This window comes from Gobio gobio (genome assembly GCF_949357685.1).
Source record: "Gobio gobio genome assembly, chromosome: 15".
NCBI lineage: Eukaryota > Metazoa > Chordata > Actinopteri > Cypriniformes > Gobionidae > Gobio > Gobio gobio.
In genome coordinates, this window is record NC_137108.1 from 14,460,259 (window position 1) to 14,525,224 (window position 64,966).

Here is a 64,966-nt window from a genome sequence, read left to right on the forward strand (position 1 = left end):
TTCAAATGTTCAATGCCTTATCGCGCTGACGTGACCGAGCCCGACCCGAACCCGAAAATTATTTCTAAATATCTGTCCGAACCCGGGCCGGCCCGTCGGTTACCGACAGGTCCCGTCGGGCTCGGGTCGGGTATCCATCCTTTAGTCCGGACCCAGATTCAGAACGCCTGGCACATGAGTAGCTCTCAGCGAACTCAGGTTGTGCTCCTCCCATATTAGGACTTTTTTCACCATTGTGTGCAGAGCCATAGATCTTAGGCCGCCCTGGCGATTTATATAGGCTACCACTGACCTGCTGTCTGTTCGGATCAGGACATGGTGGTGCTTTATGTACGGAAGGAAAGCTCTTAGCGATAGCGTGACTGCTTTCATCTCCAGACAGTTTATGTGAAGGCTCTTTTCCGAGTCTGACCAGAGACCGGAGACTGGCCTGTCCTCGTGAAGGGCTCCCCAACCTAGGTTGGATGCATCTGTCGAGATAACTTTCCACTTCGTAACAGTGCCCAAACTCACACCCGTCTGATACCAGACAGGATTTTTCCAAGGAGCCAGAGCCAATACACAGCTGTGATCTAGTCAAGTCAAGTCAAGTCAACTTTATTTATATAGCACTTTTTACAATGGAGATTGTTTCAAAGCAGCTTTACAGTGTTAAACAGGAAAATAATGCAGCATAATTTTATTCAGCTGTATAGCCATTCTGGAAAAAACGCTGATGTCATCAGTTCATTTCAATTATCATACAGTGACAGTGTGGGCTTTAAATCAATAATTAGATCAGTAATTTAGTTTAAATGGTTAATTTAGTTTATTAATTAGATTTATTTCGATGTTTAGTTGAAAAATTTAGTGTCCCCAACTGAGCACGCCAAGCCAGAGGCAACAGTGGCAAGGAAACCAAAACCCCATTAGGTGACCTAATAGAGAAAAATAAACCTTGGGAGAAACCAGGCTCAGTCGGAGTGCCAGTTCTCCTCTGGCCAATTAACAAACAGCGTATTATTATTATTATTATTCTGGCAGCTTTACAGCTCAGAGGTCATAATAGATCAGAATATTCGAGGGACTGTCGGCAACATGCTGGAGACGGGTTTATTGAGGATGATGTTGATTAAATAATAATTAAAGTGCAATATTCGAATGATCGGAGGCAACACGCTGGAGACGGGTTTATTGAGGATGACATAACGATTTAAGTATTATTTAATTGTAATATTCGAACAATCGGAGTCAACGCGCCGGAGACGGGTTTATTGAGATGCCGTGTCGATGAGGCAGTTTCAGGGGGAGTCTAATCATGGTCTCTGCAGACACTTCGGGGTCCTGTGTTGGTCATGTGTTGGTCATGTGTTGGTCTTCTCTGGGCGCAGGTCCACCATCTGATCTGGATACGGCCCAGATCCGGCTGACTGCAGTAAACCTCGGGATAAAACAGAGAGACTATCATTAGCGTAGATGCCATTCTTCTGATGATGTCATGAGTACATCAGGTGTTATGGGAAGTGTTCCCGGTTCCGGCTGACCTAGTTAATGCAGCCTAACAATCATTTCATTGAAAAAGTGTTTTATGTGTATGCCACAGTAAAGAGATGTGTTTTTAGTCTAGATTTAAACTGACAGAGTGTGTCTGCTTCCCGAAAAATGTTAGGAAGAGTTTCGGAGCTAAATAGGAAAAGGATCGACCGCCTGCAGTTGATTTGGATATTCTCGGTATTATCAACTGGCCAGAATTTTGAGACCGCAGTAGACGTGATGGAGTATAATATGTTAAGAGCTCGCTCAAGTATTGGGGAGCTAAACCATTTAGTGCTTTGTAAGTAATAAGCAAGATTTTAAAATGTATGCGATGTTTAATAGGCAGCCAGTGCAGTGTTGACAGAACTGGGCTAATATTTAACTGGGTTAATATAATAGGTGTAGACACAGTGAAAGTTGCCTGTTTATTTATGACGGATGGCCGAGTTGTAGTGTCAAAAAAGACAGAAGCCCCCTGATGCAGGGAAGATAAGGTATAGGCTAAACTGTAAAAAAAATGCTCTTCTTACTTAGTATTCTTCTTTCTTAGTATCTTGTTATAGTCTACATTTCTAAAAATTCTTAAATTAAGATGCATTTAGATAAGTAAAATTACATAAGATATTTGTTCTTGTTTTCTTGAAAATCAAATCAAAATTAAATGAGTTTTTGCTTAAAACAGGCAAAATTATCTGCCAATGGGGTGAGAAAAATAATCTTGTTTCTGATTGAAATCTTGTTTCTGTCCCAAACAGAAATAAGATTATTTTTCTAACCCCATTGGCAGATAATTTTGCTTGTTTTAAAAAATATGTAATTTTATTAAATGCATCTTGATTTAAGAATTTTTAGATATTTGGACAGGTAAAGTGATATAGGCTAATGAATGAACAGTTTATCTAATTGCATTAAATATTTAAATGCATGTAATATCACTTTTTTTATAGCCTAATGTTTTTACTCTACAGTTGTGCAGTTTCAATGGGACATATGGCAATTTTAAAATGTATTTTCCGAAATTAGTAATGATATTTATATACAGGTTATTTAAAATAGCAACATTTTATGTAAAATTCACATTAAATTTCTAAATTTCTCAGTAGAATTCATGGTGAAAACATGAATGTGCATAGTTTAGTGGAAGATTGCTGCCATCTACTGGAAAACAAACAATTGCTAGTTCTCAATGAATAGTTTGTGCATGAATGTTAGATGCAAGTACTCTTGCTATTTGTGTTTAGGCTGTAATGTGTCGTAGGTGCTATTTTTGTATAGTTTAACTATAATCAGCCTTTACATTTTTTTTATAATAATATCATGAACATAATTATGGGGTAGAATGGACTGGAGATCATATAAAACAACAACAATAAAATAAAAAAAAACATCAATGCATTACAAAAATAAAACCATACCAGTGTTTCCTCAACTTAGACTGATAACATGTAGTGTTAAACCTTTAAGGGGCACCAAGTAAAATCTTGCCAAGGGCAGCAAATTGGTCAGGGCCGGCCCTGTAAGTAGGGTTGTCATTGTGGTACTTCTACTTTTACTAAAGTAAATATATCTCTGGGTATTTGTACTTTTACTTTAGTACTGAGATTAAGTACTTCCTCCACCACTGGTTAACACACAAGAGCGACAAATCAAAGCCATTCTACTTTGTCCTCTTCTTTTGTTTAATGGCGAGTTACATAACCTATTAAGGATATAGTTCACTTCAAAATGAAAACTTCCTGATATTTTACTCACCCCCATCTCATCCAAGATGTTCATGTCTTTCTTTCTTCAGTCGAAAAGAAAATAAGTGTTTTGAGGAAAACATTCCAGGATTTTTCTCTCCACCACCATTGACTTCCATTGCAACCAAAATGTTGAAGGTCCAAATCAATGCAGTTTCAAAGCGCTTCGAAAGGCTTCAGAGGCTCTGCATGATCCCAGACGAAGAATAGGGTCTTATCTAGTGCAACGATCAGTCATTTCAAATTTTTAACCTAAATTGCTCATCTTGCGGTGCTCTGCATTTGCACTATTATATACATTTTATTGTACATTATATAACTATATAACAAATGTAGTTATATTAATTTAACTATATTAATTATATAACATGCATCTGAATACCTCTTAAGCAAAGAGCAGGTTATACAGAGAGTGAGTGAGTTGCTATGGGTTACGGTTACATACCCTGAAAGTTACCTCCGTTTGTGGAACCGAAAGTTGAGCCTGTCATAACCTGCTTTCTGGAATACACCCCAGTACTCAATTGTAAGCAGGTTATGTTTATGTACGTTGTAAGAGAACATATGGAGCGAACCGGGGAAGGATAGTACAAATCCAGGAAATTATAGACCTATTGCGTTGACATCTAATATTGGTAAAATAATGGAAAAGATGGTGAATGAAAGGTTAATGTATCATGTAGAAATGAATAAATTCTTATCCAAATATCAGAGTGGTTTTAGGAGAGGGAGAAATACAATGGATCCGGCGGTGTGTTTAGAACATGAGATAAGAAAAGCACAAATAAATAGAGAAAGTGTAGTGGCTGTCTTTTTCGACATAGAGAAAGCTTATGACATGATGTGGAGAGAAGGGTTGTTAATTAAATTGTATAAGTTAGGTATCAAAGGTCAAATGTTTAGATGGATCAAGGATTTTTTATCGGACAGAACAATAAAAGTGAGAATAGGAAACAGTTATTCAGAAAAATTCACAATTGAAAATGGTACTCCACAAGGAAGTATAATAAGTCCTTTATTATTTTCCATTATGATAAATGATGTGTTTGAAGACTTGGATAATGGGCTGGGCCTCTCACTCTTCGCTGATGATGGGGCAATTTGGAAAAGGGGAAGGAATATTGATTTTATTGTGAAAAAATTACAGGAGGCTATTACAATAGTTGAAGAATGGTCATATAAATGGGGTTTTAAATTCTCAGTTGATAAAACAAAAATAATGTTGTTTACAAGGAAGAGAATTGGAAGTGAGGTGAAACTAAAATTATATAATCAAGAACTGGAAAGAGTAAAATATTTTAAGTTTTTGGGGATATGGTTTGATGAAAGAGTTACGTGGGCGGTGCATATTCAGAATATAATAAATAAATGTAAGAAAATAATAAATACAATGAGATGTTTAGTTGGTAGTGAGTGGGGAGCAGATAGGATGGCATTAAAGGCAATGTATAATGGATTGATTAGATCTGTGTTAGATTATGGGTGTGTGGTTTATGGATCAGCTGCAGAAACATCTCTTAAAAAGTTAGATAATATACAGAATCAGGTATTTAGACTATGTACAGGAGCTATAAAAACTACTCCAATTACAGCGCTACAGGTGGAAATGGGGGAAATGTCTTTGGAAATGAGAAGGGTACAGCTATCATTGAATTACTGGGTTAATTTACAAGGCCATAGTCAAGAGCATCCTACACTAGACACGTTAAAGACATGTTGGGAGAAAGAGAGGAGGAAAACTAAAAGTTTTGGATGGACTGTGATACAGAAAGCAACAGAACTTAAGATTAATCAATTAAATGTTAGTCCTACTGTTCCATTACCAGTAATAAAACCTTGGGTACTTCCAGATGCTATAGTTGATTTTACATTGTTAGAACAGAGAAACAAGGGTAAGGAAGGTAATTCATATAATGTACAGACATATATTAATGAGTACTACAGTTATGTTCAGATATACACAGATGCATCAAAGAGTTCAGACAACAAGATAGGAGTAGCATTTACTGTTCCAGAGTTTCATTTATCAATAAGGAAAAGGATCAGTGATGAGCTATCTGTTTATACAGGGGAAATGGTTGCATTATTATTAGCAATACAGTGGATAGAAGAAATAAGACCTGTGAAATCAGTTATTTGTTCAGACTCATGTTCATCATTGGCTAGTTTACAATACAGTCATTCAGAAAGTAGACCAGATATTTTAATGGAGATAATGCAAACAATATACAGAATTCAAATGATGGGGATTACAGTAGTATTTTTGTGGGTGCCTGCACATGTTGGTGTTCAAGGAAATGAAATTGCAGATAAAGAAGCAAAAGAAGCAGTTAAAAACAATGACATTAATTTAATTGTTAATTTAAGTAAGAATGAAATAAAGAGTATTATCAAGAAGAGACTAAAGGAAAGGTGGCAAAAACAGTGGGGCAAGGAGAAAAAAGGTCGGTGGTTCTATAGAATTCAAAGGAAAGTGGGAGAGATGAGAATTGCAGGGAAAAACAGGAGAGAAGAAATTGTAATATCAAGGATGAGATTTGGACACACAAGATTAAATAGTACACTTTATAAAATGGGTAAACATGATACAGGAAGATGTGATTATTGTGGGCAGGAGGAAACAGTAGAGCATGTTTTAATGCATTGTCAGAAATATGAGAATGAAAGAAGGTTGTTAATTCATAATTTAAAAAAAATAAAAATGCAATTTATACCAAAGTATATTCTGCAAAATAACTCGAGAAATGAGTGTTATAATTTTATTCTTCAGTTTCTTGTGGAATCTAATCTGTGGGAGAGAATATAATTATAATAAAAAATAAATAAATAAAAAAAATAAATAAAAAAGTCGTCTTGATCCACACTCCATACCAGTTGGTGGCGGAAATACACCATTGTGTTCTTTGTCAACCGCCAATAAAATCCAAGAAGAAGAAGAAGAACATATGGAGCGGAACATGTCGACTTGACATGTTCCGCTCCAGGTCGACAGATGACAGCAGTGTGCCCGGTGTCGTTGCGTTGCTTACCGGAGGAAACGTTCACCAGCAACTTCCGTTTCCGTTTCGCCATTGGAAAACGTTCAGCAAACACCGTGGGTGCAGAGAAGTCTAGAAACATTTCAGGACTGTTTCCTCTCCTTATTTGCAGAAGTAACTTAGCGGTTAATTTTTATCTTAGTTATTTGGTGTGGAGGAAGGAAAACGAGCATTTTAGCTAACGAGGAAACTTGCCAGGTCGCTGTAAAACAGCTGAATAAAGTGAGAGGTAAGTGTTTGTGTTAAGGTTCGGTTCGTTTGCTACCGAAACCCTTCTTTAACACAGCACCCATAACTTCCGGCATTAGATGATCGTTGGCACAATTATAGTTGTTACTGTAATACAACTTGGTATTAGCAACGACTGTCATAAAGAAAATAATTGCTCAATGTCGATTCTGAAAGTACTTACACTGAATAATATTACTTTCCAGTGCAGTCAATAACTGTGGACAGAATTATATTTTTGCAATGCATTGAGTACTTTGCTAACTTTCTGAGACACTTAGGTTTTAGAGCCACCGCGGTGGACTTTTGAGGCCAGTAACACAATTGAACTGAATCTTGTGCTGCAAAATATATAATAGTGTGTGCATATGTTGGAATCACAGATTTATAAATGGAGACTAAATCAAACACACCAAATACAAAACATTTTTAAACTGTTATGCGGTGCCCCATTTATTTTAGTGGTTTTAGTCATTTATTGAAGATTAGTGTGCTGGAAACACTCAAAGGAGGGGCTAATAAGCTTTTAGACAGTAAATAATTGAGAATCATTATAAATATCCTGTATTAAAGGAGAGCAAATAAACAATCAGACGTATATATTAATGTGAAATATAACAAAGCTGAAGTCTGTGACATTAGCATTACATTTTGTTTGTTTGTTCAATTTTCCTCCAGCATGTCTCTTCCCAAGCGTGAGGTTGATGAGTTGAGGCCATGGGTGGAACGCACAGTAAAGAAGGTCCTTGGTTTTTCTGAACCCACTGTGGTCACAGCAGCGTTACACTGTGTGGGAAAAGGCCTGGACAAGAGAAAAACCACAGGTAAGATGTTTGCCTTTTAAGTATATAGCTGGTACAGATATAAAAATGATTTGGCAGTTGTGCTGTAGGAGTGAATGCCTGCAGAGATGGGAGAACTGGCAGTCACGCAAATTGGAACTGTTTCTTCCATCCTGAAGACAGTTTTTTACTTCTGCGGCAAACCTAATGGCGGGCTTACATGGTGTGATTTTTGCTGTCGCAAGAGCTCACAAGCATTTTTTAAAAATCGTTTATGCTCATATGGCCACAGCTCGTATGGTGTGAGAGGAACTACGAGCTGAACCAAGTACCTTACGAGCTCCTCCCAATAATTTTTAAACATGTTAAAAAAATTGAGGCTGCCTGAATTTGATCAGTGTATAGGGTCTCCCCTATTCCCAGATCATACAATCACATCACATAGGCTACTAGCATACCCACACATACAAATACACTCTCTAGTTGTTTTTGTTGACCGTGCTCTTCTTTGCTATTCACCTAATAATAATCATCATCATCATTTCCTATCCTAAGCTATAGCAAACACATTGAAAATCTTCAATCTTCGTGTTAATGTGAAACCTCAAACGATTTCCAACATTTTGCAATTAGGCCTGTCGCGATAGTCAATAAATCAATTAATCACACAATAAAAAAAATGAGCTCGATAATTTCCAGCGTCCGTTTTTATATCCATTTTTGCCGAGCGTTACATTATATGATCACGCTTTTATACATGTAAATGCTTCTAAGCGCGACAAGACACAAGAGAATGCGCTGTATGTCAATGTCCTGTCTGTGTGTGTGTGTGTGTCTGTCAGTGTCCTGTCTGTGTGGCTGCGTCTCATGTCAGCTAATCGAGGGACACTCTGACCCCCAATTTCCACCGGCTGCGGAACAGCTCCGCTGCGTGACAGCTCCGTGTTCCGTCGTCCGTCAATACCCACCAGGTCCGGATTTGTTGCGGAACGGCTGCGGTCATGACTGACAGCTGACGTCACGAGGCCCCATGTAATCTCGCGAATTCTGGTGTGATCGCGCAATATTTAACCTGTATAGCTATATAACTCCTCATTACGAGTACATAACTAGCTATTTGCTTTCTATCTTTATTTCTTGGACAAAAATAGTGACTTACCATCCACACCAATCACTTCTGCTATAGTTTTCCACGCCGCATCCTTTTTAATGTTGTCCTTATAAAAAGGATGTGAGGGGTCATAGAAGATGGGTTGATTCTGTACCTCAATAATCAGCATTTCTTCATCCATCGTGTCAACGGGGTTAAAACAAGCCTGTCTCCACCCATTATGACGTTTTCAAGGTGTAGTGTAGGGAAATATGAGCGCGGTATATTTTATTTTGAAAATTAAACGGATCTTTTATTTTGTTTCTGGCTGTTCTGTTTTGTCACTCGACTTCCTGTCCTGCGTACTCTGCCCTGTAGTGCTGCGGAGCGCTCCAACATCCGGCAAAAATAGAAGCTCTGCGTATCTGATGCGGAGGGCTGCGGATCGCCGGAGTCGGAACGCAGCTGTAACGCATTCAGTGGAAATACACTCATTGACTTTAATGGAAACCTATTGACTCCGCCGCCGTGACGGAGCCGTAACGCAGCCGGTGGAAATTGGGGGTGACACACGCACGCACGCGCGCGCACACACACACACACACACACACACACTCTCGACGCACGTCAGTCTCCTGCTCACATCGAGTTCTCTTTTGCGCATGAACAAACAATAACAACAACAGGGAGAATTTTGAGTATTCTCATATTAGGAGTCTTAAATTAGTTAAATAACGTCTTAAATGACTTTAAAGAGTTGTGAGGAAATGAGATGCGCGTGAGATCCGCGTCAGCGGTTGTTCTTAAAGTGACAGTAGCACTGATGATGCCTGTCATTAATGTTCATCAAAGAACAACGGGAACAGAGAAAATTGTAGCTTTAATGATGATTAATTTATATTTCATGTTTTATTTATGCAGTTAAGAAAGGTGTTTGATAACTATTACATTTATGTATATGTCTAACAGGGAAGGCAAAGGTAAAATAATATTTATTATAATGGTTTTATGTAAAGATTGTTTTAAGTTCACTAAAATAAAAAAATTAAGCCTAAATGTTTAAAATGGTAGCTTTCAGTTATACTGTAATGTAACGTCATTAATGTTTCATAGAGACATCAGTGATACTGGCCTTCATTCATAAAAACATATTGACATTACAACACATATTTAAAATATGCAGTCAATAAATTGTTTCTACATTAATTTGGAGAATAACTGAAATTCAAACAATATCAAAACATTAAAAATGTATTAATCGTGATTAATTACTGAAAAATGAAAAAAAAAATTGTATCTATTCCCAGCACTGCCTAAAGCACAATCATCCATTCCAGCTGTTTATTCAAGTGCATTTTTTTATTAACAGACTGAGTCCATTGCTTTTTTTTTTTTGGTTGTTTTGTTCATTTATTGTGGATATTTAAAATGCTTTCCGTTTTCAGAGTTAAATAGTCTTTAGAAATACATTTATTGATCTTTGAAAAGGTGTACCTGCATTATTATGCCATTATCATTATTTTAGATGAAAATGTTCTCAGAACGACAATATTATCGTTTATCGCAATTTCTTGGCCAATTTATCGTCCAGCAAAATTTATCGTGACAGGCCTACTTGCAATGTACAGCTGTGCTGTGTACAAAATGCTTTGACATAATTATCAGGTTAACTTGACTCGTATCATGTGTAAGGGCTCACAAGCTCCCGAGTGTCTAAACCTGTACTGTGTACTCCAGGCTTAATTGCAGTCTCCTTATAGCTACAATGATAAAAAAAGATATCTATTAGGGGTGCAACGGATCAAAAAAACTCACGGTTCGGATCAGAGTCACGGATCGGATAGTTTTTCGGATCAGCAAAAAAAAAAACAAGACAAATAAACATAAGTTTTGTCTTTTTGTTTATTAACGCTTAAATGATTAATATAAAATGTATAAAAATCAATTTAAAGTGCACAAGCCAAGGCATATCTTCTTTTTAACATAATTAATGAAAAACAACTTAAAGTGCAACATAAAAAAGCATATCTCCTTCCTTTAAACATGGACCAATGACCACCATTAATAAAAAACAACTTAAAGTTCAACATAAGAAGGCACATCATCTTCCTTAAAACATGGATAGTGAAATAAAGCCTATGTCAACATCATCAAAGAAGAATAAAAGAAAGAAAGCAAAGCATACCTGAGCTTATAATTTCAAATTCTTTTTCAAAAAGACAAGGATGTCTACATTGTCTGGGGAGAGGGGACCTCTTTGCAGTCACTATGTCCCCTGCTGTTGAGAACACTCTCTCGGAAGGAACTGAAGAGCCTGGCACAGCGAGATAGCACCTTGCCATCTTGGCAATATGAGGGTATTTACACTCATTGCTTTTCCACCATGTCAGTGGATCACCATCCACTGTAATGCTGTTTGCTGCCAGGTAGGATGCCACCTCCTCTTTGATGATGTCAGCAGGAGTCATGCTGTCCATGTCTTTGCTGGCAAAGGTCTCTCCAAAAAGCTCTGCCATCGCCGACTTCTTTTGTGGAGATGTGTCCAAGTTTGCTCCTGTTGGCTCTGCAGCTTGACCCTGCAGGAAAAAATGTGTTGATTTAATTAAACCTATTATTTATTTTTATGTTTCATAGACATGAAAAATGTGGCCATAACATAAAATAACAATAACAAAAGCCATTATTACTGAAAATAAAAAATGTATTTAGATTTAAATTTATCATTTTTAAATAAAATAATTTTTCTTTACCTCATCACAGTCTTCAGTGCCCAGACTGCTCACAATCTCAGTGGTGAGGTCACTGTATGTCCTCTGACGTAGGGCAGGGTCCATGTGGGACAGGGACTTGAACCTCGGATCCAGGGCAGTAGATCTGTGAAGGTAGTCCTGTAGAGTAGGGCGCGAAGTGAATCTGGGCTGCAGGTCCTCTCTAATGGCAGTCTTGACATCTCGAGTGATGGTGTGGTCTTCCACACTTGGAGCCATGGATTGTAGAATCCTTGTTTTCAGTGGCAGGATCATTGACACAGATGGTGAAGTTTCAGTGCTCAGCAGAGATGTAACAGTTTTGAGAGGTTTAAGCACCTGGAGGACCTCTTCTGCTACTCTCACATCATCAGACAGGGTGATGATGTCTTTGACATTTTTCTTCAGGGTCTTGTCGGTCAATGCAGAGTATAGCTGCCTGCTGCTCCAGATAATGCTCCAACATATCATAAGTGGAGTTCCACCTTGTTGGGACATCATGTAAGAGTTTATGAGTAGGCAGCTTTAGCATTTCTTGCTTTGTCTTAAAGGGTTAGTTCACCCAAAAATGAAAATTCTGTCATTAATTACTTACCCTCATGTCGTTCGACACCCGTCAGACCTCCGTTCATCTTCGGAACAGAAATTAAGATATTTTAGTTGAAATCTGATGCCTCTGAAAGTCCTCCATTGGCTCAATGGTACTCTATACTCTCAAGACCCTTAAAAGGTACTAAAGACGTCGTTACAAAGTCCATCTCACTACAGTGGTTCTAAAATAACTTAATGAATCGGCGACAATAGTTTTTGTGCGCAAAAAAACCTTAAATAACGACTTGCATAGTGATGACGATTTAAAAACAAAGCATCATGAAGCTTCGAAGCGTTATGAATCACTGAGTCGATTCAGCGGTTTGAATCGCCAAATTTCAGCAGTTTGGCGGTTTGACACGCGATCCGAATATCATTCGGCTCACTGATTCATAACGCTTCGAAGCTTCATGATGCTTTGTTTTGAAATCGTCAGCACTAAGTAAGTCTTTATTTAGGGTTTTTTTGCGCACAAAAACTATTGTCGCCGATTCATAAAGTTATTTTAGAACCACTGTAGTGAGATGGACTTTGTAACAACGTCTTTAGTACCTTTTAAGGGTCTTGAGAGTGTAGAGTACCATTGAGCCAATGGAGGACTTTCAGAGGCATCAGATTTCAACTAAAATATCTTAATTTCTGTTCCGAAGATGAACGGAGGTCTGACGGGTGTCGAACGACATGAGGGTAAGTAATTAATGACAGAATTTTCATTTTTGGGTGAACTAACCCTTTAAGCACATGAGCAGCTGTTGTGCTTCGGTGGAAGTAGGAAACCACCTTCCTGATCCTCCCAAAGAGGCGGTCCATCCTATTGACTGAGATTCCCTTCTGTGATGCCAAATTCACTACATGTGGAAAGCACCCTATCTGTGGGCCCAGTCCTGCCTCATTCACTGCATTTATTTGATTTTTGGCATTATCAGTTGTGACTGGGATATTACTAGTATTGGGCCTCTTTATCTTCCATTCCTTCACTACTTGTGTCAGTACCTGCGCAAGATGAGTGCTTGTGTGACTCTCGAAGAGGGGGCATGTATGCAGCACCGGACTTCTCATCTCCCAGTCTGCTGTGATGAAGTGAGCGGTTATCGTCACATAGCTCTCCGTTCCCCTGGACGTCCACCCGTCTGTCGTGAGCGCAACAGAGGATGCTCGGGATAGATCATCCACAACTTTTTTCTTCTCCTGCTCATAAAGATCTGGCACAATCTTTTCACTGAAGTGGGTGCGCGACGGGATGTCATAACACTTTCAGCATGTGTTTAAAGCCCTCGTTTTGCACAACTAAATATGGCCTCATGTCTGCACCTATAAACACACCGATAGCGTTTGTGATGGCTTTAGCCCGGTCCTGCTCTGTGTTCAGGAGTAAACGCTGCTCCGTCTGAAACTACTGCTGCAAGTCGCTTATAATGTGAGTTTGAAAAACCATCACGCGCCAAATATCTTAACCAACTAGTAAAACTAAGCGTTCATGAACCTGTTGTCCAACAAAATACAATAACACGTTTTAACTCGCTTCATATAGTCAGTCGAGTGTTTGTGAGCTGATATGACTTCTTATCACAGAATGAGGCAGACGATGCATTATTTTATAGCCTATTCCAGTGGTTCCCAAAGCTGTCCTGAAGGACCACCAGCACTGCACATTTTGTATGTCTCCCTCATCAAACACACCTGATTCAACTCATGAGCTCATTAGTAGAAACTGCAAGACCTGAAATGGGTGTGTCAGATATAGGGAGACATACAAAATGTGCAGGGCTGGTGGTCCTACAGGACTGGTTTGGGAACCACTGGCCTATTCTATAGTGATAAAGTCTATGTCAATCAGCACTTTATTATTATGAAAATACCCGAGAAGGCTTGAAGAACTAAAAAGCGTTTCTATATTTTACTATTTCTCTTTACATAAATATTTTCTATTTAAAACTATAATTTCGTTAGGCTATTTTAAAAACCCAACTACTCATCCGCCCTATAGGTTGCACGTGTTGTGAATTGCCTTTTCCTCGTTTGAAGAAGAGACCAGGAGACGTTGGGATATCTTAAGCAGACGTTTACTCGTTTATTGAGAACCGTGCTGTTCTTTGGCTGAGGTTCCAACAATTCTAACTAAAGGAGTTGTACATTGTATTTTATCTACATTTTAGGGGGAGGGATTATACAGCAGGGGAGGAGACATTCAAACAAAGGAATGCAAACGTTGTATAGGTAATTGTGTAGACATAAGCATAAGCATTTTACTTACAATGAAGGGAAACAGAAACTGGCCTGGAAGATTTGCATAGCAGACTAATTAATCTGATATCATCGTTCTTAAATTTGTAATTTTACATTCCCCCCTTTGAGAGTTCTAATAACTCTCACATAATACAAACCTTTAAACCTTCATCAGTCCATTCTATAGCTTATGTTTGTTAGCATAAGCCCCATCTTCTAGTCATGTAACTTGGAAAAAGTTACAGGCACATATCACTTCAGGGTTTTTCCTGGGTCAAAAATGGTCTTCGGTGGTGGCTGACAGACATGGTCATCCATACACACACACACACGCACGCACACACAGTAAAAAAGTACCCTACCCACGTGATCTGCAAGCACAATACTGACAATACATTTTATATAAATTCAAAGAAAGTTTGTAACTTTTGCTTATCTTATTTTGATCCCACATGAAAAAATACTAGAGTATATTATAGTAAAATTACTCTAGTAAATACTATAGTGTTTTTGAACCGTACTATAGTAAATATACTACAGTAAATTAACAAAGTGTAGTAAATACTATAATATACTACAATTTACTGTAGTATCTTTACTATAGTATGGTTCAAAAACACTATAGTAATTTTACTATAGTATTTTTCCATGTGGGATACCTTGATGTTTGTTTTTGTTCCTCATTTTTACACTATTTACTGATAATTGTTTTGGTATATAATCATATCAATATTAAAAAGTAGTATTAAAAAAATGAACAAATAGCCTAATTTTCTGCCATATACAATTTTATAAAATTATCAGCTAGCTAATAACTTTGTTCTGGGTTCACCTCACTCCAGTCTAAACTAAGTGATTTATAGGCTATTTATTTTACTACACATTATGAACATAAATAAGCTGTAAGACTGTGGATAATTAAAACTAACTCTTACACTCTTGCTAAATTGGGTAAGCACACTTGTGTTCTCATTTCAGATTGTTCTGAGTAAATTAATAAACTGATTTGTGAGTTCAGTGTTGGACAGATCAGTTGTTCTAACCAGTCGTTGAAATGATTCGGTTCAAAGGAGTCATTAGGTGGCGAATCGGACATTAGCAGACGCGTTGTGTGCGAATCCCGTCTGTTAGAACATCGCAAAAGATTTGTCAACACACAGAAAACACTTCATAACCGGATAGGATTTGTTTCCCGTTTATTGAAAGTATGGTTTATGTCAGCTGGTCAGAGAATCAGTCAATATTTTTTGAGCGCATTTCACACCCAGCGGTTATTAAAGGAAAACATATTGTCTGATAGCGCCACGTGCAACATGGATTCGGTCTTCTGACCTTTTGATTTTGATTAACGTAATATGTGAAATATTAGAAAGCTAAGAATGCTTATTTTGAATACAGAGAGCGTGCGAGCGGGGGAGGAGCTCTGATCGTTCTCTCTGACAGTCGGTTATGCGCAGCATCTATTCTACATCATTCATAAATCACAATAACTCATCAAATAAAGCTTTGGCGGGACAAAAATTTGTTTTGGCGGCCGCCAAAAAAATTTCAATGTAGGAAAAACCCTGCACTTGATCTGTGTTGATTGTCTGTAGTGACGAATGACATGTTCACACAGAAACACACATGCCACTAGGGTCCGTGTAGTTCTTACGGGCAATGTTCTTTTGTGGTTGGAACAGTCCTTGTGACAGGATTCCCGCGAGGTATATATATATATATATATATATCTTCCCCAAACCGTGCCTGTTCAATCTCTATTAGGCTATTAATATGCTATTTTGTAATCTATTCTATTTGAGGGTGAAGTTTGTTTTAGCTTATTCATTTTGCACCTAAGGTTTTGGGCATTTGGCACCTTGTTGGCTGTAGCGGGTTATTTATGTCATTGCTTTATCTGTAAATTAAATTAATGCTTTTTCAATGACTGAATTCATTTAAATAAAATGTTTTTTTTTTTTTTTTTTTAATTTCTTTGATTTAAATCATGTTGGTAAAGCGTCATATAGGTCTTAAATTTCAATCTTCATGGTCTTAAAATGTCTTAAAAAGGTCTTAAATTTGACTTACTGAAACCTGCAAGAACCCTGTTGTGAGTCATTTGTTGACCTAACAGGTTTGCGAACCGTGAAGAATTATCTTCAGTCATCTGATGTCGTTTTGCTGAAAGATCAAGAATGTCTTGTTGGATTTTGTTCAAGAGTACTTGACCACCATGTTTGTGCATAAGTGAGTCCTTAAATGCAGCCATCTTTGTTGGTGGTAGGAGCTGAATTATGTAGCTCTGGAGAGCTTGGGGTGGAGAGAACATAAAACCAGGGTGCACCCGTCATTGAATTTGCTGGGTAGGATGTTTTAGACAGAAGTTCCTCCCATCATGTGCCACCCATGGGATTCCTGCTCCTACTGAAGGCGGGTGTGGCATGCAAAAGTTCTTTCCAGCAAACATGGCGTTTCTTGACATATTTATCAGCTCTAAGAATATGTTGTTTCTGGAGTCTACACTTTGTGCGACGTCCATGATGAGTAGAAGGCAATCTTGATCATGTTGATGGATGACTGAAGTTCCCGTAGGTGATTCTCTGCGTTGTGTATTTTTTTTTCTTTTTTCTTCACGGTTGATTCAGTAGTGGGTCTAGTTGTCCTTCAGAGGTTGTGGCTTTATACGCAGGTGAGAAGGTCTGTGTGTATGGGTCTGGGGACAGCCATCAAGTGGTATTTGCACAGAGTAAGAAAGGAAACAAAAGACAACTGAGCAGTATTTGTTCTAAAATACAATAAACATTAGGGTTGTCTCATCTGTTCAATCTGAGTCTGCTATTGTTGTTCCTTCTTTCCCTGTTTCTTAATTCCTGTGACACTTAAAGAACAGTGAGGTAACGATGGACTAGTGTGGGAATGCCTACGAGGGAATCTTCACCCAAGGATTGGCCCCAGATGCCTGTTGCATTCGGTTCTTTCCTGGGCTCCTCACTGTTCCGTGTCCTGGGGCCTCATTTCTAAACGTTGCGTACGCACAAAAGAAGGCGTACGCCGCTCTCTATGCAATAATTGGTATTTATAAAAAGCAAACTTGACGGGAAAATGTGTGGTCCATCACGCAAGCACTGACCCAGGCGTACGCACAAAAACGGGTGAAATGAGAAATGCCGACACTGTCGGCAGATGGAAGAAACACGTGAAACTGTAGAACATTGTGTAAAAGAAATGGCAATACTGCCTCTCATAAATAACATGAAGACTTCACAAAGCAAGTCTTACAATTAACAGCCTACACGAACACCCGTTTGATCGATCTGCAGTGTAAAACAAACAAAAATTACAACAGAAATGCAAATTAACACATTTGCAAAAAGAAAAGTGAAATATGTTCTGCAATAATATTGCCATGTTATGCAATTCATCCTCATAAATATGGTAAACAGAACGAAATAATGTAGCCTAAAAAACTGATATTCTCGATGCAATTAGATAGACGGATAGATAATTAGGGGGATGGATGGATGGATGGATGGATGGATGGATGATGGATGGATGGATGGATAGATAGATAGATAGATAGATAGATTCGTATGTCTCAACCATTCAGAAAACTGCAAGAAATTACATTTGCACTGAACTATTTCCCATTTCCACGTAGATAATAGGGATAGGGATTCCCCAATAATTGCCGCCAGTCTCTCATCAAGAGGGGTCAGCTCCGGTGTCCCCTCTCCCCCACCCGTGGCAGACACACTCTGGCGATGGAGCGCTAGACGCTTTTTTTGCCTCGACTTTGAAGTCCGACCACTTCTTTTTTTATTTCGGCCAAAGTCCGAGGTTGTGAGGCTACAGTATTTACGGCGTCTGCAACCTTTTGCCACTCAAGTGTCTTTTTGGCATTAGTAATGCCCATACTGTGCCCTCCAAACAAAATTATTCTCCTCTTTTCCACCTCGCCAACGATAACTTCTACTTCACATTGAGTGAAGTTACGTTTTTTTGATTTCCTCTCTGTGTTTGCCATGATTTCGCAAATTATTAATATTAACTTGTGGGTGTTTCACGGACTATTTATGGGCAACTATGGGCGTGACATGAAGCCGCAAAAGCTGCGCTACATTTAGAATTGATTGTGATTTATTAAGGGAAAACTGCGTAGGATGTGCGTGCGCACGGTTTTATAAATCCGAATATTTCTGTGCGTACGCACGTCCTATATTTCATCCGTACGCCACTTCTGACGCAAATCCTACGCAAAGTTTTATAAATGAGGCCCCTGAACTTTACCGTGTGACACATGAGTCCCGGTTTTCCTTCCCTGACACAATACTGCAGCTGCTGTAATGTTACCTTCAATCACATGAGCTGAATCATCAACTAACAACTCCAATTCTGCATTCTCAATGGGAGTTTCAACCATTTCATTCGTAGCTGCGTATGTAAGCGTAACACAATCACGAGTCATTTCATCCTGTAACAAAACTTCCGTCATTGCAGACATAATACATGAGGATGGGTTTGTGACTGGTGCATGCTGTAAAACAATGTTCGGGGCTGTGATGCTACCTTTTACAAAAAGTTTCTTGTCATTGTGATGGATCACAGGGCAAAGGTAGCTCCTCACAGCCCAACACTTTCCTGTTCTTTTTGTGCTCTTAGAAGAGCCTAAGCAAGCTGTCCAAAAGTTTCAGTGTACCCTGTCTGAACTACTTAAGGGTTGTAGGCGGGCTGAGAAGGAACAGAATTATGCATAGTAGAATAAATACTATCTTGCAACTTCTTCCTACACTCTTTCTCCCAGTGCCCTGATTTTTCACAGTAGTTACATTTGCCTTCTCTCTTAGGCCATCTGTTGTCTGGATTCCTTATGCTAAACGTAGCTGCTGCTACTCGCACTTGTGCCTTAACATCAGCACCCCTTTCCCATGTAGCTAACCTTTCTAGGTTATTTCTAAGGGTTTTGTTAGACCAAGTTAGATCAAGTAATGGCAATGCTTTTCTGTACTTGGCTAAAAGGCCATCTGACCAGGCGCGAAAAAAAGCTCCCTGGTCGTCTAGCACACATTCAGAATCATCAACTATACCACTGTACGTTACAGCTGACTGACACAATCTGTCAGTGAATTCATTCGCAGTTTCTTCTTTCCTTTGCACAGTGATTCTGGACCAGTCTATTTTGAGTCCCATGATATTCTTTAGAATTTTCAAACACCTTCTCTCAAATCGCCTTTACTGGCATGTTGTAGTTCAGTAACAGCAGACTCAAAACTTTTGAATTCAGATTCAGTTAGAATCTGTGACATCAGCTGTGTGACTTTTGTTAACGACATGTCGTAGAGACGCATTTTGCATAACAAATTTCTTCTTAAGTCAGAAAAATGTGTACGTGCTGAGGGTAAGCTCTGGGATAATCTTTCTACATCTCTAGGTCCTAGCAATTTGGCAGTTTGAACTTGGGCAACAGAATTAGCAGGAATACTTTCAATTACCTCAATTCATTGAGACCTTCTCCTAGCTCCACATACCTTCACTGAATCAACAGGCACATCAGATACTGATTAAATGGCTACATCTGTTTCAAAGAAAGCTTGCAAGTCAGGATAAACGTTATCAGGCTGACTAACTTCATTCACATCAGTTTTCTCTGCAGCTTTATTGCAGTGCAATTTCTTAGTCAAAATGCTATTCTAGCACAGAGCTCTGTTCTGTTTCTCTAGCTCTGAGATATGCTGAGACTGTTGTCTAGCTAGCGCTAAACCAAATTGTCTGTGACAACAAATAATGCCTTTCACATTGTTCTTGCGAATACATGCTCCTAAAACTTTTACATTCATCAATCGACCAAGTCTTGTCTGGATGGATCTCATATTTCTGCGTTAGTTGCCTACCTTTCTCTGTGACAATTAAATCCATCTGCACTCCTAACTGTGATTTGAAATCATTGTCTTTCCACAAAGGAGCTGCGAGACCACCTTTTTCAGTTGTGGGGATCAGTTTAGCATTCTTTCTAAACATTTTTGTGAGTTTCTTTGTTACCACACAATCAAAACACTAAAACTTCTCTGATCAACAGACTTGTTAACTTTCCTTCGCAAAAAAAACAGAGGACAACACAAAAATTAGCCTGTATGCTAATCTTCCCTGCTTGAAATAGAGGCAAAAACAATTGTTCCCTGCCTGAAAACAGAGGCTTAACAATACTTCCCTGCCGAAACAGAGGCTTAAACAATTCTTCTCTGCCTGAACAGAGGCTTAAACAATCATTAGCTTGAAGCCAATCTTCCCTGCCTGAAAACAGAGGGTAACTTTCATCTCTAAAACAAACTTTTTTAGAGGGTAACTTGGTTAACCAAACCCTACAGCTGTCTGATAACTCTTCCCTGGCAGCGCAGAGGAAAACAAATTTGTACTGGTCTTTAAGGTTCTTTTGGATCGTGACACTCACCAACCCTTGGTTGTACAGAAAGAATTCAGTCTGGAATGTAGTCAGATCTTGGAGCTTGAAGTTTCAATCTGGATTCTGGATTCAGGTGAGGAGCTCTATCCGGGTCACGGGCACCAAAACTGTTGTGAATTTCCTTTTCCTCGTTTGAAGAAGAGACCAGGAGACTTAAGCTGCGTTTCCACCGCAGGAACTTTCCCCAGGAACTAGGAACTTTGGGGTGGTACTCAGTGTTTTCGACCGCAGGCACCAGGGTCTAAATGAAGTTCCGGGTAAATATTTCCCCCTACAAACGGCCCTGCTCCGGGGGTAGTACTTTTTCAAAGTTCGGGAACTTTCGGGGGTGGGACTTGGGCGCTGAACATGCTGATTGGTTGAACTCACGCAGCATTTTATTTCAACCGGCAGTTTTAAAAGTCTTTTGCGAGGTTCGTTCGTTCTGCATTCAGTAAATATCAGTCTTGCTCTTTTCTGTCTGATGGCGCGTGTTCGTCTCAGCCACCTCACGGTCAATGTCCGTAATAGCTGATAATAACATACGTTGTCTTATTTTAAATCTAGCTTTATAAGCTTTCAGAATACGCTTTAGTATCAGTGCTCGTCTCTTTTTCCGCCGTTTTGTTAATGACCTCTTTATTAAACCAATACATAACTACCAAAAGCAGCGCTGCTTGCGTCTTCTTATTGTTGCAGACAGTATCGCGCAAAAATGATTACTGTCCGTCGCTGACTGGGAGGAGCAGCCGCCGCGCGCAGTCCTACATCACCGGACTAATTTGCCTAATTTTCCCGGTACTTTAGACCGCAGTGGAAACGCAGACAGTAGCAGGTGCAAATGGTACAAATTGTTCCGGGTAATTTCGGTGGAAACTCTGCTTTGGATAGGTTCTTCAGCAGGATTCTTTAATGAGAAAACGTGCTGTCTTTCGGCTGAGGTTATCAAGTCTAACTAAAGGAGTTGTACATTGTATTTTATCTACATTTTAGGGGGAGGGATTATACAGCAGGGGAGGAGACATTCAAACAAAGGAATGCAAACATTGTATAGGTTATTGTATAGGTAAAAGGACACACCTCAGACATAACTGTCACCCGTCCAGATTCAATCAGCATAAGTGTCATTCAAGTGCATAGATGATAATTCATTCACTCAGGGGCTCCAAGAGCCATTAAAGACAAATGGTGCTCATTTTACTTACAATGAAGAGAAACAGGAACTGGCCTGGAAGATTTGCTTAGCAGACTAATTAATCTGATATCATCATTTTTACCCTAAATGCTAAATACAATGTACTTTCTTAAATTTGTAATCTTACACACGTGAGGGGAAAAACGTAGCTTTCTTCCACTTGAATTTTTATTTTACTGTATCTCTTTACATAAATATTATTTTCTACTTAAACATTATAATTTCGTAATTTTACTCACCCAACTAATTACTGGCTTTCCAATAGGTTACACACACTTTTCACAATCCATCACGGAGTTGATCAATTTTGATTTTGCATATTGTTCTTTAAACGTTCTTTCGTGTAGTTCATACAACCACTAGGGCTGCAGCTATCGATTCTTTTTGTAATCGATTAATCTAGCACTTAATCGATCGATTAATCGGATAAAAAAATCTGTGTTTTTAAACAACCAAAACAAATAATGCATAACGAAAATGAAGAGGAAAAGCAATTTAATTTATTAATATGCACAACAGGTTTCATGCTGTAATCTAGTCCTGACATCAAAGTAAATATCTTTTATGTAGATTTCTACACCTGCAGCATTTACTATTAGGCTACTAACAAATAATATATCATTTCTGGGGTGAGCCTATTTGCTATGGTATTGTGTGTGTGTGTGTGTGTGTGTGTGAGACTTCATTGCAGTTTGGTACAGCAGAAATACATACATTTATTTTCAATAGAATGTTGCATTTGGCTTGCATTACTTGCATTGCGGTGCATTTTAGGTGAAGCATCCGTTCGAAACATCGCGTCACTACATCACGTCCCGGTGTATACAGTGAATGCTGAAATTATTGTTGCGTGGCTACATAAAAGTTTAAGCATATGTGATGCATTGCCACGATTGTTCTGACTGGCGCGAGAGAGAGGAGGGTGCATGCGTGTGTGTGTGTTACTGATTTTCTACTATTAAAGTTGGAATTTTTCCAACAAATGCAAAAAGTGCATTTCTTTGTGATTTTAAAATACTTGAAGGAAACGGTTCACTTTCAGCTGTTATTGTCTATGGAGCAGATTTATGTTTGTTGTACATCAGATACAGATACATTAAAGGGTTAGTTCACCCAAAAATGAAAATTCTGTCATTAATTACTCACCCTCATGTCGTTGGACACCCGTAAGTCCTCCGTTCATATTCGGAACACAAATGGAGATATTTTAGTTGAAAGCTGATGCTGAGAGAGGCTTCAATCAGGCCTCCATTGGCATTCAGTACATTGACACTTCCAAGATCCATGAAAGGCACTTAAAACGTCGTTACAAAGTCTATCTCACCACAGTGGCTCTACAATAATCTTACGATGCGACGACAATAGTTTGTGCGCAAAAAAAAATCAAAATAACACCTTTATCCAACTTGTTCTCGACTTCCGTGTATGCCTCCACGACGCATGCGCGAGAATGACGCAGATCCGGCGTTCGGACATATGACCCAGAAGCGATTTGTTTACGAGCAGAGGAAGACGCGCGTGTCTAAGCTGTTGGATTCTACATTGATCGTGCTTTAGGTCTCGGCGTAGTGCTCAAAATGGGGCTTAAGTATGTATTTCATGGATTCCCGAACACCGGCGCTACGTCATATTCTCGCGCATGCGTCGTGGAGGCACACACGGAAGTCGAGAACAAGTTGGATAAAGGTGTTATTTTGATTTTTTTTTTGCGCACAAAAACTATTGTCGTCGCATTGTATGATTATTGTAGAGCCACTGTGGTGAGAGACTTTGTAACGATGTTTTAAGTGCCTTTCATGGATCTTGGAAGTGTCAATGTACTGAATGCCAATGGAGGCCTGTGTGAAGCCTTTCTCAGCATCAGCTTTCAACTAAAATATCTTCATTTGTGTTCCGAATATGAACGGAGGTCTTACGGGTGTCCAACGACATGAGGGTGAGTAATTAATGACAGAATTTTCATTTTTGGGTGAACTAACCCTTTAACACAGTAGTAGACCTGCATTACATTTATTTGGATGCATTAATGAGAGAGTGATTGTGTGTGTGAATTACTCATTCCGTCTCTATTCATTATGAAGCTGTGGTTTGTAATTACTTCAAAGGTATTCAAATGTATGCCTATAACGGTTAAGTTGAGTTTCTAAGCTACTTTAGTGACTTTACTTTAGTCACAGGACGGCGTTGACACTGCGTTTCTGCGCTGCTCTCCGCGCGCGATCTTCACGCAAAAAGAGATCTGCCTTCAGGGCGCGCGCTCGTTGTCAAAGACGTGACACGGCTCCGTGTCACAGAAAAAAGCTGAGCACTGAACGGATAAGTTTTCCGTATTGTTGTTTTTGAATAGTCCACAATCGCTTCAATGTTCAAACTGGCAAGGCTTTAAACGCATTTACTTGACAAACTTTATGAGGACGAAAGTGAAAGCGATCTGGCTTCGGGGCTTGCGCGCGCCGTGTGTGTGTGTGTGTGTGGCAGCTATAAGAACGGTAATCAACTTACATAAACTGTGTAAAACATGCAGTTACTATAGTGATTCTGGGCATCTAGAATCTAAACTAAATTCAAAATGTATCACGCGCTATGGTGTGCTTCCTGAACATTGAACAGCGGTCCGTGTGAATCAGATCCCTGCGCGTATAGTGCGCGTCATAGGAATTTAACGAGGCTTCGAGGCAGAATTTTTGCCTCGAGGAATTTTTGTAATCGAGTTAATCGAGTAACTCGATGAATCGTTTCAGCCCTAACAACCACCTTACAATATTTCACTAACATAATTTATTTTGTAGCCTATGCTTTGCACAAAAAGAAGTTAATTGTGCTGGTTAATCCCGAGTTTTGTTCCCGTTTTCTTGTTCTTGATTTGTTGTTCTTCTGTGTTTTAATAAATGTGTGTTATCAGAATTGCCTTCATTCATTCTTTTGATTTGACATTATGGCTTAGGCAAATTGTCTTTAAAAGTAATAACCAGACATTCTTCTGCACAGGAGCAAGAGTTGTGAGACAATGAGCACAATCTCATGAGACACTACAATAGGCTTGTATACTTACAATTAGACATGTGCCGGTAAACGGTAATACGATATACCGCAATAATGAACATGCACAATATTGTTATCGTGGGCACTTCAAAATACCGTGAATAATTATTTATTACGAATTATTCCGATTTTTAGAATGAATTTTAAGAATACTTTACCCATCAACCGTTTAAAATGAAAAACACGTCAAAGAGGAACGTGCACTGATGTAAATAGACCATGCATGAGCCGAGCGGAATGAGGAGACGCGCTGAAGTGCACATTCATTCTTTGACAGCAGAGGGCGCTGACGGAACAGCAGAAATGCAGCCGTTTCCCCAGTAATCACATAACCTAATACATAATAAGACTTAAGGGTATTCATTTTCAAACTTGCATTTTATATTTTAATCTGGACTAAATTACATGCCCTAGATATTGTTTGAATATGTTCTGACTGTTGTTCAATCACACACTTTACAAGGCTCCAGTATTTAACATTAGTTCCTTCATTAACAAACTGACAATGAAAAATACTTATAAAGCATGTATTAATCTTAGTTAAATGTACATTTCAGCATACCTATTGTTCTTTATAATTCTTTTGCACTTTAATCTGTTTTAAATATTTGTTTACTTTATACATTTTTGTGTATTGCTTTATTGTATTTAAATGTTTGGTTCTTTTGTTATAAGAAAGTGATTTAACCTGTTATAGTATGACAACACTTTTTTTGCAACTTATTTCAATATCGTGATAATACCGTATACCGTGATAAAAGCTTCAGCAATTAATCGCAACATGAAAATTTGATACCGGCACATGCCTACTTACAATTCATTAATAAGGACTGTTTTCTTGTACAACATTAAATATTTCAAGTTAAATTCACAGTGTAAGACAAGAGGCTATCAATGTCAAGATCAATATTTGTGTAGCCTGCCTGACACGGTATTTTCACTGACTAACACGTCACGTCTCTGGCATAGACTACAATATTTAAAATGGCAAATATGCATTAGTTATATTCTCACTTTAATTTACAGAGCAATCCCTGCAGTGCAAAGTTTCAGGTTAACTATAGAATAGACTAGGATTAGTGTGTGTCGCTCGCGCAAGACTCGCAACTGGGGGCGGCACGCCATCGTGATGCCGGTCAGCCATCATCAGCACAACAAACTCTAGTTGAAGTAATCCAAGTATTCAGAATACGAACTCAAATTGAGTAACCTAACGGAATACGTTACAAATTACATTTTTGGGCATTTATTCTGTAACGAAATAAATGTTGAAAGTATCCTTCCCAACACTGTTTGTAATAGAAAATTTGATTGCTGTTGACGTCTTTACTATTCATCTTATTTTTAACGCAACACTGTCTACACTAGATGTGAGCGCCGCAATGCAACAAAAACAATAGAACCCATTATAATCAGTGTTCGCTGACTACACTGGAAGCAGCGTAACACAACAAATTCCTGACATTAAACGTATACCCTGTTCTATTTCTCAAGTACTCCAAGTGCTCACACTACTTCTTAAGGTGATTATACACGGGGCATCTTTTTGACCAATGTTGCTGGGCAATGTTGCCATCAACGGGCAACCCGGTGAGACACAGGACCCACGACTGATCAAAAGTATCCAGATTGTTTTGTTGCCCATGCTCTATGGGAAAGTGCCCAAGCAACATTGCTCAAAGTTGCCCCGTGTATCATTACCTTTACACAAAGAGCAAATGGATTTGCAATGGTTGCTTTGTCACATCCAGTGTAAACATCCTCGATGGCATCACTGGTTTATCCAGAATTGCTCATAAATTTAGAATCGTGAGTAACTGAGTTTATACGGCAGATATATATTTATTAATGATGATCAATATCTCTTCTTTTAGACCAGCTAAGGCCGTTTCTTGATGATTCAGCAAGCAGCTTTGTTGAGCGTCTGTTTGAAGCTCTTGAGGAAAGCAAAAACTCCCGTGGGAATAAAGGAGCTGGAGAGAAGAACCGCAAAAGAGAACTGAAGGTATAGTGTTTTCTGTGCCTCCAATGTCTGAGTGTGAAGGAACAACTATTAAGAAAATAAATATCCCTTTAAGTGTCAGTTTCAGAAAAAAAGTGACTCAACATTGATTTAGAACAGCCTATTTGTTTTCTTGTCATCACTCACCCATTTAAATTTTTGGGTGAACTATCCCTTTATTACAAGTTTGCTCAAAAATTTAAACTTCACTTACTTACCCTCAAGTTATTCCAAACCTGTATGAGTTTCTTTCCTCAGTTGAACCAAGCGGCAACCTCCCGCAGTTTCTCTTGAAGCCAATACGGAAGTGACATATACTGCAATTCATCGACTGGCCGCTAGGGACAGGCTCCAGAAGGGAGCAGAATCTCATTGAGCCCCATGTTAAAATGCCCAACTTTACAGCAAATTAAAACATGTTTACAGCCTGGTACAAATTGTGGTTTTGGTTTATACGGCTAATTTTACCCTTCATGACAACTGTGGGGTGGGTGATTATTTTTTTTTTTTATAACTCATTCGTTTACATTATATAAAGCATTAAAGTTCTGCATAATTAAGGGCGTGGCCACTTCGAGTGACAGGTGGATAGCCATTTATCTGCTGTCTGTTAGTCATCGCGTCACTTCAGCTCCGCCCACGTCCCGCCTTTTTGCCCTTTTTCTGTTATCCGGGTGTGACGCGCTGCCAAGATGGCAACGGCCATCTCGTCCATACTTTTCCTTCAAAACTGCTCATCAGAAGCCTGGGTGACGTCACGGACAGTACGTCCATATTTTTTTGAACACATAAGATATTTTGAAGAATGTTTGTTCTGGTTACCAACATTCTTTAAAATATCTTTTGTGTAAATGACAATCTTTTTATTTTAAGGTGAACTATTCTTTTAAGTAAACTTTCTCTGATTAAGTCTTGTCTTTTTCAACAGTTTTATTTTTCCTCTCTCCTATGTTTAGGAAGTCTTTGGAGATGAGGTGGAAGGAGTGAAGGATGGACACAGTGTGGATACAGCGGTAAAGAAGAAGAGGGTACCTCGCTTTGAGGAGGTGGATGAACCCGCTGTTTTACCTGGACCCCCTACAGAGAGTCCTGGCATGCTTACCAAGATGCAGGTAACACATGCCATCAGTAAAATAAAAGACTAGATAGAGAAGTATCTGATGGAACACACAAAGTATGACTTTGTTTAGAACATAAATGACTTGTAAGCCTAGAAGTACTTGGATAAAACAGATATTGTTTAGTACTGTAGTTCTAAGTATGAAAGTTCACAGCTTTTGACACTAAATAAATTGCTCAATTGAATATTTTTTAATGTACTGCCTGCATCAAGTGTAAATACTATCTGTGATGCTCTATTTTCAGATCAAGCAAATGATGGAAGCAGCCACACGGCAGATTGAGGAGAGAAAGAAACAGCTAAGTATTGTGGCTCCTGTCCCCTCTGCGCAGGTAATAAAACAATACCAATCACCTGTTTACAGTGACTGCCCTGTAGTGCCTGTGTGTTTAAAAGAACTTTTAAGGAATCATAAAAATATCTTTTTGCCTTTGCTTTAATTACATTTATGATTGATGATAAATGAATCACATTTTCAATATCATCAATATCGGTTGATGTCTAAGCAAAAAATTTGCAATTGACTTCGTTAAAATATGCAAATATTTCGATTAATTAATCCGAGGAAAAATAACGCGTAAAAAAAAAATAAAACAGATTAATCCATTCTGTATTGGACTTTGACCCTGAGCTGTAAAATGAAGGAGGGAGACACGAACGCGCTGCTTGGATCATTGATTGGAACATCCTGATGGAAGTGCTGATAAAAATAAAGTCGTCTGCAATGTCCACTATCCTACCCAAGAGCGTGTCATATACACTCCATAAAGTGCATATCATATGCACACGAAAAACTGCGTTGCGTATACATTGCACGACACTGCACACTTGTACAATTTATACGCATTCTCAACAGGGAGCGCGCACTCTTAAAGGGGCCACACTATATTCCTACTCGTTACAACGTCCATGCATTCAGCAGCCCAAATGAATACCTGTCTGTCATTAATGTTAATCAAACAACTACAGGTGTTAAATAAATGTATACATATTAAATAAACCTACTGTATCTATATATTTTTTTAAGAAATGTATTATTGTTTTTGGAATTTGCTTCTTTGTTCTTTTATTTAGCCTATATTCAATTTCTCATATTAGCCATATTGCCCACCCCTTGCCCACCTGCACATACCAGCTGATATACAATGTAGTCTTGATTTGGGTGGTCACTCTGCATTGAAAGTTTGAAAGGGTTTTAAATCTTCTAAATCAAGTAAAATGACTCAAAATAAAGTCATTTAAGCATGCCAAATTCAACTTTAATCATATAAAATGTAATTTCCAAGCAGCAAAATTGTGGCCAGTGAAAATGCTGAGTGGCTAGTAACTTTGGAAAACCACTAGCCACAGTGGCTGGTGAGCAAAAAAGTTAATGTCAAGCCCTGTTTGTATGTACAGTGAAAAAAAAACTTCTTCCTGAAGCACTTTTTAATTTATTTCCTCAGCATATTAGGTCATTGTTTATTGTTATGGCCAATATTTGAACAGTGAAAATAATAATACAAGAGTTTTTGAACTTTAATGTCACTAATGCTGATTATTCATTGATTCATTTGAATTGAAATATTTAAAATACTCTACATACAAAAATTATGTATGCGATTAATTAATCACAGAGTATGTAATTAATTAGATTAAAATTTGTAATCGATTGACGGCACTACTTTATACATAAACATATCACAATTAGATGTACACATGGTAGAACTACGCTAAGTAAAATACATAAAAAAAAACATAACTCATACCAGTTGACATTTAGTGTGAGCTTTTGTTTAATTTACTGATTTTTAACTTCTGCTTTACTATAAGCAATCAGCAATTATGCATTTTTAATAATTAATACCTATCGAATTTTTTTCATCCTATTAATAGATTTATTTATCAAAACAAGTATAGCTCTAGACGACAATATAAATGACATGTTATAACTGGTAGCAATGTTATCTTTTATGTTGTCTTTTTTTAATTTTTTTTATCCCTAATAGTCTGTCATTCTTTTTCATCTAAACTTTAAAAATGGATACCAAACTTTTGTTCTCTCTCCTATAGCCCAGACTGATTCCATCTCAGACAGACCCTAGTGCTCCACGTCCCAGCCTCCCAGCGTCGGGTACCACCCAGTCCATTGCTCCCTCTCAGGCTGCTAACTTCATGAATGACGCTATAGAGAAAGCCCGCAAGGCAGCTGAGTTGCAGGCCAAGATCCAGTCGACGCTGGCCATGAAACCAGGAATTCTGGGTGCTTTGGGAAATACAGGGCCACATAATCTGGTAGCCTTGGCCAACCTGCACGCCATGGGCATTGCACCACCGTGAGTGTTGTAAACGTGTAGAAATGACTTTTTTGTACATAATAAGAATTCTGCAACAGGCTTCATGTTTCCTTGCAACTTTTTTTAAAATTAATTTGCAAGGTGTTTTCTTGTTAGAGGAATTGCTAAAAAAATGTATTAGTTAAGAATTAGTTAAGTTTTCTCATTTGTTTATAGTAAAGTGGAGCCTCGTGAGATCACAAAGCCAACTCCCCTCATTTTGGATGAGCTCGGACGAACTGTTGATGCCAGTGGGAAAGAAGTTGAGCTCACACATCGTATGCCCACTCTAAAAGGTACCACACACTGCTATAGAAATGTGAATATCTCAAATTGAAATATATTTTTATATACAGGGTACCCGCGGGATCTTCAGTCTTAATTCGCTGAAGTATTGAGTTCTAGGTCTTAAATAATTTTAAACGGGTCTTAATTTTCCTACGTCCATGTAACGCTACCTCTCTCTCTCTCTCTCTCTCTCTCTCTCTCTCTCTCTCTCTCTCTCTCTCTCTCTCTCTCTCTCTCTCTCTCTCTCTCTCTCTCTCTCTCTCTCTCTCTCTCTCTCTCTCTCTCTCTCTCTCTCTCTCTCTCTCTCTCTCTCTCTCTCTCTCTGTGTGCATAGTAGAGGAGCATTTTGATAATTATATGCACCATTTTTAATGTTCTTCAATTGAATGCATGTATGTAGCCTATGAATAAATCTGGCAAGTTTTTATGATAGCCAAATGTTTATATTTCAAAAAACTAATTGGAGTATAAATATGATTATGTAAAGCTAATATTATAACTTTAAATTATGTTTTTTTTTTATAAAATAATAATAGTGTAATTTAAGTGTTTGTATACAAATCAGTTCATTTTTTTCCCTTCAATATTAGGCTAATGTAGTACAACTGACTCCCATAGTTTACAACATAGTTCAGAGATTTGTTTTCCTTGAGAAAATTGCCCATGTATTGTACCTGATATATAGCTAAAGTAATCGATATTGAATTTAATTGAATCGAAAATCGAATCGAATCAAAAGCTTGTGAATCGAATCGAATTGTGAAATTTGTGTCAATACCCAGCCCTAGTAAACCCCGAATTCATTCGCTACTGACACACGGACCGATGTCAGACTGGCCGCGGATTCTGTGCACGCGTTTGCCGCCCGTCAGCGCTCGCGCGAGTGTACCAAGTCTAGGCACTGTAGGTCTTAAAGTGAAAGCAACCCAATATAGCCTAGCCTATACCCCCTCCTGCCTGTGTCGTTAATATTAATCAAACAACAACGGGGAAAAACAAACAGTAGCCTACCTAAACTTAAAGCACTGTTTGTATCTGTATATTTAAGTTGTATTTATTTGTCCTATTGTCAAACAAGATTCATGCATTTTGTTTGTTTTATCGCCATGTATGACTATTGTGCATCTAACATAATGATATGGTAAATGTGGTATTTTAATTATGAAGAAAAATAAAATAAAAATATGCACATTTCTGAAAATGACCACCACAAAATCAGTAATTTTGATCTCACAAAAAATGTATATACTACATACACACCAGTGATGCGCGGGTTGATCCAAAATGAGCGGGTGCCCGCGGCCACCCGCGGTTACGAGTCATCCAAAAATATTTTTAATGATATTCGGGTCACGGTCGGTCGAATCGTCAATAAATCCTTATTTACCTTTTGAATGTTGAGCGTTATTAACTTTTGAATAAATGCTGACGCGGGACAAAATGCCCGATTTCCCAAAACGTTGAACTGAGCAATGCCATTGTACCATTTTAATAGGCTACTTTTAAACGCATTTAAAGTCAGTTTTATGTATTTTCTGAGAGGGGGCGGTATTTTTTTTGGGAAAGTCGGGGGAGAGACGCACACTTCGATTAGACTGGATAAACACATGCAGCATCTTAATTGTTAAGAAAATTAAACGAAATAAATGAATAAATCAAGCCTGTATTACATAACACTAGGCTATATAGGCCTACAGCATTCAGAAAAATAACAGTTTGCGCTCCTAAGGGCTTTCACACTTTTCCAAATGTTTTCCAAATGTGGGCTGATGAATTCTTCAAGCCGGGTCGAAACATAAACATCGCGTTCATCAATAATATGCATCTGGAGCTGAAATGGAAAATGATGGGCCGCCGCAAGAACTTCCTGCTCTCGCTGCTGCACCTCTGAGCACACCACGCCAGGGCCTGAAATGTTTTTTCAATGGCCCAATGAGCTACGATGAGCATTTACTACTTTTAAAAAATGCGGGTCAGGAAGCGGGTCGGGTACAATATTTTCTTCTTTTTTTTTGCGGTCCGAGTTGCGGGCGGGTTAGTTGAAAACGTCGGTCGGGTGCGGGTTGTTTATACATTGACCCGCGCATCACTGATACACACACACTATCGGTCAAATGTTTGAGAACGGTAAGATTTTAAAAATGTTTTTAAAGAAGTCTCTTCTGCTTACCAAGGCTGCATTTATTGCATTTTTTTTTACAATTTTAAAGAACTATTTTATTTTTTGAAATGCAATTTATTTCTGTGATTCAAAGCTGAGTTTTCAGCATCATTACTCCAGACTTTAGAGTCACATAATCCTTCAGAAATCCTTTTTTTACTTTCTATTTCAGATAAATGTTGTTCTTTAGAACTTTCTATCCATCAAAGAATCCTAAAATATTTTTTACACAACTGTGTTCAACACTGATAATAATCATAAATGTTTGTTGATCATCAGATCCTTAAATGAGAATGATTAGTGAAGGGTCATGTGACACTGAAGACTGGAGTAATTCAGCTTTAATCACAGGATAAATTACACTTTTCTATATATTCACATAGAGAACAGTCACAAAAGAACTGTCACAATATTACAGTTTTTTTATATTTTTAATAACATAAATGCAGCCTTGGTGAGCAGAAGAGACTTCTGTAAAAACATTAAAAAATCTTACCATTCTCAAACTTTTGACTGGTAGTGTGTTTATTAATCCTGGTGGGATTGAGCTATGAGGAAGTGCAAGTTTACTAATACTTTGTTCAATTTGAATAAATTAATTTGCTTTGCAAGTAATTTTGTGATTCTGCATTTCCTTTTGTACGTTTTTTTTTTTTTTTAATTGCGTGATATAGGTCTTAAATTTAATTCATAATGGTCTTGAAAAGGTCTTAAAAAGTCTTAAATTTGACTTGGTGAAACCTGCAGATACCCTGATATACTTATTTGTTTTATTTTTTTCCCTCTATCTCTAGCAAACATCAGAGCAGTGAAGAGGGAACAGTTTCGGCAGCAGTTAAAGGAAAAACCCAGCGATGACCTGGAATCCACCTCTTACTTTGACCCACGTGTGGCCCTTACTCCTGCACAGAGAGCCAAGAAAGGCTTTAGGTTCCATGAACAGGGTCGCTTTGAGAAGATCGCCCAGCGCATACGCACCAAGGTTGACAACAGCATCCATCTTTATTTTTGACTCTATAAAGCAAATATTAAAATTTGACTTAAAAAAAACTTTGATCAATAATATCTGAGAAATATCTGACAATATTATATTCTGTCCTCAGGCTCAGCTGGAGAAGCTACAAATGGAGATTGCTCAGGCTGCCAAGAAGACAGGCATTCAGGCGTCCACTAAACTAGCTCTTATTGCCCCCAAGAAAGAGCTGGGAGAGGGGGAGATTCCTCATATAGAGTGGTGGGACTCCTACATCTTGCCTTTCCACATAGAATTGTAAGTCAACAGCTTTCAAATCTGCTACAGTCAATTATAAAATATACAAGACAAATTCAGGAAAAATTCTGCTGTTCTGAAGTCATATTGATATTGTGAAGAATTCATATAATCTGTCAGTCTTGCAGTTCCTTTTGATAATTAATAACAGAATTGAGTGAAAGTGGTCATATTAAATTTGTGTTCTTTTTCTCAGATCTGTGAGCACAAATTTAGATGAGGTGGAAATGCACGGAGTCACCAACCTAGTTGAACACCCAATTCAGATGGCCCCTCCAGGTATTCATGCATGCATTGAACATCAAAATCTTCTGCAGACAGAAACTGGTTGAATTTCAAAATACTCATTGGTCTAACCTTTTATGTTTCTATTACTTTTTTTTCTTTATTCTCTTTTTGCTTCTCTTTCTCAGTGGACTCTGATAAGCCAGTGACTCTGGGTGTGTATTTGACTAAGAAAGAACAAAAGAAGTTAAGACGACAAACTCGTAGAGAAGGCCAGAAAGAGATGCAGGAAAAGGTCCGATTGGGTCTTATGCCTCCACCTGAACCCAAAGGTACATTACCAGCCAGACAACTTCCAGTAAGACAGATGAGGTTTTAATGTTGAATATGTTAACAGCCAACCAAAGGTTTGGGCACACCTAATCATTCTTTATAGGGATGAAACGGTATGGAAATTTAACATCACGATTATAGTGACCCAAATTATCACGGTTATCAATATTATCACGGTTTTGTTCAAATGAGATGAAAGTGTTCAAAAAGAACAGATGCACACACAACATTTCAACAAGTTTTCTATTTGAAAATCAACAAACAACAAATAAACAAAGCAGCTCTATGCACTTTTTTAAGCTGGATTTTATTCTGTGGGATTTCCTTCCTTATAATGGCCGTCGTCAATAGCAACGCATAAAAAATAATTTGTCGTAAATATAATCTATTATCTCTGTAAATATATTCTCAAGCAATATTCTCATCAGTGTTCAGCAATGATGCATTTAAATCTAGCATATTTTGTGTAAGAGCTAGGGATGAAACGATTACCGGTTTCACGATAAACCACGATAAAATTTAGTGATGGTTAGTAATATCGTATAAAATCTAATTATCATTAAAACCGCGTGTGATTATCACGATTGTGAAAACTCGCGGTAAATCTTGTCCAGTCAGCGTCAGTCTGGCGCAGCGCACAACACTTTTTTGAATGAGAAGAGATGGCAGTGACAGTGCCTGGAGATTTTTCAGCCTTCTAAAAGGACCAAATCTGAGGCGTGGTCATATTTTGGCTTTTACAAAAGTCCTGAGGGAAACTTAATCGAAGATGGTCACCCTGTCTGCAGAACATGCCAGAAGAAAGTCGCTGTAATAGGGGGAACACTTCAAAACTACAAACGCAAGGCAAGTGGACTTTGACCTCAACGTGAAGCGAACGAACAAATTCAGACAAGACTAGGGTGACATTTAAGGGATAATCAGGGCTTGACATTAACAACCATAGATATCATGGATATCTATGTTAACAACCGCCATTTGGGGGTGTAACGTTATTTCGGCTGCACACTCTGCCACTCTGGCTGTTGAACTTATTATAGTCTTCTCAAAAGCCATCTGTTATAATCGCGTTGAGCATTATAACCACTTAACGTTACACGTGTTTCTATTGAATTTATGAATGCAATGTCTCATAATCAGAGGCGTTCAGATTAGCGGAGTTTTGTTCAGAGCGCGCGCCGCTCTCACTCGCTGAAATCTGCACTTAAATCAGAGATAAACGTGCGATGTATGCAGGAGATTCACTCATCATACAGTGGTTGACTGTTTTTGTTCTATTTCAGCAGCGAAAATTGTTTCAAACAAACACAGCAGAACCACAGCGCATCTGAAATGACTGGCATAACGCAGGCGAATTTAGGGACCGTCTCTAAAGTTACATACAACATTGGTAACGTTATAAGCGTTTCAAACTTCAATAGCATTTGAAGAGAATGACAGTCATAAAACTGTAAAGTGTTCATCTAGGTGTCAGGTATGATGCACACCTTTTGATATTTAATAAAATAAACTGTCAAATCATATGGAAATATGGATATGCATTATTTCACTAGGATACTGTTTGGGCTCTTACACAAAATATGCTAGATTTAAATGCATCATTGCTGAACACTGATGAGAATATTGCTTGAGAATATATTTACAGAGATATTAGAGATTATATTTACAACAAATTATTATTATTTATGCGTTATGCGTTGCTATTGACGACGACCATTATAAGGAAGGAAATCCCACAGAATAGAATCTAGCTTCAAAAAAGTGCATAGAGCTGCTTTAGTTATTTGTTGTTTGTTGATTTTCAAATATAAAACTTGTTGAAATGTTTTAAGTGTGTGCATCTGTTCTTTTTGAACACTTTCATCTTATTTGAACAAAACCGTGATAATATTGATAACCGTGATAATTTGGGTCACCTATAATCGTGATGTTAAATTTCCATACTGTTTCATCCCTAGTAAGAGCCCAAACAGTATCCTAGTGAAATAATGCACATCCATATTTGCATATGATTTGACAGTTTATTTTATTAAATATCAAAATGTGTGCATCACACCTGACACCTAAATGAACACTTTACAGACAGTTTTATGACTGTCATTCTCTTCAAATGCTAGTGAAGTTTGAAACGTGTATAACGTTACCAATGTTGTATGTAACTTTAGAGACTGTCCCTAAATTTGCCAGCCTTATGCCAGTCATATCAGATGCGCTGTGGTTCTGCTGTTTTTTTTAAAACCATTTTCGCTGCTGAAATAGAACAAAAACAGTAAACCACTGTATGATGAGTGAATCTCCTGCGTACATCGCACGTTTATCTCTGATCCGAGTGTATATTTCAGCGAGTGAGAACGGCGCGCGCTCTGAACAAAACTCTGGCTAATCTGAACGCCTGATTATGAGACATTTCATTCCAGTGTTTCCCCTACCATTGTTCAGGGGGGGCGCCCCGCCCTCCCAAAACGACCCCCCGCCCCCCCTGAATGTGTGACAAAAAATATTTGTCATTACGGTCGACAATAAGAATTGCCTGATGGTTCAGTGCCAGCGTGAAAGACACTCCCAGAGCTGCATCTTCACGGAAACTGATCATTTGCGCATTTTTAAGCCTTGCCAATTTAAATATTCAAGCGCTCATAAACGAGAAATTGTCTCTCAGTTTGACACTCGCGAAGGGCAGCAACACAACACACACACACACACGCGCACGGCCACGCGTCTCACAGCACGCGAATATTCACACAATTATATCAAAATGCCTGTCTTGTTGAGTATCATCGTAAACATAGTCGGTTAGGTCTTTTAAATCAACATAAACATGAAATTTGCCAGTCACCGCCAGCATTTATGGTCAAGTTTGTAAGTTTTAATGGTCCACAGAATATCTAAACAGGCAATATATCAAAAGAAAGAACAGACCCACTGTTTTATTCCAGCTTCATATATTATTTTTTAATCAACACTTGAATGTTGCAAGTTTCATGAAAAAGCAACATTTTGAGCATAAAGCTGAAAAAATCACGTTTTTGTAAAAGACTAACGTTACGTCTGAACGATGAACAAAACACAGATGTTGTAGATCGAGTCCATCAACACCCCAAAACTTCAGTCCTATAACTCGTCCTGGGTTGACAGTTCATTCAATAACATTAGGCAGTTGTGATGTATATGCTGTTTAATGGTGATCGTGTTATTTTACATATGCATCTGCTTATGATATCGCACGTTGCTTCTTCGGCAGTGTTTTGATCAGGAGATTCTGTTCTCGTGCAGGAAATGCGCTACAGTGCCCCCTACCGTATAACAGTGAACACACATGGAAAGCCGGAAAATATCGTCATTGGCTATATAAATATTGAGATAACAAAAGACAAAAAAAAAAAAATCACTCACTGCTCTTGACTGAATAACTTTTAATAATACTAGGCCTTTTTTAATTTTATTTGTCGGTTTTTTTTGTGGTGGGGTCAGTGAAAATTCTGACAGGGCAAGTAAAAATTTGAACCCCTGAAAACAATCCTTAGCAGTGAGCCCTGAAATATACCCCCCCCCCCCCCCCCCCCAAAAAAAAAAAAAAAAACACGGATTTGTGTGTAGTAACTTTAATGGTAAAAATGCAATGGAGAAGGTGACGAACCTAAACAGGCAAAAATTTGTTTTTTTTTTTTTCATAAAAGCAACAAAATCCAGAGCAAAAACTCAAGCTAAGCCAACCTCTGTTGTGTTGTAAATAGTTGTGATGTATAAAAAAATGTTGTTTATATTTATTTAATAAATTAATTAATTTATTGTCTATGGCAACACCGAGTATCCGTAACACTCCCGCTCCGCGACACTAGTAGTTTCGGGAGGTCCCACCCCCCCCCCCCCCCCACCCCCCCCACCCCCCCCCCCCCAAAGCTGTAAACCTAGGAGAAACACTGCATTCATAAACTCAATAGAAACACGTGTAAGTGGTTATAATGCGCAACGCGATTATAACCGATGGCTTTTGAGAAGACTATAATAAGTTCAACAGTCAGAGTGGCTAGTGTGTAGGGATGGGCATTTTTGTCAATTTCTCATTTCGATCATCGATAGGTCTCTCAAACGAGTACTCGAGTACTCAGGGGTGGGGCATGTGCAGGGGGCGGGGCATGTCCGTCATTGAGATAATGAAAACTGTTATGAAAATGGTTGTTGACAAAAACAAACGTGACATGAAAACAGGTATATGAAAACGTGAACATATAAAACAAAAAATAACTGCTAGATTATGATGCATAAATGTCTTTGAAAAAGAAACATCTTTATAAAATGACCGTCTCAAATAACCAAGTCAGTAATATCGAGCATTGCCTTTGAGCTGAAACTGTGAAATAACACAACCCTGCAGAGCTTGCTAGCTGGTTAATAAACTCAACCAAACGCACCCTATATCAATATTAGTATGAAGATTGTTATGAACCTATTACGACATAAATCAACACAAAAGGACGTGAATGCGCACGTCGTGAACTTCAGCGTGCTAGATTTTACAGGCTATGGTTTGAAATGGAACGTTTTGAATTTGCTCTTCCCTTAAAAACGCTGATACACGGACAACGAAAGCACACAGAAACAACATTTTATTAAAATAGTGTTCTCCTTATAATGCTTTGACAGATTGACTCTGCACATCATGCACTTAATTTTATTATTCATGATCGCAGTGTTTACAAACATCACTGCGTGTTTTCGAACTCATAACGAAAAACAACTTTAAATAAACTAGGTCTACTGTTAAAAAATACGAGAACAGTATAGCAGTGCTGCATTACTAATATCAATGATTCTGAGAAAGAAATAGCCTATCTAAAAAGAATATGACCGTCTCTAAACCATCATGTCGAGCATGAAATATTCTTTTGAGCTGAAACTGAAGAGAATGAACAGCCGGTATAACGGCAGCACTTTGGCTAGCTTAAGCTCAACCAAACTCTTCTTATATTAGATTAATCAGATAGACAACATAAAAGTAATCTTACAACGTGCATCTGCAGAAAAGGACGCGAATGCGCACATGAACTTCACGCGCTAGTCTGAGTGTTCTCGTTCGTTTCTCTGTGGATCAGCTGATACACGGGGAACTAAGCACAGATCATTTACCGCATTCTATTTCCATCGTGTTCTCATTATAATGCTATGTAGGCTATGACAGATTGGCGCTGCACATCTTTCACTAACCATTCAATGATCAGTGATTCCAGATATCACTGCAGTGCACGTCTCAGTTTCACTTTATTTTGCCGCGGTCAGGAGGTGTGCTGTATAACGCTAACCAATCAGACCTCAGGTACCGCGCAAAACGCCGCAATAACCAATAAAAAAAGAGACAAATAAATTTTTTTCAGGGCGATCATAGTTCTCATGAACGATGATCGCTGTCACGTTTGAGTACTCGATTACTCGACCACTGTTGCCCATCCCTACTAGTGTGCAGCCGAAATAACGTTACACCCGCAAATGGCAGTTGTTAATGTCAAGCCCTGATTATTATCCCTTAAATGTCACCCTAGTCTTGTCTGAATTTGTTCGTTCGCTTAACGTTATTATTTCCCAGACGTAGTTTTGGTATTGAGGTCAAAGTCCACTTGCCTTGCGTTTGTAGTTTTGAATTGTTTCCCCCTATTACAGCGACCTATTACAGGGTGACCATCTTCGATTAAGTTTCCCTCTGGACTTTTGTTAAAGCCAAAATATGACAACGCCTCAGATTTGGTCCTTTTAGAAGTCTGAAAAATCTCCCAGCGTTGTCACTGCCATCTGCCATTTCTTCTCATTCAAAAAAACAGCAGTGGGTTGCGCCAGACTGATGCTGACTGGACAAGATTTATTGAGTTTTCACAATCGTGATAATCACACGCGGTTTTAATGATAATTAAATTTTATACGATATTACTAACCGTCACTAAATTTTATCGTGGTTTATCGTGAAACCGGTAATAGTTTCATCCCTAATTATTTATTACTAATATTGTTCAATTAAAGGTTTTTCACATCATAACTAAAGTGATGAACACTTATGTTATAATATTTTAGTGTCTACAAAGTAGGGATGCAACAATACAGTTAGTCCACGGTTCAATACATACCTCTGTTTTTAACCACGGTTTTCGGTTCGGTTATGATGGCTTGTCACATCATTTTTTTGCTATTCTATTCTTAAGCGACAGGAACAGTAAGAGGTTAAGGAGAAAAAATGTAAAATGTTTATTGCAATACTCTTCTTTACTTCACTTAAAATAATTTAAAAACCTTACTTAAACTTAAAACTTTACTTAAAAAAAAACCTTGTACACATTCCTAGTGTATTGTATAATATAAAATAAATATATATAAAGATTTACACTGGTAGCTCAGAGCAGTACAGCAGAATTTAAGTATGAAATTGAATGAATTAATGTAAAAATAAAACACTACATAGACTTCACTATAAAATATACATTGATTCTTATTAAAGCTACCGTATTAAAGTTTTTCAGTCAAGAGCAGTGAGTGATTTTCTCTGTCTTTTGTTGTTGTATTAACATTAAAGGGATAGTTCACTCAAAAATGAAAATTCTGTCATCGAGAAATGATTACAGGTTTGGAACAATATTAGAGTGAGTAAATAATGACATAATTTTAGAGGTAAACTTTCTGGACAACGTGTTCACTAGGCAGCGCTGCTGTCAATTTAGAGGTCTTTCAATAAGACCTGCATGCATCTAATATACAGACACACTCTGATTTTACTTTCACTTTAGACATATGACTGTGTTTGACAGGCATTTAATGCGCGCGCCCGGAAAAGCGAATGAGCACGTGAATGAAATGTTTAACCGGCAAGGCTGTAAAACGCATGCAAATAATGAACTTTCATGATTGTGAATAACTAGTGTTCCGCAGTGTTGGGAATAACGAAGTTATAGATAAACGGCGTTACTAACGGAATTATTTTTTTCAGTAACGAGTAATCAAACGAATTACTGTTTATTCCGTTACAACGCCGTTAGCATTACTGAGAAATAAAAAGGTCAGTCGGACCTGCAACGTGTGTGTGCGCGCCAGCCATGCGTGTTGGGGGGTGGGTTGGGTGGTACACATAACTGATGATGATTGGTGGGTGGGAGAAAATGTTGAGGTTGATAGGTTGAGTTCTCACACACACACACACACACACATACCTACCTATGACTAGGTTTTTTTCGGTACTTTTGGGATGTTTACATAAATAACTGTAAAGAACCTGTAAGTCATTTATAAATGTGTTATTGACATTATGCCAGAGCTGCCCTGGTCTCTGTCTGCCATTGTCTGTGATGTTTGATTACTGTAATATTTACTAGTAAATAGTAGGCTACTAGCTACTTAATTTAATTCATTAAAACAACCATATTATAATTCTTTTTTCTTTTTAATTTCATTTCTATAAAAAGATTTCCCACAAATTGTGTTATGTATTTTCTGGTAATCAAATGAAGACATAAAACATTAATTGAATTTCTTTTTTAATTTAATTAAACTTTTTTGTCAAACAAAGTGCTGCACAACTGAGCTTTATACGGTTAAAATTAAAACATGAAGATAATTTTATTTATTAAAAAAAACGTAATAAATTATAAACTTTATTTTTTTATTACATTAGTGTTAGTATTTTTTATTACATTGAGGCGTATCTAAATTCTACTGTACAACAGTAATTTATTTGTCAAGTTAGCCAAACTTTTATTTTGACGGGTTGCCGTGAATTTGAGTCTCTGTGTGTTTGATATGACGCTGGTCGTTTTTCAAAAATGAAACGGTAAAATGCTCATGAAGTGACTCAGTGGCTCTGGAGATGACGTTCGTGCGTTCATGTCCTCATATGAGAGGCAGAGATGGAAACATGCGACCGACACGCGCGATTCTGAGTGAGAGTGTGTATGAGGTAAACCCATAGACTGCAAAACGCGCGTCTACGCATTCATTCGCACCGAGACATGCATGATTCGTATTTAAATGGTCTTTTTGCGGTTTAATATTCACAGACACTAGTCTATATCACCATATGCGTTCTCAGGTACCGAAATTTGGTACCGATTGATTTAATGTGAATCGGTACTCGGTAGTACCGACGTAATTCGGTCGGTGCCCTTAAAAGTACCGAGTTCGGTACCCAACCCTACCTATGACGCACACGCATATGCACAGTTAACGATGGCAAGTCTGGAAGTATAAGCGCTACTTTTCCCTCGTTGAGGTGAAAGGTAAGAATGTTTATGTAACGTGCAACTTATGCCCAGGAAGAAAGAGTCTCTCCACGTCGGTGGCAAGTAATTCTAATCTAATGAAGCACCTCACATCACATGCCGCCACAAAATGAGTGGCTAAAAACCCAGGTGATAACGCGAGCTCCACTACCAAAGAAGTAGTACTGATAATATTTACACATTACACTATAGTAGGTCTACTGATATTTACAATAATGTATTGCATTGGATAGGTGTCTCTCACATTGTCCCACAGCAACATTACAATAGTGTACATTAATGTACAATGTTTTATAATAATAATTTATTCTATTTAGTGTCCAATTCATTCATTTAACATATTTAATATTGGGGGCATCCAAGTTATTTGACATATTTGAACATTTGGGGGGAAAAAAAGTAACACAGTAGGTACGTTTCCTGGTAATTAGTTACTTTTATAATGATGTAACTCAGTTACTAACTCAGTTACTATTTGTAAGAAGTAACTATAACTAATTACTTTTTTAAAGTAACGTGCCCAACACTGGTGTTCCGTGAGTATAACTCTACCACTAACGTGTGATGTGAATGTAGGCCTATGTTGCGTTGTTCAGTAGGCCTATATTGGGATGGAGGCAAATTATAGAATTTGTAGAAAAATAATTAATTAAATGCAAAACTGAAATTCCAAAACTTAATTCACAGGTGCGTATTGAACCGTGAATGCTGTACCGAACGGTTCAATATTATATTGAGAATTGTGGCATCCCTACTTCAAAGTAGCAACTAGATTACAGCTCTGTACTTTTCTCTGTGTATGCAATCTTCATGTGTCTATATTTGTGTGCAGTGCGGATCTCTAATCTGATGAGGGTTTTGGGGACGGAAGCTGTGCAGGACCCCACTAAAGTAGAGGCTCATGTTAGAGCACAAATGGCCAAGAGGCAGAAGTGAGTGTTTTCAAACGCACATAGTAAAAATTTTTTTACTAAAAATTGTGCCAATAGTACTGTATTTTCCAGAAAAGAATTCACACTGGGTTAAAATGGTACATTTACAAACGTTATAAACACTATAAACGTGTATTTTATTTCCCCTTACTCCACAAAAAAATCCTTTAAATTTAAAGGGTTAGTTCACCCAAAAATGAAAATTCTGTCATTAATTACTTACCCTCATGTCGTTCGACACCCGTAAGACCTCCGTTCGTCTTCGGAACACAAATGAAGATATTTTAGTTGAAATCTGATGGCTCTGAAAGGCCTCCATTGGCACAATGCATGGTTCACTCCCAAGACCCTTAAAAGGTACTAAAGACGTCATTACAAAGTCCATCTCACTACAGTGGTTCTAAAATAACTTTATGAATCGGCGACCCTAAATAACGACTAACATAGTGATGACGATTTCAAAACAAGACATCATGAAGCTTCGAAGCGTTATGAATCAGTGAGTCGAATCATGATTCGGATCACTTGTCAAACCGCCAAACTGCTGAAATTTGACGATCCAAACTGCTCATTCAACTCACTGATTCATAACGCTTCGAAGCTTCATGAGGCCGTGTTTTGAAATCGTCATCACTATATAAGTCATTATTTAGGGTTTTTTGCGCACAAAAACTATTCTCGCCGATTCATAGTTACTTTAGAACCACTGTAGTGAGATTGACTTTGTAACGATGTCTTTAGTACCTTTTAAGGGTCTTGAGAGTGAGCCGTGCATTGTGCCAATGGAGGCCTTTCAGAGCCATCAGATTTCAACTAAAATATCTTCATTTGTGTTCCGAAGACGAACGGAGGTCTTACGGGTGTCGAACGACATGAGGGTAAGTAATTAATGACAGAATTTTCATTTTTGGGTGAACTAACCCTTTAAGTGTCTTTACAACAGGAGTGAAAGTTTAAAACTAAAAAATTAAATGTGCTGTACAAATAAACTTGCGTCTCTCTCTCACTCACTCACTCACTGCATGAATCCAAATGTGTGTGCTTTTCGCATTTTGCATGCTTGGCTTTGAAAAATAACTCATAACACATTTTAGATTAAAAAAATTACATTTATATTCTGGAAAATACTGTTCTTTTATTGGGTTTTTTGTTGTTGCATAGTGTGCATAGTGATGTTTGACCGTGTGTGTTCAGGGCCCATGAGGAGGCAAATGCAGCACGCAAACTCACGGCAGAACAAAGGAAAGAGAAGAAAGTGAAGAAACTTAAGGAGGATTTGAGTCATGGGGTTCACATTGCTGTTTACAGGTATAAAATGTGACACATCAGCTAAAATCTTGCATTACAATTTTATATTTGTGCTGTAACACACACTGTAATCGAACTGTTTAATCTAGGATTTATTCAAAGTCTTGTTAAATTGCAGGGTTCTGCTTTAGAGAACACAATCTCCCACATTGTTTACAACACAAGTGTTCTACAGCCGCACAGCATCCTGCTAACCTACAGCTTCACCAAACTGCACTCTGAATTGATTGCGAAAAGTCCACAATTCAGAATAAAAGTAATCAAAAAATGTAATGATACTGTGTGAGAATTATTCAGTGGCCAATAATGTTAAGCTATTGAAAATTATTTTGTAGTTTTAGCTTCTTCAAAGTAGACTAAGCCACTTGATTTCAACTGGCTATTCACACTCTGGGTATTTTCTCAACCAACTTTGTGTGGTGTACCCTGGATAGTAGTTAAGATGGTCACTAGTTGGTTGCTTTTACTGTACTATCCAGTCGCAATTCAAAAAACATTACGTTAGGTTAGACACCATATACAATTAACACAGATGAAAACGAGACTGTGAGGGATAGATAGATGTTGTAAACAACAGTACAGCCCATTGAACGCACTGTATTCTCTCTATTCCTCTCAAACTCATTTTCATTATTGTCAAAAATATGGTGCTACCCTGACTAAGAACAACTTTGGACTGTGATATAGACCTGTCTCGTCACTTTTAATACAGATATTTTCTGTTTGCTCTTATGATTTCAGTCAACTTTTAATTGCATTGTTCTTGCTGATTGCACACAACAACATGCATACAGTGTGGCCAGTGATATCTTTTATGCTAATTTATCCTGTTGCTTACTCAAGTGGTTTATCTGCTTTGCCTGCAGAATCCGAAATCTGCATAACCCAGCCAAGAAGTTTAAGGTGGAGGCCAATGCAAACCAACTGTATCTTACGGGCACTGTGGTACTGCACAGAGACGTCAACATTGTAGTAGTGGAAGGAGGTGGGTTAATGTGACTAGGGTATCTTTATAGATGATTATCTTCACAGATGTTTTCAGGATCATTATTTAACTTTAATTGACTCCTTCCTCCCTGTAGGACCCAAGTCACAAAAGAAGTTTAAACGACTGATGTTGAGCAGGATCAAATGGGATGAGCCGAATTCCAAGAGAGATGGTAAGGGGAAATATGAGTAACTGAAGACCAAACATTTATGATCTGCTTTTTATGAGCTGTGATTTGGAACTGACATTTGATCTTCCATGTTTTTTTTTTTAAGAGCCTCAAGATTCAGATGATGAGGGTTCCAGGAAGAATAACAAATGCTCCTTGGTTTGGGAGGTAAAATAATGGAACATTTAACAAAAATTATTAATTACTTTCATTATTCCGTTTACTTTATACAACACAGATTATTTCAAAGCAGCTGTACAGCAATAAACCGCAAAATAATGATCAATAATGCTATTAACAATTTTAAGGTTTTTACTGCTATATAAGTAAACAGTAATATATTAAGTAATATTTAGTTTCTTCCTTTTTCTTATTAATCCTTTGTATACTTTAATATATTAATTTTATTCCTCAGGGTACAGCCAAGGAACGTAGCTACGGGGAGGTTAAGTTTAAGCAGTGTCCAACGGAAAGCATGGCTAGGGAACATTTTAAGAAGCATGGCACCGAGCACTACTGGGACTTGGCTCTGAGTCAGAGTGTCCTGGAGACAACTGACGACTGAGATATAGACTGAACTCTGAAGAAGAATAACAACAGAGGACACAGTGGCATGTGGACCTTGCACGCATTTTTTTATTTTATTTTTTGAGAGAGAGAGAGAGAGAGAGAGAGAGAGAGAGAGGTGGAATAGACTGTGACAGAGATAAACATGTATATGTAAATATAGTTTAAGTGTATAAGAGGATGATTGCGTTTTGCATACCTGCAATACATGTGTGAAACAACGCAAGGCTTGCTGCAGAACTTTACAGTGGTGGCAGCTTGAACAAGGGTGGACACTGGTCTCTTGTAACAGTTTTATAGTGTAGGCTGTGCAGTCTTTGATCTTGTGTGATTTCTACCTTTGATTCATCTTGAGTGCTGCATCATGTGCTCTCGCCATTTTGATGCAGTCTTTTCATTAAGTAAACATCACTCCTGAAATAAGTTAATTGACAGACAGTGTAGTTTGTTACTGATTGACCAGACATTTTTGAGTGCAGATACAAGAGTATTGGTTTCACTATAACACAAAGTTATGATTTTAGTGTTTCTGAAGAATGGAGGTCTTTTATTTTGGTTCACCTATTCAAATGTCCAAAAGAAAGTGACAGAGCACATGGCTGCTTACATTTATGCCACATTTATTTTTCATGCTGTTATCCCCCCAATGCCATGCCAATAAATCAAATGGATAAACTGCAACCAACCAAATGCTGATCATTAAAGCTCGGGGGGAAAAAAAGTTATTTTGTGTTGAGAAAGTTACTTCATTTTAAGATGTACTAATTGTACACTAATGTACTAAAAGATATCGACTTAAGCCAAGGTAGTACTCTTTAATATTTCCAGTGCCAAAACATGATCTCCAGTTGCTAGACAAGATAAATGCTAATGACATGCTCCCAACGATGCAGTGGGGGTACAATGGTGTTTGGGCCAGGCATTCCTATTTGTGATTCAAATATTTAAAGATGATTTCCCAAACCTGTTCCTGAAATACCCATTTATATGTCTCCCTAATTAAACACCCATTTCAACTTGTTAGTTAAGATCAAGACTGCTTTCCACTTGGAGATTTAATGGTATGATGCTTGTAGCTATTAAGATTACTTTTTGTTTTACACAGCCACTGTTAATTGTATACTTGTATCATTAGCATTTTATCCTTGTATTATCATTAGCCACCTTTGTTTCCACCGCAAGACCTTTCCCCAGGAACTAGGGACTTTGGGGTGTTTCGATCGCAGGGACCAGGGTCTAAATGAAGTTCCGGGTAAAAATTTCCCCCTCAGGAAGTCCCTGCTCGCGAGGTAGTACTACTTCAAAGTTCAGGAGCTTTCGGGGGTGGGACTTGGGTGCTGAACATGCTGGTTGGTTGAGTTCACGCAACATTTTGATTGGTTGACTTCATGCAGCATTTTATTTCAATAACCATTTTTAAAAGTCTGTTGTGGTGCGTGCAGTAAGAGTTCCTGGGACAAATTGTTCCGGGCACTTTACTAACAGACCAAGCATTCCTGTGGAATGGTGCATACAAAAAATAATAACAAAAATGTCTAAATAATAATCTTCTAGAGAATTCAGCCATTGATTTGTTGAGATTCATATTCAGCATTAACAACCGTCAAAGTGTTCATCTACATCTGACAAGACACCCTGGAATTCTTCATAGCCTATTTAGAATATGCTAATCACAAGTAATCATTTATTTCTGTCAGCTCATGGAGGGTACTGAGATGGTTAAAGCTCCAGTTCCAAACTCCCAGTTGATTATAACAAATCAAGTAATGCAGCTTTCATCTCAATTTCAATGATCTAACATTAAACGTTGAAATGTCAATCTTAACCAAAACTATGGCTTGGATGAAAACTCAACATTGTATCAATCCCACCTTGGGATACCTGTAGTTTTAAAATAAGACTTGATTAGCTGAATCAGGTGCATTTACGGGTTGAAGCTAGGAACTGAGTTTTGCACACCTGAACTACACAGAATTTTACAAATTTTTAACTTTTTAAACGCAACACTTTTGTTTTTGCCCCCATTTTTCATGAGCTGAACTCAAAGATCTAAGACTTTTTCTATGTACACAAAAAAGGCTTATTTCTCTAAAATATAAAAATCTGTGTTAGTGATCACTTCTCCTTTGCCGAGATAATCAATCCACCTCACAGGTGTGGCATATCAAGATGCTGATTAGACAGTATGATTATTGCACAGGTATGACTTAGGCTTGCCAATCTAAAATGTGCAGTTTTATCACACAGCACAATGCCACAGATGTCGCAAGTTTTGAGGGAGTATGCGATTAGCATGCTGACTGCAGGAATGTCCACCAGAGCTGTTGCCCGTGAATTGAATGTGAATTTCTCTACCATAAGCCGTCTCCAAAGGCGTTTCTGAGAATTTGGCAGTACATCCAACTGGCCTCACAACTGCAGACCACGTGTAACCACACCAGCCCAGGACCTCCACATCCAGCATCTTCACCTCCAAGATCGTCTGAGACCAGCCACCCGGACAGCTGCTGCAACAATCAGTTTGCATAACCAAAGAATTTCTGCACAATCTGTCAGAAACGGTCTCAGGGAAGCTCATCTGCATGCTTGTCCTCATCAGGGTCTCTACCTGACTGCAGCTCGTCGTCGTAACTGACTTGACTGGGCAAATACTCACATTCGATGGCGTCTGGCACTTTGGAAAGGTGCAAACAGCCCATCTTGCAAGGATCTGTACACAACTCCTGTAAGCTGAAAACATCCCAGTTCTTGCATGGCCAGCATACTCACCGGACATGTCACCCATTGAGCATGTTTGGGATGCTCTGTATCGGCGTATACGACAGCGTGTTCCAGTTTCTGCCAATATCCAGCAACTTTGCACAGCCAGTGAAGAGGGTTGGACCAACATTCCACAGGCCACAATCAACAACCTGATCAACTCTATGTGAAGGAAATGTATTGCACTGTGTGAGCCTAATGCAGTAAAACTGCATATTTTAGAGTGGCCGTTTATTGTGGCCAGCCTAAGGCACACCTGTTCAATAATCATGCTTTCTAATCAGCATCTTGAAATGCCAAACCTGTAGGGTGGATGGATTATCTCTGCAAGGAGAAGTGCTCACTAACACCGATGTAGACAGATTTGTGAACAATATTTGAGAGAAATAGGCCTTTTGTGTACATAGAAAAGGCCTAGATCTTTGAGTTCAGCTCATGAAAAATGGGGCAAAAACAAGTGTTGCATTAATAATTTTGTTCAGTGTATGTGACCGCTGGAACCCTAATCTACCCCCAATCTTAGAAATAACATGACCCAGGTACTTTACCTCACTTAGCAGCACTTGGCGTTCACTCTTTATATTTGTAAAAAGGACCGCAAATACTGTAGGTGAGCAAGGTGTTGATCTATAGAGAAAAACGCTATAACACCGTCTACAAATGCTAAAGTGCATGCAATTAAATTCAAATTGTACAGAAATTTGTCTTGCTCCTATCATTCTCAGCCACTGGCTCTAGTTGTGCCCACTGGCTATAGATCCAGCGTGAACAAACACGATCCTATCCTCCGATAGATCATCCATGGGTTCTTCAATGCATTGTTACAAGTATGCATGCTGGCGTGTTTAGCTAATCACATAATTGTATAGTTAGAAGGAGGAATATGCCTATACCTTTTGTTGTTTATGTATTTCATGAGCTATAAAGTTAGTAAGTACACCACATATCTCCCTTGTGAGATAAAAACACTGAGGAATATTTATACTATAGTAGATTCCTTACCTGGAAACCACTGAACAACTGAGGTTGTTCTGCCTACCTGGTAATACACTTTAGCAACAGCGTTCTTCCCGATTGGTTTTAAGGAATTCAGTACAGGTAAACAAATGATTTGAGGCTGATGTAACATTCCCAAAGTACATTGGGAATAGTGGTAATGGGAATTGGTTGTAGTTTAGCAGCGTACAGAGGTGGACGAAGTACACAACTATTACTTGAGTAAAAGTACTACTAGTCAAATATAACTCCGTTACAAGTGAAAGTTCTAAAAACAGATTTTTACTTAAGTAAAAGTACAGAAGTATTTGTTTTTAAAAGTACTTAAGTATCAAAAGTATATTTGCATTATTTTATTATTGTTGCATTGTTGTATAAATGCACATAATGCCACCATGGTGGTTAAAGCCAGTCAGTGATGCTCCATCCGACATGCTAGCATATGACTACCTTAAACTAATTTAAAATACTTGTATAAAAGTTACAAAGCTGTTGTCACTTTAAGGACAAATGCACGGATCCAATACACTGATACACATCCGATGTTCTCCAAACTGTTTACGCTTCTTTCTCCCAGACGTTTACATTTATGAACATTTTATGAGACATGCAGACATGCGATTGTATGCCAACCAGTGTTGGGCACGTTACTTTAAAAAAGTAATTAGTTATAGTTACTACTTACAAATAGTAACTGAGTTACATCATTATAAAAGTAATTAATTACCAGGGAAAGTAACTACTGTTACGACTTTTTTTTTTTCTTTTCCAAATGTTCAAATATGTCAAATAACTTGGATGCCCCCAATATTAAATATGTTAAATGAATGAATTGGACACTAAATAGAATAAATTATTATTATAAAACATTGTACATTATAATGTACACTATTGTAATGTTGCTGTGGGACAATGTGAGCGACACCTATCAAATTCAATACATTATTGTAAATATATTTAGTAGGCCTATACTATCAGTACTATACTACTCCTTTGGTAGTGGAGCTCACGTTATCACCTGAGTTTTTAGCCACTCATTTTGTGGCGGCATGTGATGTGAGGCCAGGGGCGTAGTTAATGGGGGGGATGTAACCCCCCCCCATATTCAAATCCATCATTTACAACCCCCCCCCCCCCCCCCAATATTTCAACATGAAAATCACAGTAGATCAAATGAAAAATATGTAGAATTAATTTATTTTGTAACAATAATTTTGTTCCTAATCAAATATGAGTTTGTCATAATAAATCAGACAAAAAATACTCCCCCTCCAGGTAACGCCCAATCAATGAGTCGCACTTTCACCAAAACAACGTGAGTGGTGTTTGAATGGAAGAGCACACGGGTAACGTTAACACCAAAAGGGAAGAGAAGCGCTGCACAGCGGACTATATTTAACTGCTGGTCAGAGAGGGATGCAAAAAATTACAAGTAAAGCATGTACTAATCCATTGCAATGTATTTGGCTATAACTATCAGTATAACAAGTTACCAAAGCAGCCGTCTGTTTTGCTAGTTCATTTTTCAATAGTGTCTGTAATTATCAATGCTTTACAGTTGTTCAAGAGCCGATGTGTTTCCCGTTAAAATGCATTAAGGTGGAATGTAAAAATCTTTGTTAAAAAATCTAAATGTTGTCTCTTTCATATTTGTATATGTTGAAATTTGTAATCAGTTAAAGCATGTAGGCATAGATAGATAGATAGATAGATAGATAGATAGATAGATAGATAGATAGATAGATAGATAGATAGATAGATAGATAGAAATTATCCAATAACAATACACATAAAATAAAAAACAGGCATCATACCAACATTCAACCATACCAACATTATACCCCCCCCCCCCCCCCCCCCCCAATGTTCAAACCAAATCTACGCCCTTGTGTGAGGCGCTTCATTAGATTAGAATTACTTGCCACCGACATGGAGAGACTCTTTCTTCCTGGGCATAAGTTGCACGTTACATAAACATTACACCTTAACGAGGGAAAAGTGGCGCTTATACTTCCAGTTTGCGAAAGCTACCTTTGAAGTCGTTGGACTTGCCATCGCTCTGACTCCTGGTCGTTGGTGTGTGTGATTGTGCATATGCGTGTGTGTGTCATAGGTGTGTGTGTGTGAGTGAGAACTCAACCTATCAACCTCAACCTTGTCTCCCACCCACCAATCATCAGCAGGTAGGCCTACCACCCCAACTATACCCCCCAACACGCACACACACACCAACCAACCGGAGAAAAAAAAAACATTGCAGGTCCGACTGACAGAGAGCCTGTTGGGATGAAAACCACTTCAGTGAGCTCAATTATAGTAACGCCACATTTTATTCTCAGTAATGCTAACGGCGTTGTAACTGGAGAAACAGTAGGCCTGTTTGATTACTCGTTACTGAAAAAAATAATTCCGTTCTTTAATCTTTAATGTTTTCAGAAAAACTGAAACAAACTTTCTAAGTATGGCCATAGGTGCACACACTGCACTGAGGAACCACCTTCTTCCATTTCGCTATAAATTGATCAGTGTTCAAAACATTTTGGGAAACTTCACATACAAGACCCTATACAAGAGTGATTACTGATAGGCTGTCTGCAAAACAACAACAAAAAACCTTTTTAAAGAAGAAAAAAATCATCCACTGACTTTCAAAGCTGCTACAGAAATGACTTTCGACTTTGAGGACCTTGATAGTAATGTTGTGGAGTAAAAAGTACGATATTTATCTTTCAAATTTAGTGAAGTTCAAGTCAAAGTTTCCCGAAAAAATAATACTCAAGTAAAGTACGAATACAACTAATTGTGTGTCATAATTGTATGGCTGTGGTCTGCCATATGAGTATTAATAAACATTTATAATGTCCTCAGCGTCCGAGCTGTCATTGCGATCCATTGTTTTCCTATCGTTGAAATTCACCGCACTCCCTCTCCTTATGTCACGTCCGGTTTTGGCATTTTTAGATGCGGAAGTAAAATTTTCTCACAAAAACGATTCCAAAAGCCTTAATAGCGTAGGCTATTTTAAAGTATATTTTAAAGAAAATCTAGTTCCTACGTTATTTTTCTATACATTGACTCACTGGAGTCTCTAACCTGCAATATGCCCTTTAAGGTTTGTAAGATTGATAATTGATGAAGAAATCAATTTGGATAAAGGTTACTTTTAAATGATTAAAGGTTCCGTTATACGTTGATATTGTCTGTACAACAAGCAAATCATATTCATAGACTCATGAATATTTATACCATTTGAATTAATTATTCCCCGAAACGCATTGTTGCTAGAAACATTGTCCATTAGTTTTATTAGTTATAAGTTAACTGTATTGACTATGAACAGATTTGAAGCTGCATCTATCATTCAATATGAAAATACATTTTGATTTGGTTAACTATGTAATCAATGTTCTTTGTAGCGGCCTCATCTCGCTTTCTTTCCCAAGTGCAGCTGCAGATATTCCTGAGGTAAATAAAGTAAAATATAAAAAATGACAGCCCTCAGGCTCAGGTGCTTCTCAACACTTTTAATTGGTTAACATATTCATAAAATATAATATACGAATGTAACAGTTATTGCCATAACCATTAATAAATACCCTAGTTTGTATAACTAAGAATATTCAAATGCATATGTAAACTCCACCATCGCAGAGCTGTGTAAAAACGCTTCCAACCAACGGCTCTGCACCATCATTAGTTCAGACAGGGGCACGTTCAAAGCTCAAACCGGTGCGCAACGTTTTGCTACGGTTTCCGGTTGAATGTCATGTTTCCTGGAAACGGTGTGCAACAGGTTTGAGATCATAGACATAATAAATACATAGACGCCTTATTGGCCGCTGGACCGCACGTCAACGACGCCGCCATATTGCGGAGGGCAACTTTCCAATAACTCTAATAACTGGAATTGAGAAAAATGCCTGCTTCGTGTGCTGCTCGGGGCTGTACAAATCACCGCACAATTGGAAACAGTTCTCGGGGAATTACCTTTCACAAGTAAGACTGAACATTTGTTTCTGGTTGTATTTGGTCGTTATATTATTATATAATTCGTATTAGTGACGTTAGGTGGTCACTAGAGTCAGACTAAAATAGCTAGCGATGTCGCTACTTAGCTGTGAAAGTTGAGACGTGAGTTGACATGATTTATATTATAGTTTTAGCTTATATTATATTTTATAAATTAAATTTCCTGAAATCGAAATATTCATCTATATATTTTTGAAAGACTTTTATGACAGGCGACTGACATATTGTGACTCTTAAAGGTCCCGTTTTTCGTGTTTTTTTTTGAAGCTTTGATTGTGTTTACAGTGTGCAATATAACATGTGTTCATGTTTCATGTGTAAAAAAACACAGTATTTTTCACACAATTTACTTATCTGTATACTGCTGTTTTCACTGTCCTCAAAACGGCCTGAGAATTTCCTCGTTCTATGAAGTCCCTCCTTCAGAAATACGTAACGAGTTCTGATTGTGCCAGCGGTTCCCGTGTTGTGATTCGACAGCAGCTTAGGTCACGTTGCCCGGAAAGGTCACGCCTCTTACCCAAGCCTGTAGTGCTTCAGTCAGAAATTGAAGCTTTCGCGCCTCGATCGCCCCCCGGTGGCCGGTCCCAGTATAGCTCCTAAACCCCGCCTCTCCATGTATTAGAATGGGCGCGAGACACACTAAACAATTTAATTACACTTCAAATAATTGTTTCCTAAAGATGGTTTCTGTCATTTTAGGCAGTTTTTATTACAATAATTTCATTTCAAGTGTTCGTTTTTTAAATAAGTTTAGTTTTAGTGAGTTATTTGATGCTATAAAAACGAGGGGTGTGACGTCATGATTGACAGCTGAGATTGACGGGTTCTCTGAATGAACTTGTCACTGAGGCACTAACGGACTTTTTTCTGGATTTTTGGGAGGAGATTGGAGCTTTAGCTTTAATTTCTACACTTCCATAACTGTTTATTTCACACCAAAATAATGAATTGTTCTGCATCTGCGAGAGTGTGGGCGGGCTTTTGATAATCGCGCCTCTACTTCCTGTTCTCTACTGCGCAACTCCGGTCCCGAGATCGCTTCTGCGCAGACTCGGTCCCAAGATGTCAGCGCCGTGAGCGGGCCTATGAAAGCTTCAACTTTGGTCAGCGGAAGTCAATGAAGTCGCGTCGTCCATATTTTTTTACAGTCTATGCTCTTACCATAACGGGGAGATGAACGCGCTCAAACTACAGCCCCTGAAGGCCAAACAAAGGTGATTTGACTCCGGGATGAAAATAACAGCGTCTGAACGACATGGCGACAAACGCAACCAAACCGAACCGAACGCAACACTTCCTCTTCTCCACGAGGGAGCAACAAGACCACGCCCCCTTTTTCGCGTATTCTTGTGGGCGGAGGTTAATCGACAAACTGTTCTACTGACGTAATTAAAGCAGGAAATACCAGGATGTAGTCCAAACCGGCCGTTCGCTGTAGGCTTTGAAAGGGAACTTCTGTTAAATAAAATATCTCGCTTGGCATTGAACTTTGAGCTTTATAATTTTACAGGTATTATTTATGCTCTAACAGCAACATTACACACTAACTAAAGTTTGAAAAATTGGATCACGAAGAACAGGACCTTTGACGTTAGTTAAGTTAGTTGGCTAGCTAACTTTTATCACACATTGAAGGTTTCCCAGACAAAGAGGTGACAGTGGGAAGTTGATGATTCTGAACAACTACGATTTCAGAGCTCGAATTCGAGCATCAGGTATGGATTTTAGATATCAAAATATAATCTGAAAAGCGGCAATATCTGTATTAAAGGAAGAGCTGCATGATTAATTGTAAAAAGAATATTAATTCAAACACCTACATCTTATTCTTAAATTACAATTATTCTGCTATTTCTATTAAAACCTTTGACAAGTAGGATTACAGCAAAAAATCGTGATTCATCCAGAATTGTGCAGTTCTAGTTCACCCAAATATGAAACTCTGCTGGCCAAGATATGACATATATATATGTTTATATGACATATACATATTGGATGGCCTTAGGGTGAATACATTATCAGCTCATTTTAATTTTTGTGTGAACTATTTCGTGTGTGTGTGTGTGTGTGTGTGTGTGTGTGTGTGTGTGTGTGTGTGTGTGTGTTTTTAGGGGGATGGAATAAACATCCAACTGCAGGCCAGTTCCAGGGCATTTTCCGGTGTCTCATGGTCCGGTGCGGTGTCTCTCCAAGCACTTCAGGGAAAGTGGAACCACAGGATGAGACCCTGTCGCTATCAGGGGTCTGTTCTTCGTATGTGGCTAACTCAGTTAGCTGGACTTGATTGTTGCCGATTTGGCATGATCTTGGATTGTTTGGTTCTTCGAAGCTCATCCGGGGGGCAGTTGCATAAACCATTAAGACTAGTCTTACAAGTTAGACATAGATTTTTTTATTTAAGACGGTTCATAATTTTTTTAAATCAGTTACATAAAAACATAGACTGGCTTAATTTGATACGAAAAGTAAGACTGAATGCCACTTGCCTAACTGCTAGTGGCTCATACTAGATCTTAAGACACTGTCTTAACATAATGGCTTAGTTTATGCAACTGGCCCCTGGACTTGCTGTCATAGCAACAGGTCCGGAAACTCAAACCTGCTCAGGAGCGGTTTATTTCATGTAAACAGGATTAGGTTGCATACTTAAAATCTGTCCCAGCCACTGCTACTTTATTTCAAGAGTTCATTACTGAACCTGGGGCAATAATCATTTAAAATAATAATAATATAAAAATCATATAAAAATGAGTATTTGAAAATAATATTATAATACTATAATGTTGTGTATAGTACTATACACACAGCCACTTGATTGAGAGATTTATTTGTGATGGAATATATTATCATTTTATTAGAGGTTTACACACGTACAGTTAAAAGCCAGGTGGCTTTTTTAATTATATGATGTAATTTACGTTGCTGTCTTGCCACCAGCCAATCGCTGCATTGCTGATCGTGGTTTTGAGTATCTGCCCTCTTCAGGGAACACAAGAACGTGCAGTAATCTCAGATAACTTAATCCAGATATTTTAATCCAATCCGCAAATTTGTTTGAAGAACCAAATTATCCAGAGATCAGTGATCACGATTAAAAGATCTGGGATCTGTCAAATCATCTCAGATGTATTAAGCGAGGTACGAAAAACGGACCCCAGCTGTTGAAATGTAATCTCTAGCAGTAGAAGAATCTGAGGAGCTTCTATGGGATCAGTTTCCCGCCAAATTTATTGCAGTCACGCATAAAAAAATAATAAGCATGAATCAAAATTTTAAAAGCACATGTGAAAATATAACGCACAAAACTGAAAAATCAATGCAAAATTAACCAGAATCACAAACAACGCAGTCACGGAAATAAAAATAATAAGCGCAAATCAAATATTTAAACAAGTTTAAAATTATATTGCTCAAAACTGAATCATGAATTCAAAATTATCCAAATCGCTCACAAAATCATGTTTTCTGCTCTTATTTTAATTTTTTGCATGTCCGTGCTCTTTTCTCCTTTGCTCTTGTTTCCACATTCTGTGCTTGCGGTTTCAAATGTTGCAGTTCAAGTTTCATGTAAATTAGGGGCGGGTCTTAGCATCACCATTGGTCCACTAGTTTTAGATTGACAGCTCATCCTCAAGCCAATCAATTGAAGAGAGAAGTTGACGTCACTCCAATGCGACTCATGCCGCAGTTCAGCCAGCCGCTGTTGAGCTATATACGAGTATAACGTGTTCTATATCTGCAAGGAAATACATTATTGTATTGTTATAAATATAATCTTAGGACTCTCTCCTTTTGTATGATAGACGTTTTAGGGGGGTTTCCTCACAATTAAAGCAGTAAAATGAACATGATCAGGACTGGGTGTTTAAAGCTTGGCTGTGAGCGAAACGCTTTCACTATCCGTGCGTCACTATGCACGGATGGGCTTTTATTTTATCCGCAACCTTATCACAAAATCCGTCGGCCCCAACGTTTTTTGACCAATGTTCAAAGCTGCACCCACCCGCCATCCGCTGATTGTAGCTAAAGCCTTGTTGGGCGATGCAAGGCGATGCTGACGCCAGCAATCGTAATGCAAGGGACTGGCCTACATTAAACCTTTAACTAAAATAGTTATTGAGCTGTTTACACTGTCATATACAATAAAAGAGCCTGCACAGCGACAGGAAAGGAAAATAACGCAAAAAACCTGCCTACCATAGCCTATAGAGCATTTGACTGAAGGAGCTCATGCACCGCTCACTGGTAAAACGACGTGCGCTCAAATCCCGCTCCAACATGACATTTCTCTGTACTGTAGCCTACTTTACTTGTTTTAGTTTCATATGTTTAAATATTATAATGTTATTTTTTTCATTTCATTTAGCCTACGTTGATTATGAAATATTATTATGGTATATGTGAGAAAACATGGGGGACAGAAATGATTTCGTTTTGTATAAATTGTTTCTTCATTTTAATCAACGTTTTGTCAACCAATTTCGAGGATTTAATAAATAATAAGCAAATATAGCAGACAATGGCATGGAGGCACCAGCGCAGCACGAACGGCTTAAATTAACAACTAGGAAAAATTAAAGCAGTAAAATTAACATTATCACTTACTGACGCTTGACTTACACTTACTGCAGCCTGTTGAGCTATAATGCGTTCGCTATCACCAGTGGTGGAAGTAATAGGCTACAAATAACCAGAGACATATTGACTTTAGTAAAAGTAGAAGTACCACAATGACAACCCTACTTAAGTAAAAGAGTACCTAATTTGATAAGTAGCCTACTTGCATGACAATTTATTCTATTAATGTCTATTCTAATAATTTTAAAAAGTTTAATTAATTTAGTTTTGGGTTAATGTAATTGTGCTTACCATCTGTGGCCCAGTTTGCGTAGAAAGAGCGGTAATTTTCCTCCAGAGCGACTTTCTGAAGATTTATTTAATTTCTGAAGCTCATTCCGCTCGCAGCACCCTCAACCCAGAAAGCCCTTTGTGACATGCGCTGGTTCGAATATAGGCTATCTGAAATAGCTAGGACTGCCCCCAACTAAAAAATAAAAATAAAATAAAAATTCTAGTAGCCTATTCATTCATTTAAGTCGTTGTTCACACAGCGCTGGCGCCTGTCATTGTCGACTTACTCTGCTATATTTGCTTATTGTTTATTAAATCCAGGCAAATGGTTGATAAAACATTGATTAAAATTAAGATACAATTTATTTAAAACGAAATTCACTGAAAAGAAAGGCTTTCAACAAAACAAAACTTGTTTTGTCAAAAAAAAGTTGTGTCAAAATCAGTTCTGTCCCCCATGTCTTCTGACACATTGCGCATCTTATCCTGTTCACTTTCATAATCAACATAGATTAAATAAATAAAAAAAATTATAATATTTGAACATATGTGTTCTCGTTGTGCTTCATCGAGTTTTGACGTGTTTTATAGATGCAATAATGTTATTCATATGTGGTTACATTCCATTCCACCACTGGCTGTGAAAAATATTTCTTTGGAATGAGAGTGGCACTAACCAACTATTTGGGGTCATGATTAACCCCTCTAAAATGTTGATTGTGTAAATTGATATATTTAATATATTCATGATTAAATATATTTCCTTGCACAAACAGTGGGCCTTAGAGATGCGCGGTGGGTGGTTACAGCCGCGGATCGGGCGGATGACGTGACGAAAAATGATATTTTAATATTTTAAATTCGGGCGGGTGGTTCAACCATTCAAATTAATAATAAATAAAAACATATAGGCCTACATTGTTAAATATTGTTGCAGCGCCTGGTAGGCCACTAAGCAAACCTGCAAGGGAGCCCGTACAATGCCTGGGTTTTGTTTCGATATTAGTTATATCTTAAAACAGCCAGTCATTGTAGTCACTCAGGGAATAGGCATTTAAAAGAGAGAACGCAAGAGCTAAACTTATACAAATTCAATAACATCCACAGCAGAAAACAGCAGAAGTGGAGGTGCTGCAAATTTGAGTTAATTTACATGTATTTATTTTTAGCATTTAGTAATTTATTTGTTGGGGAGAGCGGGGCACAGCCTAACGCTTTTTGACTTTCCCAGTTTGTGTAAATCCACTTGGGGTTCAGAGTAGGCTATTTATTTTTTTCCCACATTAATTGCACACATGTCTAGTACAATTATGTGGTGTTGTTTCATTAATACAGTGTTTACTTTTTTCTTGATTTACCCCGAAAGAATGGAAGTGAAATGTGACAACATGCCCCATAGGTGGGGCACAATGTAACATGACCAAATAACTTCTTAAAATGATCAAAAAAATATACAAGACAAACTAAAATATTTTGTCAACAAAATACAATTATTAACTTTTTAAAATAAAATAATGGCATTTTTTAATCATTAAAAATATAAGCATTTTTGAGTTTGACTATAAACACATCGCTAAATACAGCTATACAGCATAATTCAAAACATAATAATAATTAATAATTTCTGAACATTAACTCTCAGACATTATTCACCCTTTTCTCATTCTCAAAAGAATTCATAAAAGTATATAATATATGGCATACTTCTAATAGGGGCTCATTGTAACGCAGTGTTAACACACACCCCATCTGCAACTGGATTTAAATCTTGGCTCGTGTCTTCTGCTGTTAGATCAGCATTAAAGAACAATAGCAACTGTTAAATAACAGATAAGATTAAAATAATATCGGATTTGTCTTATTTTAAATAAACACAAAAAAACAGAGATGAAAACTAAACTTAAGTAAGAAATTTACTTTTGCTATGGTTAAAAACATGTTCAGTAATATCTTCCAGAAATTTTTTAATTTTGGCGCTATTTTTTCTCTAAATAATGTTGATATGGCAACTAGTAAATACACTAAGTTTTGTAATTCTGGCATGTGTGGAAAGTGTTAAAACATGCGCGTTACAACTAACCCGCATTAGGTTCTGCTCCCCTACACTTTACGTGGCCATTAAAAAAAGGCTTAATATTTATATGTTGAATTATGTTTTTAAAACATACATGAGGTCATATTGTGACCGTTGCGGTGTGCATACAGAATGCCTGAGCAGTAATATTTCCTATATATATATATATATATATATAATGTATAGCTAGGGCTGCCCCCAGCTAAAGTTTTTTTTCCTAGTTGTTAATTTAAAGGTCCCATTCCGCATGATCCCATTGTTCAAACTTTAGTTAGTGTGTAATGTTGCTGTTAGAGCATAAATAATACCTGTAAAATTATAAAGCTCAAAGTTCAATGCCAAGCGAGATATTTTATTTAACAGAAGTTCCCTTTCAAAGCCTACAGCGAACGGCTGGCTTGGACTACATCCTGGTACTTCCTTCTTTAATTACGTCAGTAGAGCAGTAGAACAGACTAACCTCCGCCCACAAAGAAACGCGAAAAAGGGGGCGTGGTCTTGTTGCTGTCCCACGTGGAGAAGCGGACGGTCGCGTGGAGAAAAGGAACTGTTGCGTTGAGTGTGTTTATCGCCATGTCATCGAGACGGTGTTATTTTCATCCAGGAGTCAAATCACCTTTGTTTGGCTTTCCCAGGGACGCTGTAGAGATTATTGAACGCATACATCTCTCCGTTAAGAGGCGTGACCTTTCCAACGTGCGCCAAGCTGCTGTAGAATCACAACACAGGACCCGCTGGCACGTGCGCTAAGCTGCGGTCGAATCACAACACGGTAAACGCTGGCACAATCAGAACTCGTTACGTATTTCTGAAGGAGGGACTTTATAGAAAGAGGAAATCACCAGCCGTTTTTAGGACAGTGGAAACAGCGGTACACAGATAAGTACATTGTGTGAAAAATACTGTGTTTTTTTACACGCGAAACATGAACACATGTTATATTGCACACTGTAAACACAATCAAAGCTTCAAAAAAACACGAAGAACGGGACCTTTAAGCCGTTCGTGCTGCGCTGGTGCCTCCATGCCATTGTCTGCTATATTTGCTTATTATTTATTAAATCCTCGAAATTGGTTGACAAAACGTTGATTAAAATGAAGAAACAATTTATACAAAACGAAATCATTTCTGTCCCCCATGTTTTCTCACATATATCATAATAATATTTCATAATCAACGTAGGCTAAATGAAATGAAAAAAATAACATTATAATATTTAAACATATGAAACTAAAACAAGTAAAGTAGGCTACAGTACAGAGAAATGTCATGTTGGAGCGGGATTTGAGCGCACGTCGTTTTACCAGTGAGCGGTGCATGAGCTCCTTCAGTCAAATGCTCTATAGGCTATGGTAGGCAGGTTTTTTGCGTTATTTTCCTTTCCTGTCGCTGTGCAGGCTCTTTTATTGTATATGACAGTGTAAACAGCTCAATAACTATTTTAGTTAAAGGTTTAATGTAGGCCAGTCCCTTGCATTACGATTGCTGGCGTCAGCATCGCCTTGCATCGCCCAACAAGGCTTTAGCTACAATCAGCGGATGGCGGGTGGGTGCAGCTTTGAACATTGGTCAAAAAACGTTGGGGCCGACGGATTTTGTGATAAGGTTGCGGATAAAATAAAAGCCCATCCGTGCATAGTGACGCACGGATAGTGAAAGCGTTTCGCTCACAGCCAAGCTTTAAACACCCAGTCCTGATCATGTTCATTTTACTGCTTTAATTGTGAGGAAACCCCCCTAAAACGTCTATCATACAAAAGGAAAGAGTCCTAAGATTATATTTATAACAATACAATAATGTATTTCCTTGCAGATATAGAACACGTTATACTCGTATATAGCTCAACAGCGGCTGGCTGAACTGCGGCATGAGTCGCATTGGAGTGACGTCAACTTCTCTCTTCAATTGATTGGCTTGAGGATGAGCTGTCAATCTAAAACTAGTGGACCAATGGTGATGCTAAGACCCGCCCCTAATTTACATGAAACTTGAACTGCAACATTTGAAACCGCAAGCACAGAATGTGGAAACAAGAGCAAAGGAGAAAAGAGCACGGACATGCAAAAAATTAAAATAAGAGCAGAAAACATGATTTTGTGAGCGATTTGGATAATTTTGAATTCATGATTCAGTTTTGAGCAATATAATTTTAAACTTGTTTAAATATTTGATTTGCGCTTATTATTTTTATTTCCGTGACTGCGTTGTTTGTGATTCTGGTTAATTTTGCATTGATTTTTCAGTTTTGTGCGTTATATTTTCACATGTGCTTTTAAAATTTTGATTCATGCTTATTATTTTTTTATGCGTGACTGCAATAAATTTGGGGGGAAACTGATCCCATAAGCTTCCATCCCCTTTTGTAAACGTTTCTGCACTTGTGTGTGACCACAGCTTCCTGCCAACCCGCTTTGGTAGCCTTGTGGACAATGCCCTGGTGTACATTTCAGGTTTTGTGTTTTTCTGTGATGTGTGCCATGGTGACCCTACAAAGGATGACTGATTATAGATGATTGATGGTTAATATACAGCCTTTTGTTATTGTTGTTATTATTATTATACCAATACTATTATTGTACCTACCAGTCACTATTTAATTTACTATTTTTATTATTGTCTATATTATTCTGCAATTGATATTAGATTGCTATTATTATAGTATTATACAAACTATGCTATTATCATTATATTATTGTATTTTTGATATTATATAATTATACTATTCATTATTTTATTTGCTGTATACTGTTTGTTTATTTCATTGACTATTTTTTTATTGACTATACACTATTTACTATTACTTCTCACTTCATCATGTATTTACTATTTGCATTGCAGTGTAGTTGTACCATATCATATGTATAAAGGATCCATGAGTTATCTTTGTTATTGTATATTTAGAGTATCTTCCTGTAAATATCTATCATTTTAGTGCTATAAAAAAACAGAAAGCAGCCTGCCAGTGTGATTTGTATTTGCAGATGTTTCATTTTCTCAGTGACGGTCTAAGCACAAGAAAAGCAAAAATCGGTTAAATACAGAAAATGCCTTTTCCACCATAAGAAAACTTTATTTCATTTAATGTGAAAATTAAATTATATCTCAGTATGGGTGTCTTCATAATTCTTATTCAAGTATAAAAAGCCAAACGCATTACAAGCCTTTGACAATTCCTTATTAAAATATATATTTATAAGTCTAACTATCAAGATTTTAAGTAATAGAACTTTTAGTATACCACGTACATCATAAACCACTGAAATCGGTTGATAAATGTAAACGTTGTTTTTGTTTTTATCCAGAAAAGCCGCAGGTCACCCGTTTACTTGCATTTGTTTACAGTGCAGTCTTGCCCTCAGCAATATGGCGGACGGGTTGACGTATTGCAGCAACGTGGGCGTCTATGTATTTATTATGTCTATGTTTGAGATGCGTTTTATCTCGTTTGGTGGGTGTGTCAAAAATGTCAGCCCAATCAGCAGCAACATGTATATAAACCACGAGACAGCTCGCACAATGGGTCAAGTAAAGATGTTTACAAATGGATAAAGATGTTTACAACAGCTCAGTATACGCAACAATTGAAGATATTAGAAGACACGATTGTCGTAAAAAAAAAAAAATACAGCATATCAACATGATGTATTTATTTATATTTTTAGCTTCATTGCAAGGCAAATTTCATATATGGTAATTAAGTGATTTAC

At 37.9% G+C, this 64,966-nt stretch overlaps 1 protein-coding gene across 2 annotated transcripts; it reads left to right on the forward strand.

Moving 5' to 3' along the window:
* Positions 1–6,184: 6,184 nt before the first annotated feature.
* prpf3 (PRP3 pre-mRNA processing factor 3 homolog (yeast)) lies at positions 6,185–48,058 on the forward strand. 2 transcript variants are annotated; one of them, XM_079837430.1, is made up of 17 exons: positions 6,185–6,524; positions 7,202–7,347; positions 26,489–26,619; positions 27,573–27,728; positions 27,982–28,068; positions 29,789–30,051; positions 30,229–30,347; positions 33,295–33,482; positions 33,604–33,770; positions 33,967–34,049; positions 34,184–34,327; positions 43,413–43,512; positions 44,707–44,820; positions 45,687–45,805; positions 45,903–45,980; positions 46,084–46,145; positions 46,393–48,058. In XM_079837430.1, the coding sequence occupies exons 2-17, from the start codon at positions 7,203–7,205 to the stop codon at positions 46,540–46,542; spliced, it is 2,106 nt and encodes a 701-aa protein (XP_079693556.1). In that variant the 5' UTR covers positions 6,185–6,524; position 7,202; the 3' UTR covers positions 46,543–48,058. The 2 variants fall into 2 exon arrangements, with proteins under 2 accessions (XP_079693556.1, XP_079693557.1); XM_079837431.1 differs by having other exon boundaries at positions 6,430–6,517.
* Positions 48,059–64,966: the final 16,908 nt, after the last annotated feature.

Coding starts and splice junctions, on each gene's coding strand:
- prpf3 (XM_079837430.1), top strand. CDS start 7,203: ATGTCTCTTCCCAAGCGTGAGGTTGATGAGTTGAGGCCATGGGTGGAA. Junction 27,729..27,981: donor GCATGCTTACCAAGATGCAG/GTAACACATGCC, acceptor CTCTATTTTCAG/ATCAAGCAAATGATGGAAGC. Junction 30,348..33,294: donor TCGTATGCCCACTCTAAAAG/GTACCACACACT, acceptor CTCTATCTCTAG/CAAACATCAGAGCAGTGAAG.